The 70,773-nt window shown below is 54.6% G+C and overlaps 2 protein-coding genes across 4 annotated transcripts in view; both read left to right on the forward strand.

Annotated features, from left to right (window-relative positions):
• Positions 1 to 8,548: 8,548 nt before the first annotated feature.
• Positions 8,549 to 48,031, forward strand: LOC144734702 (phosphatidylinositol 3,4,5-trisphosphate 3-phosphatase TPTE2-like). 3 transcript variants are annotated; one of them, XM_078617015.1, is made up of 19 exons: positions 8,549 to 8,725; positions 10,823 to 10,979; positions 21,098 to 21,227; positions 22,132 to 22,179; positions 23,436 to 23,597; positions 24,493 to 24,612; positions 25,603 to 25,702; positions 27,702 to 27,765; positions 28,652 to 28,716; positions 30,999 to 31,059; positions 31,544 to 31,625; positions 31,792 to 31,880; positions 32,569 to 32,630; positions 41,297 to 41,377; positions 42,735 to 42,840; positions 42,987 to 43,084; positions 43,883 to 43,978; positions 44,782 to 44,852; positions 46,367 to 48,031. In XM_078617015.1, the coding sequence occupies exons 2-19, from the start codon at positions 10,868 to 10,870 to the stop codon at positions 46,524 to 46,526; spliced, it is 1,707 nt and encodes a 568-aa protein (XP_078473141.1). In that variant the 5' UTR covers positions 8,549 to 8,725; positions 10,823 to 10,867; the 3' UTR covers positions 46,527 to 48,031. The 3 variants fall into 3 exon arrangements, with proteins under 3 accessions (XP_078473141.1, XP_078473140.1, XP_078473139.1); XM_078617014.1 differs by lacking the exons at positions 8,549 to 8,725; positions 10,823 to 10,979; positions 46,367 to 48,031 and adding an exon at positions 13,544 to 16,056 and having other exon boundaries at positions 21,053 to 21,227; positions 41,297 to 41,394; positions 42,735 to 43,084; positions 44,782 to 44,846; XM_078617013.1 differs by lacking the exons at positions 8,549 to 8,725; positions 10,823 to 10,979; positions 46,367 to 48,031 and adding an exon at positions 13,544 to 16,056 and having other exon boundaries at positions 41,297 to 41,394; positions 42,735 to 43,084; positions 44,782 to 44,846.
• Positions 48,032 to 54,461: 6,430 nt separating this feature from the next.
• Positions 54,462 to 70,773, forward strand: part of LOC144734683 (1-phosphatidylinositol 4,5-bisphosphate phosphodiesterase beta-4-like) — a 95,602-nt gene continuing 79,290 nt past the window's right edge. Inside the window, exon 1 of the mRNA XM_078616983.1 lies at positions 54,462 to 55,459. The gene's annotated coding sequence lies outside the window, so the exon portion shown is untranslated. The remainder of the gene's footprint in view (positions 55,460 to 70,773) is intronic.

The raw sequence follows: 70,773 nt of genomic DNA on the forward strand, positions 1-70,773 counted from the left end.
CCCCAAAGTGTTCCACTCTTGAACACCTTTTTCACATGAGAAATACGAATTACTGTATAATTTTTTATATAGTCATAAAACATTAAATGAGACACCACACATGCAGAACCACAGTGCAAGATACCCCGTATAGCCTATGATATCACCTCCTTATAGCCATATATCAAATCAACACTCTGGCACACACACTCTCTCTCCACTCGCACAGCCTTCCTACACTGTATCTCTCTCCATCTCTCATACGTGTGTAATGACCTGCTGACATGACAAAGTGATACCTGCTGGCCTGGGAAGGGTTTCCCGGTTACAGCCACAGAGGTAACAGCCAATCAGGGAAGGAGGCGTACTTGGGGCAAAGGTAACAGGAAGGGTTAGCCGAGATGCTCCGGGAACCTGCTCGAATGTTCCACGAGAGGGCGTGGCCGGTGGCGGAGCTTAGCCGTGCCTGGGGGAGCGGACCTGGAGCTCGGGGCTCGTGTGGATCCTGGGCCCTGGTGTGTCGCTGTTCACTGACATCTCTCGTCGTCTGGCCACGTGGAAGATCTCCTGCGTAGGTTCCATCGCCGTTATCGTCACGCCGCCAGTCAGCGGCGGAGACGAGTGAAGGCGAGGGGACCCCGCTGAGTTATCGGCTGTGCGTGTAGCCAGTAGAGGTATCGTGAAAGTCGCTCATTGCACATGTGTAGTGGTGTATTCACACGGACACTGTCAGATTTTCTCCTGTATCACTTTTTTACTTAGCATCCCGCATGAATGCTCCTCACTCTTTACACAACGCACTCTTGCTCCGAACTCTATCTTACTCCACTAGTCTGTCACTTAATACTCCGCTAGCCTGTCACTTTAGTTTTCAGTTTTTTTTTTGTTTCATTTATTAGGTATATCTCTGTGAGCCATGCGGCTCTTGACTCGGGTGCAACCGCAACAAACAAAAACATGAACAAGAAAACATCTTAAAGTGACTGCACGCAACAAAAAAATCCAGGAAAAAACAGCAAAGTCTTCCAGAAAAAACACCGTATATCAACGCTGTGTGCAAAAATCCCAGTGGGATGCAAGTCAAACAATAACAACCATAGGACAATTTAGATTAAAGTTATCAGGCTAACTTTGTACTACAACAAACAAACATGGCTAAACCAAAACTTTTCAAAATCACCAAAGTAAAGCTATAAAAACAATGTAACAGTGGTCATAGGAACTGTGATTCAAATTTAACAATAATCGATATACATAAACATGTACGACCAAACTTTGCAGCCTTAGCTGGCTGCATGAGTCACTTCATAACAGCAGGAGTATCAGCAGTATCAACAATTTTCAATACACCTTTAAAGATCAGCACACTAATAACTCAAGATCATACTTTGCAGCGTTCATCTGGAACGATACATTTGATTTCAGGCCACTGAATAGCAGTGGCAGCTAGGGGTGTACAACTCCTCTAGAGCAGTTTTGAGTGATGATCTCACAGGTAGTGATCCAAGTTGCAGTTTATTGGCGATAGCATTCCAGACCCTGGGGGCATCAATAGCAAAGGCCCTTCCTCCAGTATGTGTGCGGCAATAAGGAATGTGAAGCTGGTGAATGAGCGAAGACCTTAGGTCGCATTTGATGTGAAGAGATCCAGCAGGTAGTCTGCTGATTTTTTTGTAAGTACATCGTGAATAAATAAGATCTGATGCACAAGCTGTCGATCATGAAGATAAGTTAAGTTTGACCCAATGTAGAGATCGCAGTGGTGGGTCCTATATGGGCAGTTCAATGTAAATCTTAAGGCCGAGTGATAAATTGAGTCAAGCTTATTCAGTATAGTACTGGGGGCTGATTTATATACGATGTCAGTAATAAAGTAGAGGCAGTATGGTATCTTTTATCAATTCCAAGCAGAACATAGGGGGGAAGCAGTGATTGTGTTTATACAGAAAACCATTATTTTATTTTGTCTTTTTACCAATATAATCAATGTGATCTTGAAAATTCAGTTTTGAATCAAAGATGACCCCAAGATGCTTATAGATCTTGACTTGCTCTATTTGATGATTATTTAAGGAATGTAATTGGGGAAAAATAACGTCCTGCTTTAGTCCTGGTGAGAAGCATAGCACCTTGATTTTGGAGGTATTCAGGACTAGTTTAAGAGCAACTAGCTGATGTTGTAGTTTGTTGAAATCACCCTGGAGCTTAGCAATCATGTCATCTGGAGAGCGGCCAGCAGTAATCAGTATCGTGTCATCTGCAAAAAGATTTACCCTGGAATGATCCAGGTCAGAGTCTAAGTCATTGACATGAAAAGAGAACAAGAGGGGGCCGAGGATGGAACCCTGTGGAACCCCTTTTGTTATCTTAACACTGTTTGACCTCCAACCATCTGTGAATACAGTTTGGGTGCGAGAAGAGGTAATTTTTTAACAATTCTACTGCGTGTTTGGAGAAACGGAGGCAACTTAGTTGACTAAGCAGGATGTTGTGGTCCACTGTATCAAAGGCTTTGGACAAGTCAAGAAAGACTGGTGCAGTACTGCTTATTATCATGGCTACTGTAAAAATTGATTCAGAGAGTCTAATGCAGCAAATGTGGTGCTGTATTTTTTCGGAACCCAGATTGGTTTCGATGTAATAGATTGTTGTCGGACAGGAAACTGCTAATTTGATAGTTTCATTAATTTAATTAATTTGGTAGTTTAATTAATAGCCGGTCACTTTATACTCCGCTAGCCTGTCACTGAACACTCCGATAGCCGGTCAGCCTTCTCTCACACCTCCAACCTCGTCCGTGCCCCCAGTGGGGGATCAGCCAACACCGCTGGGGAGCACGAGGTGTGGAGGGCGAGGTCCCAGGCTTCTTGCCTCCGGCTCTTGTCCTCTTCGTTTCTTCAGCTCCAACCAACTCAACCCCGTGTTCTCCACACACCCTTTTATATCCCCCTCCTCGCTAAGGGTCCTCAGTTGCCCCGTATTAAGCCGGCGTCTCGGCTGCGCCTCCTGCAGGTGCTCTCTCTCCCTTATCGTCTCCGTCTCTCCGGCGCCTACTCCGTGTTTGCACGCTTGCACCTGCCTGTCCCCAAATGCACCCACCTCATTACCGCTTCTCCCCTTGATTTCTTTAGAACTGGTGTTTTTGTTTAGTTTCGTGTCCGTCTGCCGCATCTCAATTTAATTCTACTATTAAGTAATGTTAATTTAAAACAGAAATTAATATGCAAAGCAAAAAATGTTATTGGTCAGTTAATTGGGGGTCACAAGACATCTAGACCACCCTGCATAATGCAGGTGTGCATACTAGTGGCTTTAAGCTATTAAATACATTTCCACATGTTATCAGAGAGTTCATGACATAGTTATTTTAGAAATAAAATAAAAACAAATCACGACGTTTCTACCTACGTGACTTTACCGAAAGAACCAAAAAGTATGGATTCCTGCAGTCACGAAAGCTTCAAATCAAGATAATTATTTTACCTTAGTGATATTTTGGGCTTCCGAATGTCCACAGGTGTACCTTGGTAAAGTGATTTTTCTGGATGTTCATGTTTTATATTTCAGTTATTCAGGCAGGGTGAGTGAGTCCAGGAGAATCGATTGTTTTAGAGTGATTCAGGCAGAGTGGTATTTAGGCCGCTTACGCCTATCACGGCTCCTGTTCGGTGGCCGTGCCCCATCTCTGCCGTGGCATCTAAGGAGTGATAGTTTTTTTGCCGTCGATGAACCTCCCAGACCTCTACATTTCTGGAACCTAAAATTTGTGGGAGTGCGAAGTTGACAGCACCACCGAGTACAGAGGTTGTGAGTCTCCCAGAACTCTACATTTCTGCAACCTGAAATCCGTTGGCATTCGATGTCTACAGCACCATCGAGTAGGGAGGTTGCAAGTCTCCCAGTCATTCACCCCACTGGAACTAGGGACAGGCGTGTCTTCACTGCATCAGAGCCCAGGGGTCTGAGGCTGCAAAGCCACTCCTGAGTCTAGCTCATGGGTATGAGGCTGCTAGCTGCTCCTGCATGAGGCCAGCAACAGTTTCCAGAGTCAAGACTCCATTGTGCAGTTGGGTGACTTTCAGGGAGACGTGAGCGGGTTGGATACTGTTATTGTTTTGTGTTGTCTTTAGTTGTGTTAAATATTGAAGTGTGTTTTGTAAGAGGTGGTGGTTCCTTGATTTTGTTGACTGTGCCGAGGAGTGCCTGTGCACTAAAAGCAAGGGCGGGCTGATCTGCTTTACAAGGAGTTTGGAGAAAGGTCCTGTCAGACCCAACCCTCACAACCTTGAACATTTTCCCTCTTAAATTATTTAAACTGACAGGTGTTCTGTCAAGGATGGATTTAGACAAGACCTGCGTGCATAATGATTTTCTGGTGTTATTCATACTGTTGTTTTAAATGGGAGTTGAGGGTGAAAATAAACGTTCAGAAACACAAGGTGTGGCCGGGCCCTTTCTCGTGACAGTGGCTGTTTATCTGCGCATGTGCGATTCTTCGGAGGAAATCTGGTCAATGCATTTAGCAGTTCTCTCATGTTCCCGTATGAGAGTCGATTACCGAGACTGACCCTCACAACTACATGATACACTTTAAAGCAAGAAGATTTTTTTTTAAAGAGTGATGTCTGAAACGCTCACTGCAAATTAACTTTTAGTCCACGAGGTGGTGTTTGTAGATAACGCTGCGCTATGTGAACAGCGTTTTGGGGTGTACACGGGCCAATGCGATTGCACTGCCTTATACGTGTTACAAATAATTTTAGTAGCAAACTTGCTATGTGGCTCCTAGGGAATGTGGATTATTACGAGAGTCTCACACTAACCGTTATAACTGCTTGTGTGCATTTAACTGCCAAATGTGCACTCACTGAAACCCAAAGAATGACCAACGTAGAAGTAAGAAAAAGGTTGCGCACTAAAGAAGACCTGATGATGACGCAGGTGTAACCGGCTCACCCTATCCCTCTCATCCTGTGATCGTAACCAGGGGGCATCCCGGCTAATAAAGACGACACTAATAGACAAGTTCGGTGGCGATGAGTGAACACTCTGCGTTGCGTTCTGCCCTCCTCTTGAGGATCTGTATTTATGACCAGATCCACACCAATCAACCTACACACAGCACCTCGTTTCTCAATCCCTGCACTGTATAAAGATAACACCTGCTTATCATATACATGCCACATTTAACAAAACACATCTGAAATATTTAACATTTCACAAAAACATCTTAAATGTCTAATATTTAACAAAAATATCTTAAATATTTAACATTTAACAAAAACATCTTAAAGAACCACCTAGAGTGCCTTCTAAATACTCTACCCTAGGCACAGCCACTGTGATAATACTGCACAAATAAAATAACTTTTTGTATAATAAAACATTTTATAATCTAATTGTATTAATAAAATGTGAATTTGCCAAATTATTTTAAATCACCATGAATTTATAAAGCAACTATTGTTTCTTATATTTGAATCAGAACAATCTCTCCCCAAATACAAATATAATTCTGCTCACTCCATCAGCTCAGTATTAAATTAAAAGCTGCAGGGCGGCCATTTTGTGCGGGTTTCTTTTCCCAATAACTAAATATCACTACATTTAATCCACTATCACATGAACTGCTATTTTTTTATCACTATAACATTAGAATCACCTTCCCATTACTTTATATCCGTTAAATTAACTTGAATTTTCAAACTAGGCAGCTTATTAGCACTCATCTATATAATTAGTACCACGATGTCAACGCCATCTTTTTTAACTTTCCCGCACAAAAACAAACAAAATAAAACTCTAAATAAATTAACTTCTCATACCTGTAATTATGACCAGATGCACACCAATCAACCCCACGTTACGCAACACCTCACTGCGCGACCTCTGCACTGTTGGGATTGAGTGCAAGTGTTAATATTCTGCACTTTATACAATTATTCAAATCGTCTTTCATCATCATAATCTTAATTGTGAATATATTTACTATCATTAAACAATCAGCAGCTAATTTATATTACTTAATCTCTATCAGTTAATTCATATTAGAATAACAATAATGGTAATTATTAAACAGTTATTTCTAGCTGTGTTTTAGGGTCAAGGGTTCACATATGCAAGCCATCATATTCATCTCTACTGTCATAAAGTAGGTACCATTTTGTACGAAGTCGTCAGGGGTTGTTAAAGATGCTCCCCGCCATAGGAATGTGGAATTCCCACTGGTGGCGATGACCGCCACACAAGCATCGAGACATTTTTCCAATCCACTGCTGGATGAGGGCCTCCCCACGGCCTGCTGGTTGTGGAGGCCGTTTGACCATACTTCACCCTGGCTGCTCAGTGCGGATTGGTAAAGGCAGGCACCATAGCCATACAGTACAACTGGATATAACCACAACGTGGCCCCGCAGCCCGACAAGAACCCGTTAGTGCATGGTGGGCACCCATCCAGTTCAGATCTGCTTGGCTTTCGAGGTCTGACTTGTTCGGGTGCGTGCCAAGTCCAGGTTATGTACGCATAGGCGGTGATGATTATAGTGATGCTCGCGGTGACGAGATTTTAACGACCTCGCCTTATGTCCAGGAGGTCGTGGGTTCGGTGCTGACTCACGCCTGCTGTGTATTTGGAGTTGGCATGTTCTCCAGGTCCTCCGGTTTTTACCTCCACATTTAGAAACACGCGGTGAGTATTTGGCTGCTATACATTTCCACGTGATAAGCCACTTCATTGGTGGCCAAGTCGCTTCTGAAAAAGAGCTATATAGCTCTAGTGGGCCTTACCTGGTAAAATAAAAGTTTAATAGCTAAAATAGTTTTCACGGTAAATAAAATGAGGTAAAAAGCAAGTTTTCCCAATGCACACACTTTTATTTGCACTCGAAAGTAGAAAATAAATTTTCACCCCAGGCTATTCATAAAATTTGATGTACTAATGTTTAATTTTCTTCATGCAAACCGCCCAATTTTATTCAACACATCAAATTTGATTAATGTCTGGGGTGAAAATCATTCTATACTTTAGGTTTGTGTCTCGTTGCTGACCTTTGACACCACGTTCCTTCGAACCTAACTACTTACACAATTCTATTCATTGCGGGAAGCTAAAAAGACTTGTCATAACTCCGAAACCATCAGGTGTCATAAGGGGCCGTCCATAAATGACGTCACGCACCTGGGGGGGTCAGACATTTGTGACGTGTGACGAGGGAAGGGGGGGTTTGAGAAATGTGACGTCACATCAAAATGCGCAACTTTAAATAAATATAGACAACACGTTCTACTTAATTAAATAGACTTTTTTAATAAATATGTTCTCCTACAACATCAGAGTGCAGAGGCACATTAAATACGCACTACAATGACAATAGTTTAAAGCGATTTGAAGCATGTTTTATATTTGGGGGGGGGGGGGGCAGAGCTTTGTGACGTCATATTTGAGGGGGGGGTCTGACTTTTTGTGACGCCGTGTGACAATGGGGAAGAGGGGGGGGGGGTAAAAAATCGTCCAAAATCGTGTGACGTCATTTATGGACAGCCTCTAACTCCGATACCATAAGGTATCAACGTGAATGAAACCGCGTAAGTTCCGTCAGAACTTAGGGGCGGTCGGGTTACTCTGAAGTCCACCGTTACGCGCCCACGTGCCCACACACGTGCGCGCGCTTTCGCAAATAGGTTGCGAGACAGACACAGACACAGCACGTCTGCATAATCGCCCATCGCATAAAAATAATCTCACCACGCAGACACGCACTGTCATAGACAAAGATCAACCCCATGTTACCTTTTAACAGAGTCTTAGCGAGCACCTATTAAGGCCAGCGCCGGCACACAACAAGCTCACGAATCGCACTCGAACAATTACAAATCACACAGACTACTTTAAAAAAGAAAACACCACGTGGATAACAAATATGCAACCGCGCACACAACGACTGAAGCGCTGGAAGCGGTGACACCACGGCGGCCATATTGCACGGGGATTTTTGTTGTTGTTACGGCGGCCATGTTGCATGGGGGTTGTCTTCCTGGCAGCTGATTGGCTGGGGCAGTGGACCTGCAGGTCGCCCCCCCACCCCAACAGGCTCGTCGCCTCTGCCCGTCACTCTCGGCGGCCGCGTCAACATATCGCCTCCGTGACGTCACAATCAACGGATGAGCGTTTGAGTGGTGACGTCACATTACGACCTACAACGAAGTCGTTTGGTGCATTAACAAGTCAATACCTCACTCCTATTGTATTTTTGTACCGTGTTTGTTGTAACGTTCTCACCCCGTGCCCCTACTGGACACCCGTGACAAGAGAGCTTTATAGCTAATCGGATTCCTCCTCCAGTTAGAAATAAATCGATTTAAGATTTTTTTTTTGAAATTGTAAAACGCGCGAACAATCTCCGGTGACGTCACCGCAACGCCGCCTTGCCTAAGACGTCGTCCGATGACGTCACCGCCGCCCCGTCAGTGGAGTGGCGATGACGTCACCGCTGCCCCGTCAGTTGATCGGCGATGACGTCACCGCCGTGTTGGAGTCCGGCGTGAGCGCGGCTCAAGGGCGCCGGGCTGAGCGCGGGCACCACCACAACAACAACAACCACCCACACCACCACCGCTGAAGAGCGCGGCTGCCGCCACCACCACCACAACAACAACCACCCACACCACTACCGCCGCTGCCGCTGCTGGGCTCGGCGCGGGGCCTCTCCCCCCTCTCCTCCGCCTGCTCGACGCGGACAGCGACGAGGTCCGTGCCCCCCCAACTCCCCCTCGAGCCCCCCCCCAACTCCCCCTCGAGCCCCCCCCAACTCCCCCTCGAGCCCCCCCCCAACTCCCCCTCGAGCCCCCCCCAACTCCCCCTCGAGCCCCCCCCCCCAACTCCCCCTCGAGCCCCCCCCCCAACTCTCCCTCGAGCCTCCCCCCCAACTCCCCCTCGAGCCCCCCCCCAACTCCCCCTCGAGCCTCCCCCCCAACTCCCCCTCGAGCCCCCCCCCCCAACTCCCCCTCGAGCCTCCCCCCCAACTCCCCCTCGAGCCCCCCCCCAACTCCCCCTCGAGCCCCCCCCAACTCCCCCTCGAGCCCCCCCCCAACTCCCCCTCGAGCCCCCCCCAACTCCCCCTCGAGCCCCCCCCTAACTCCCCCTCGAGCCCCCCCCAACTCCCCCTCGAGCCCCCCCCCCAACTCTCCCTCGAGCCTCCCCCCCAACTCCCCCTCGAGCCCCCCCCCAACTCCCCCTCGAGCCTCCCCCCCAACTCCCCCTCGAGCCCCCCCCCCAACTCCCCCTCGAGCCTCCCCCCCAACTCCCCCTCGAGCCCCCCCCCAACTCCCCCTCGAGCCCCCCCCAACTCCCCCTCGAGCCCCCCCCCAACTCCCCCTCGAGCCCCCCCCCAACTCCCCCTCGAGCCCCCCCCTAACTCCCCCTCGAGCCCCCCCCAACTCCCCCTCGAGCCCCCCCCCAACTCCCCCTCGAGCCCCCCCCAACTCCCCCTCGAGCCCCCCCCCCCAACTCCCCCTCGAGCCCCCCCCCCAACTCTCCCTCGAGCCTCCCCCCCAACTCCCCCTCGAGCCCCCCCCCAACTCCCCCTCGAGCCTCCCCCCCAACTCCCCCTCGAGCCCCCCCCCCAACTCCCCCTCGAGCCTCCCCCCCAACTCCCCCTCGAGCCCCCCCCCAACTCCCCCTCGAGCCCCCCCCAACTCCCCCTCGAGCCCCCCCCCAACTCCCCCTCGAGCCCCCCCCCAACTCCCCCTCGAGCCCCCCCCTAACTCCCCCTCGAGCCCCCCCCAACTCCCCCTCGAGCCCCCCCCCAACTCCCCCTCGAGCCCCCCCCAACTCCCCCTCGAGCCCCCCCCCCCAACTCCCCCTCGAGCCCCCCCCCCAACTCTCCCTCGAGCCCCCCCCCAACTCCCCCTCGAGCCTCCCCCCCAACTCCCCCTCGAGCCCCCCCCCCAACTCCCCCTCGAGCCTCCCCCCCCAACTCCCCCTCGAGCCCCCCCCCAACTCCCCCTCGAGCCCCCCCCAACTCCCCCTCGAGCCCCCCCCCAACTCCCCCTCGAGCCCCCCCCCAACTCCCCCTCGAGCCCCCCCCTAACTCCCCCTCGAGCCCCCCCCCAACTCCCCCTCGAGCCCCCCCCCCCCCCCCCGTGGGTGACCGGGGAGCCCCACTGGGTGACCGGTACCTGGGCCTCCCCTAGCAGCACTGTTAAACGCTGGGGATGTCAACAACTCGGTAAAATAGACTAGTATCTGGGTCTGACTTTGCGACCTCATGTCAGCGAGAATCTTCCACACCTGCAACAACAACAACAACCGCCATTCGCCACCAAGTGGCGGTGACGTCACCACGACGCTCGTGCCAGGCTAGGTGCACCCTGAGGCCACGTGAAGTGTCGAACGCCCGCTGGCAGGAGGTCACGGGGCAGACCCAGATGCGACAGAGGTCGACTGACTGAGATGACTGGCTGATGCACCTCGCCTGGCACAAGCGCTGTGGAGACGTCACCGCCACCTAGTGGTGAGCGGTGGTTGATGTTGATGTGAGCTGGGGAGCGGTGGCACAATCTCCGCCGAGTTCGATCCCGCTCACGGCCACCAACACCAGTGACGATTATCTAAACCGGTTCTGGGCCTCCCCTAGGTCGACTCAGCCTTACATGAGCACTGTACTTGGTGAAGTGTATAAACGTAGCCACAAGGGAGACAGACTGGCAGGCGTCGTGCTGGCCCACCCACTCCCTCGTGCTGGCTTTAATAGGTGCTCGCTAACAGGTCTTGCCCCAACAGTCGGTTAAAGGGAACTGAGCACTCGACCAACCATTATCCTGACCGTGACCTCTCTCTTTTCAGACACCTCATCCTCGCGCCACCTCCTCGTCCGTCACCGTCGCCCCAATGAACGACCTCAACGACCCGCAGCGCATGAACATCCGCGGCGATGACGGCGGTGGCGGCAGCCGCTGGAGCTACGCGCTGGTCGTGCCCATGCTGTGCCTGGCCATCTTCCGTCAGTGACTGACGCGCAACAGCGCCCAGGCACCACACACACGACCCCCCCCCCCCTCTCTCTCTGTGTGGCCAGCACTCTCATTGTTTTACAATACAGCTCGTGAGGCAATTATCGGGGTTAGCGTTTCTATCTTTAGATTTATTTTTTTCAAACAGCAGAGGTCGTCTTGTTTATGGCCTGTGTGCGATCCCAGGCCGAATGGAAAGTCAGTGGTGCATTTTCTTTGGTTCTTTTGGTAAAGTCACGTAAATAGAAGACGTAAAAATAAAACACGTTTCGATCGCAACACAAGCGGTCATCAATAATGACGACCGCTTGTGTTGCGATCGAAACGTCGTGAGTTTTGGTGTTTTATTTTGTTGTTTTCTATCTATGTGACTTTACCGAAAGAACCAAAGAATATGAATTCATGCAGTCACAAAAGTTTGAAATCAAAATTCAGGAGTGCATTGTCTTCTGAATCAGAATACTGTACACTGGAGGAATCCGATGAGCTATAAAGCTTTTTTTTCTCACAGATGTTATGCAAAATACGATAGGAGTGCAAAGTATAGGAAAGGTAAACATATCACTTAAGAAAATATATTTAAATCAAACCAAACAAATGTTTTTTCTTTCCAGGTAAAGCCCACTGAGCTTTTAGCTTATTTCTCATAAGCGACCTGGCCACAGATGATAGCTCACCAAAGTGTATTCTCACGTGGAAAGTTATAGCAGCAAACAATAATCGAAATAATCGGCTGATGTCCAGTTCCGTGAGCTGTTGAGTGGCTTCGTCAATGTTGTGAGTTACAATCTAACCTAATGCTGCCGAAAGCCGACTACTACACGTTAACATCAACGTCGAGAGGCTGCTGGCTGGGGTGGCTTGGTGGGAGTGCCTAGAGAGGCCACCACCCAGTGTTGTCCAGGGGCTTGTCCACAGTGCTCAGTGTAGCCTGTCCAAGCCCGGTGGGTGATGGCAGATACGTCACCGTTCGCAGTCGCCCCAAAGGTCTTCGAGGTCCCTTCAGCCCTTTCCTGATGTAGGTGGTGAGGCCATAACTCGCACGATTGTCACGTCCTGAGATCCGCTCGCCGTCTTAAAGCGTGGCTCTGCCGAGGGGCGACGATGTCCCATGTAGGTGGTCATGTCCCGCTGAGGAAGTCGCATTGTCGTAGCACGGTGGGCCTTCAACGTTGAGTTGACAAACGGGCAGGGCCTGCCACGATTGGCTTCTGGTTATGTTTCTGGCCGTTTTGTCTCCGTAAATTTGCTACTTTTTGACACGTAGCTGAATATTGACGACGCTGAAACCCGGTGGCCAAGATGATGGTGTATTGGTATCACGTTAGTTAACTTCACCACAGGCGAGTGCAATCATTGTCATCGGCAGCATACCCATTCGTTATCTACCACCTCCGTAAGTATTTTGCGTTTGCGGTCTCTCACCCTAGAGGGGAGCAGCCAAGGTACACAGGTCTGTGCTCATCAGCAGCAGTCCATCGAGACTATTGGCCTCTTCAAGAGGAAGCAACGAAATAAATAAGCAATGTCTTCACATCTCCGTCTTGGCACGTGAATTTTTTTTTTCACAAACCATCGGCCGCACGGCCTTCCGAAAGTGCATAATTTAAGCAGCATTGTTTTGAGACGAGCACAGTCTGGACCGGGTCAGAGCGGTAAGCCTGCACCGCTGAGAAATCTGGGCTCGAATCCAGGTTTCAGTTGCCTTATCTTGTAAAATAAAATAGTTTAGTTTAAACTGGTCTCTCACCGATGACTGCACGAAATATCCATGTCATTCTATTCAGTCGCGCACAGCTGGATGTTGCGGTGGGCCCACACGCCCGTGTGCATTGTTGTGTGCGCTTACGCCTGCGCCGTTCAGGCTCGATCTGGACGCGCGAGACGGAGCAGGAGAAGAGTCGCCTTCGCGAGGACTTTGAGCGGCGCACCCGCGACACGCGCTCCGAGCTCGACCTGCGCTACCGCTCGCTCGTCACGGAGAGCGGCAGCTCGCTAGCGCGCCTCGAGCTCAAGCACGAGAAGCTGAAGCAGCGCTTGAGCGGCTACCGCGAAGCCTTCGCCGCGCAGAGCCAGCTCCTGGCGTCCGAGCGCCGCCAGCTGAATTCGCAGCGCGAGGAGCTGCAGGGCGAGCGGCGGGCGCTGGAGTCGGTGCGCCGTGTCGGCCCCCTTCACGACGCCGTGCTGGCGCAGGAGGAGCTCGCGCTGGCGGGGACGCGCGCGTCTCTGCGCGCGCTAGAGAGCGCCCTGGAGGAGCGCCAGGCCGTCTACTGCAGCCTGCTGGTACCGCGGAAGCGCCGGCACGTCCTGGAGCGCGACATGCTGCGGCGCGCTCGCTCAGAGGTGGCGCTGGGTCGCATGGCGGTGCACGACGGCCTCCTCGACATATTCGCCAACGACGGGCACTGCGCGCACGTCACCAATGAGGACAACAGGCGCAACGGCAAGCTCATGTGGGTGTACGTACGGCACTGGCACACGCTGCTGGAGCTGCACAAGTACCAGCAGGTGCAGCAGCGTCTGCACACGGAGGATCCGCTGGAGCCTCCGTCAGCGTGAGGAGGAAGAGTGTGATGGTGTTGGTGAAGAGGGTGTTGCGGGTGTTGTCGCTAGAGAGCGCTGCAACGCGTTTCGGTTTGTGCCGCGTGTTGCTACGGCACGATGGCCCCGACGTTTCGCTCGCTCGGGAACTACCGTAGGAGCTCCCGACGCGTGGCAGCGAAACGTTGGACGTCACGCCGTATAACGGGTGCGGTATAACCCCTAAAACGCGTCGCGAGACCTTCAGAAAGGCGTTTAGCATTGGAACGGGCAATGACCGAAATACGATTGGACTGCAGTGTTGCTTCTAATCCACAAGATGGTGTTGGCAGATCAAAGTTGTGGTGATCTCCTTTGCTTTTGGGGGTGGCGGTGCATGCTGTCCGGGTTGCAATGTAACCAAAACTCTTTTTAGTTTTTGTGAATCTCATTAACCTCACAGACTCATTGTGGGGGGGTGGCTACTAAGGGATGCAGGTCACCGTGTTCTCAGGGGGTATAAGATGCTCCAGAAAGTCAAACTTGCCCCATACTCGTGCCCGGTTTGGATACAGTCATATAAATCCAGGTCTCACAAAGACAAAGATCCACCCTGTAGCCTTACCAGACTGTTGGGGCAAGTGCTGTTAGCGAGCACCTATGAAGGCCGGAACGGCACACGAGGGGGTGGGTGGCCAGCACCATGCCCCGGTCGCCTTTGTCTCCAAAGTGACGATGTTTAAACACCGCACCAGGTACTCATTTAAAGCTGAGTCGACCTACAAGAGGCCCGGGACCGGTTCAAATAAGAGTGGATTGTGTTGCCTGGGAATTGAAGTCTGGTCGCCCGGTTTGTAGCACAGCGCGCTAACCACTACACTAACCACATCACTACCGCTCTCCACCAACACTGACACACGCGGCTGTCAGAACATAAAATGCACCACCTACTGTTGGTTTAAAATACAGAGGCGGGGGGGGGGGGAGATGTGTATTGTAATCCGGAGAATACGGTAACAAACATTTTCGCGTTAAACCTAATCAGAGCTCACGTGTTTTGCCGTAAGCAAGCGCTCGATTGCAATTGACTTTCAGTAAATTTTTACATTGTTGAGTCAAAAACTGAAATAAAAGGTATAACGTTGGTGATCCATGACGTCAGTGGCGATGCATTGAAAATTGACGATTTGCTGATGCTGCTGTGCACGACGCGTCGGTGGAAGGTGCGGTCGTTCATCCATGCTACCCCTGTTCCACTGCCACAACCAAGCCGAGCCGGAGCCGTGCCGATCCAGCCCGGCGCGGCTCGGCAAGTGCGGCGTTTGTGTCTTTGAACTGTGGAAGCCGAGCCGGGCCGCGCCGCCGGCATTGCGTGCCGATCCGAATTGGAATCGTACCGATCGGTGTCGGGGTGCACTGCGCATGTCCTGCCCCCTTTGGGCCCGGCTTGGCCACCGAGCCACATTGCAGTCTGACGAGGCTGAGAGTCATCACCGTTTGGCTGTGGCTCAGCAAGTAGCCCAGAGCAACACCCCCCCCCCCACCCCCCCGTAGTACCTTGATATGGACCTCTACTGGCTCGACTCGGGTGTGCCAATGTGAAAGGGTTTGGGGGAGGGGGGTGGTTAACCGGTGTGATAGGTGCCGTCGGCTTTACAATGCAGCAGCAGGACGAAGCCTTCATCGCAGTCGGTCGGGGAAGGTGTTGCAGCGCTTTAGTTCCGGCAGCGATCAGGACAGAACTCGGGTCGGCGCCACTCAACTCGAAGTTGTCCCCATGGCAACGCGGGGACCATAGTTCTACCCCACTCCGATTCCCGCACCTCCCGATTAGCACGGTTGGCTACGTGCGGCATGCGAAAGAAGTTCAACGTACACACACATACGTCTCCGATGGCAACCCCCCTTCAGCCAGTGGTGGAACTTTCACATTCCTACAGCGGCTGGACCAGTTCACCCACGGAAAACTGGTAACATCCCACAAAAGTGGTGTTCATTTTACGTGCGACGGTGACGATTGGATGAGTTTTTTTATTAACTCCTCTTTTGAACTGTGGCGTCGAAAGCTCCTGAGCATCGTGCAGACAATGTTTTTTTTTAAACAGAACAATCTGCGGCCCTTTGTGTCAATGCACTGCCGGATGAGGGTCTCCCCCCACGCTGTGCTGGTTGTAGCGGAGCGGGGTGGGGGGGATTATTTGACCATACTTCACCACCGACGGCGTCACCGCTCGGGAGCGTTTTACCAACACTTTAAGGGCACGGGAGCGCACGTGGGCCACAAACAATGTTTAACCAAAATGCGAACCCTGTGCAAACCTTTGGCACTTGTGGGTCTCCTGACAATGGATTGAAGACACCGCACCCCTCCCCCACCCCCCGGAACATCCTTAGATCCATTAGTACAGCTCCGTTGGTGCGCGAGAGGCCACGGTGAGATGTTGTCGCTCCCTCCAAATTAGGGGGGGCCACGAATCGACCGGACCGCAGGCACGAAGGCCGCCGCTGGCGCCGCCGCGTCCTCTGAAGCATCGCGACGTCGCAACGGTACGGTGCTTGCGTTTATTTACGGCCGTGTTTGGTTTGTGTTCGAATCACGGTTGGGAGTTGGCTCGGCCCGTCAATCTCTCTGCGGTCGATTAAATGACTACCACTCTGTGGGAAGTTCGCAGAGGCGGTCCTTTTGAAAGACTCGTTCCCGCCACGGGAATGTGGAATTTCTACAACTGGTTTAGGGCTGTAAGAGCCGAGCATCGCCTCGGTTCATTTGAGCAGGAAAATAAAACTTGGAACATTTGATAATTGTGCGTTTTTGTGTGCATGTTGTGGTTTGCGTGTGTAGTTATGTTTATATGTAATATCCACACGCGTATGGTTTCTGTGTGTGAAGCATTTGCGTGTGGTTGTAGGTGTGCGTGGAGCAGTAGTGTAGTAGTGGTTCGTGCGCTGCGCTACGAATCCGGCGACCCGAGTTCGATTCCCGCTCGACGATTATCTGAACCGGTCCTGGGACTTCCCTTGGTCGACTCAGCCTCAAATGAGTTCCTGGTGCGGTGTAAACATCGCCACTGGGGAGACAAAGGCGGCCGGGCGTGGTGCTGGCCACCCACCCCCTCGTGTGCCGTGCCGGCCTTCATCGGTGATCGCTAACAGCACTTGCCCCAACGGTCTGTTAAGGCTATACGGGGGATCTTTGTCTTTTTGAGTGCGCAGTGATTACTTATTCGGGTGAGTCATGTGAAAGTTTCTCACGTGAAAATTATTTGTATTCCCGGGGTAATATTGCTATGAAGATCTGCACAGAATTCCATCACCAGTTGTTTGATTCTTGTGTTCAGCTCTATTGTTTCATCTTGCTCAGGGCTACTAATTGCAGTAACACTCATCACCAACTTGCACCACCGCCACCTCTGTTCAAGTCGCTTTTAACCGGCGCACATTGATCTTGTTCGTTCTCTATTTGTGTCTTTGGGGCCGTCCATAAATGACGTCACGCACCTGTGGGGGGGGGGGGGTCAGACATTTGTGACGATGTGGGACGAGGGGGGGGGGGTAAAAATGTGACGCCACATCAAAATGCGCAACTTTAAATAAATATAGACAACACGTTCTACTTAATTAAATAGACTTTTTAATAAATCTTTTCTCCTACAACATCAGAGTGCAGCGCTACATTAACTACGCACTACAATGACAATAGTTTAAAGCGATTTGAAGCATGTTTTTTTTTTGGGGGGGGGGGGCAGAGCGTTGTGGCGTCATATTTGAGGGGGGTCTGACTTTTTGTGACGCCGTGTGACGAAGGAGGGTTGGGTCAAAAATCGTCCAAAATCGCGTGACGTCATTTATGGACGGCCCCCTTCATCCTTTACCCGTCCCAGTGTATGTACTACCACTCGGGTCCTCGGGGCTCTGGAGATTCTCTTCCATGTCAGTGAGGGACTAATCAACCATCGCTCCGTGTGATGGTGGACCTTTGGAGCTCAGACAAATGAATGACTTCTCGTTGAAGATAAACTGTTAATGATTCTTTACTCCCGGTTTTTATTACCGCGCCGTGAACACACGGTGCAAGTCTGCAGATGATCACATTCGATGTGCAGCCGCGGGTTCCTTAAATGTTTAATCCTTGACATTTATTTACCCAGGGCTAAGCCTCACCGAGAGGAGTCTCGAGACCCCCGGTATCACTGTTAAAATGTTTGCCAAATTCTAAAAAAATATACCGACAAATTGCTCACTTGGTTAAAGTTTTTGTTGGTATCTTTGGGGGCGATGTTTGCTATCCGGTGTTGTTTTGCGGTGTATTCATGGGCCAGGTTTTCTGCGGGGCGGCTGGGGGTTGTGGGTAACACTCCTCCCAAACTGGGCACCTTAATATGTTTTTAGTAGTTTATTATTAATATTACAATTTTTTTGAATATATGCATCCTCGATTCCTAATGTGAGGGACAAAGCGAACCCCTACCTGCCCCCCCCTGCCCCCCAAATATAGAAATCAAACTCCGCCTGTGGGGTGTGATTGCTCAAAATTTAGCAAAACTTGGACTGTGATGCCATCCCGCACAATGGAGGGGGGGGGGGGGGCTCCTCCGTCTACCACGTAGGCTTTCGCGACCTCTATTATGGGAGCTTCTCCGATCACAACAACACCACCGCCACGTGACCTTTAGCTCGCACCGTGACGCATGCGGTCAACGGTTCTCGACGGTTTCGACAAGCGGCAGAATTCACTGGATACCGTCGAGTACGGCGGCTACTCTACTTACGGACATTCGACTTACGAACTTTCAGAGATACGAACAAACCTGGTTAGTACGTCCAGTTGCCTGTTCGGACCGAGAGTCGTAAGTTCAACTGCCCCACGCAATAGACGGCGGTGGTGGCTTCTACATCTGCAGAATGTGAAGAACCAGTGGCATCTACATCTACAGAACATGAAGAACCAGTGGCATCTATATCTGTAGAACATGAAGACCCAGTGGCATCTACATCTACAGGAGATGATTAAACTTTGAAAGCCATTCCCCGTGTTTAGTGTACACGCCAACATGTTTGGAATCGAGAGGAGTAAAGTTGAACACATCGACTTGCGAACAGACCTCTGCAACCGAACTCGTTCGTAAGTAGAGGAGTCCCTGTATCTCTATCTCCATAGATGCCCTCAATAGTGCTTAGCAAAGTGGACACTTGACAATGCTCTCTCTCTCTGTGTGCCACGTTCTGTGTCACAGACGTCGGCGATCATCGACTTCCGTGTAGCTCTGTCCACGATACTCAGGAACTTGGCATTAGATTCTACCCAGGTGCATCCCACGCTTCATATGTTGCTTACACACTCAATCCGCTGTGCTACCCTGGCTTCTTGTACCTTTAATGATTATTTTCGCGAGTGACTCGTAACCGGGCTTAGACCGTCAACATCCGGACACTTGAGAACGTGGTTTAATCACAGGCAGCGGCTGAACCCTGGATTGGAACCCAGGGACCTCAACGATGCCGGCTCAAAGCCGCGGCCTCCAATCCCTCGGGCCTCCTCGCTCTCGTGCCCTTTAATGGAAAGGGCGCTGTATAAATACAAAATAGAATATAATTACTGTACCGCCATTCCTCGGAGCTTCCGTCACACATCCCCCAGACTCATCTTCTTGGTTCTTTCGGTAAAGTCACGTAAAAGGGAAATAATAAAATAATAAAAATTAAACAATCAAATACAATTCTCACGACGTTTCGGCCACAACGCAAGCAGTCGTCCTCAGGTGAAGAACAGGTCTGTCGGAAAGACAGCGTCTGAATGAACACCACCAAGCTTGGCAGCGTATATTTAAGCTGGGTTAGAGGAGGAAGGGTGCCTTGAGAAAGGAATTTGCATATCAACAGTATTTTTGCATATTTATGGGAAATGCAGATATGGCATTAGTCACTACTTGTGGAATGCGTAGGAGGTGGGGGGGGGTCTCAAAGTCATATTATGCCCGTGCATTATGTAGGATTATCAGCAACAAAGGGAGGAAGTAGGGTTAGCAGTAATAAAGGGAAGGAGTTTTAATAGTAAGGAGCTGCAGCAGCCCAAACCACTGCAGTCACGAAAGCTTTAAATCGAAAATCCCCCAGACTATAAAACTATAAACTATGTTTTTATTTTTAACAGGTAAGGCCCCACTGAGCTATGTAGCTCTTAAATTTCGATTTAAAGCTTTCGTGACTGCAGGGATTCATCTTCTTGGTTCTTTCGGTAAAGTCACGTAGAAGGGAAGTAATAAAATAATAAAAATAAACATAATAAAATACAATTCTCACGACGTTTCGGCCACAACATAAGCAGCCGTCATCAGGTGAAGAACAGGTCTGTCGGGGAGACAGCGTCTGAATGTAGCTCTTTTTCAGGAGTGGCCTGGCCACCACAAATGATAGCTCAACGCAGTGGGCTTATTACCACGTGGAAATGTACAGCAGCAGCCAAATAGTCTGAACGCGTGATGTTTCTAAATGTTGAGGGGTAGGAAAACCGTAGGACCCGGAGAAAAATCCGCGCGACCATGGGGAGAGAAAGACGCAAACTCCAAATATACAGGCGTCAGGTTCTGGATCGAACCCACGACCTCCTGTAGTTAACGCCTCGCCACCGTGGTGTCTCGCACCCATTTCACTCAAGAGTTTGTTTCTCTTCACACTGCCAGCCTCTCTGCCCTTCACACATTGGACACACTTCGCGTGCACTCAATAATTCATTGATCGTGATTTGTGTCACCTGAATCCGAGTGACGCGCAACGCCACGTAATCTGCGTTTGACACACTTGGGCTGAATTAAATTCGTATTCCCTGATCTGATGGATTAGCTGCTTTGTTATAACCCACGTGTGTGCTTAGCGACTGGAAAGCCGTGAATTACATGCTGTATTGTTTAAAGCCTTCCGGCTGGCTTGCCTACAATCCATCCTGGTTTTTGTTCAGCCCGAATTGTACGAGATCCTTCAAAGATCTGGACGCACCGTTCCCATTCGTCCTCCGTCCCATTATTGCAATAATCAACAGTGAGCTCCTCTGGCAGGCGCGGCTGCATTGGTAGCACGCTTTTCCAGCCACCGTATACCAAAGCAGCTTCTCTTTGGCCGGATTGAGGGATCCAAACGGGCGCTGCACGGGCTAGAGAAGAGATGGAGCTGATGTGGTACAGGAAGACGTAGAGCTGAGTGGACTTGCCAATGACCGATACCAGCGGTGTCAAGATCGGCCTCTGTGGAGGAGGCTCGTGAAGGACGCTGCTTGACAGTTGGAGGCAGTCGCCCTCCAGCAACAACAGAGGGCAGAGGAGCGACGCTCACAACAACGAGCCGAACCACCGGGCAGATAAAATTCTGCAATTTTGGCACTGAGGGGGGCACAGGTGGTGCATCTGCCAGTCATCCCATGGCACCTGGGTCTGTCCCGTGACCTGCCAGCAGCGAGAGCCTTCTGTACACTTCACGTGAGATGGCCTTAAGGTGCACCTAGCCTGGCACAAGAGACGTGGTGACCTCACCGCCACTTGGTGGCGAACAGCGGCTTTTCGCTGCGGTGGATGTGCGTGCGTGTGTGTGCGAGTAGGAGTGTGCGGGGACATGGATCCCGTGGTGTCGTTTGACGGCAGCAAGGTGGAGCTCTGCGACGGTGCGGCCAAGGGGGCCCAAACGGCGCTCGAGAATGGAAACGCCTTCTCGATGGACACGGCGAGCGGGTGAGTGAGCTCTCACTCACTCGCTCTCACTCACTCGCACTTATTAACTCTCATTCACTCACTCACACATCCCATCCTCACTCACTGTCCCTGACTATCACTCACTCTCACACCAAATAAAGATAAAGATCCCCCGTATAGCCTTAACAGACTGTTGGGGCAAGTGCTGTTAGCGAGCACCAATGAAGGCCGGAACGGTACACGAGGGGGTGGGTGAGCAGCACCACGCCCGACCGCCTTTGTCTCCCCAGTGGCGATGTGTACACGCCGCACCAGGTACTAATTTGAGTCGACCCAGGAGAGGCCCAGGACCGGTTCAGATATTCGTCACCGGCGGTGTTGGCTGTGAGCGGGAACCGAACTCGGGGTCCCCCCGGGTTCATAGCGCAGCGCGTTAACTGCGCACTGAAGCCTCACACGCTCACACGCTTGTCGCCGCACTCACATGTCACGCTCGCAAGCCCGCCCGTGCGCCCGCACACTCCTTTGAAAAAAACAAAGTCCACTCAAAGTTGATGGCCGATAGACGCACGTGAGCGGGCCCGGGCAGCTCACGCCGCTCGCGGTGACGATGGGCCAACGGACAAGGCCAGCGGTGGAGTGGCAGTCGAAGGAAGGGGGAACACACGCACACACGCACGCGTGCACCCCCCAATAGCGCAACCAGTGCAGCGATGCAACGACGATGAAGGAGCTCGAGAGATGGCCACATAATAGGGAGGGGTTCATTTGGCCGTTGAAGGGTTGGAGCGGGCGAGTGAGGGTCTCGCTGAGTGCTCGACTGCTGACGAACTGCCAATTTCTTTGCGTTCACTTTTCGCCTGCTGGACTGTTGTAGCGTGTTGATGTCGGCAAGAACAACGATGACGACGTGGGAGTCTAACCGGTGCCTTTGCATTCACAGTCGCGCCAGAGCCGCCATGGAGCCGGTGGTGATGTCACTGTGGCTCAGGTAAGCGTCAGCGGAGTCGCACTGATTGCACGTTTACCTGGTACGGTTCGGGTTCACGCAAAACAGCTTGAACCTGTAGGAACCGAGCCGTGCCAATGGCATTGCATGCAATGAACTAAACTAAACTTTTTATTTTACCAGGTGAGGCCCACTGAGCTATACAGCTCTTTTTCAGAAGCGACCTGGCCACAAATGATAGCTCTACCAAGTGGCTTATCGTGTGGACATTTATAGCAGCCAAACACTCTGAACGCACGTTTCTAAATGTGAAGGGAAAACCGGAGAACCCGGAGAAAAATCCACGCGACCACTGGGAGAGAGAGAGACATACAAACTCAAAATATACAGGTGTCAGGGTCGGGATCGAACCCACATCCTCCTGCATACCAGGCGAGGTAGTTAACATCTCGCCACCCCGGCGCCCTCGATTTGAACGATATCGAGACGCGTGTAAGACGCCCATTGTCTGAGCCCGAGGTTCTCCGATGTCGCTCGGAATGGCCTCTGAATTCACCCCCTCATGTTGCATGCGCCCGGCAAAACGTTGCCCTCTCCTCCGCAGCTCCGGTCGTCTGGAATTCACGCCGCCCTCCTCTCTCACTGCCCCCAGGCGCACACCGGCGTCGCTGTCGCCCTTCTCTCAGAATCCGAAGACTTATTTTTGTCGTCGTTCTTGAATGTATTCTCCAGTGCGCTAATGAATGTCCTTTTTGTTAGTTCAAGCTATGCACGTGATGACTTTTAATAACGAATGAATGAACGTGCACGCGCGGCATACTGACCGACGCGCGCATACTTCGTTAGCCCCGACCCTGGCCCTGCTTGGCTGCCCCCTGAGCAGCCAGATTCAGAGTTTGTGCGAGGCCAGAAAGTCGTGATTGGGGTCGTGGCTCAACTCGGCAACCAGCCAGTGGGAAAACAAGCCGTACGCACTGCGAAAAAGGCCATACGTTGGCTCGGTCCGGACATGCCAGGGCTGGTTGTTGTAATTACTGGGGAAACGTCACACAGTGCTCGAATTGTTTTATATAATTGTGGAGTTTACTCTTCAACACACACCGGGTGTGTGCTGGACTAGTAACCAATTATTGGCAAGTTTTGTTTTACGTGACAAACATTACTAATTGGCTGTGCCGGGCGGTGGCAGGTTTAACGACACATTTATAATGACGTGATCTAACCCAACAAAAAAAACCCCTCTGTGATGGTCAGAGAGAGGCATTCCGTCACGTGACGCCGTGCCGCCCGCTTCCCAGGGCCCTGAGTTTGCTGCTGATCTTTGTGGACCTGGCCCTGGTCGTGGCCGACCTCTCGACCCCCGCGAAACCCGCTGTGGCTTCCCGTGCCCTCTCCGCCTCCTCGCTCGCCATCTCCGTCTTCTTCTTCGTCGACGTCGCCCTCCGCGTCTTCGTTTCGGGGTTCGTGAGCGCCGCCCGTCGCCTTTCCTCGCCCTTCTCATCGAACTCGCTGTCTTAAAAAAAAAACGATAATAGTAACGTTAGTCATTAACGAGTTAAGTTGGATCTAGATTTGAAGTTTTCGTGACTGCAGGGATCCATACTCTTTGGTTCTTTCGGTAAAATCACGTAGGTATAAAATCAAATAAATTAAATAAATTAAATCATGATTTAAATTATTTTATTTTATGCCTACGTGACTTTACCGAGAGTTAAGTTGGGCGCATTCTAAAGACGCTACACAATGCGATTGTGTTCAGACGCGCGTGTAAGGAGGGGAGGCATTGAAGGCGACTTGTGGGACACTGCATCACCAACGTACATGAGATGCGTGGCCCTCTCTGGTTACGTGGGGGAGCGCTAGTGCAGTAGCGGTAGTGCAGCAGCAGTAGTGCAGGAGCGGTAGTGCAGCAGCGGTAAGCACGCCGCGCTACGCACTCGGCGACCCGAGTTCCATTCCGCTCGGTCGATTCAACCTCAAATGAGTACCCTGATGCGGCGTGGAAACATCGCCACTGGGGAGACAAAGGCGGCAGTACGTGGTGCTGGCCACCCACCCCCTCGTGTGCCGTGCCGGCCTTCGTAAGTGCTCACTTAACAGCACTTGCCCCTACAGTCTCTGGTTACATACTCGTGCAATAATCACCCTAAATCTGTTTTGATGTTTCTGTCTGTTGAATTTGTCTACGAACGTTTTTTTTTCAAGTTCATTTGTCCGAGCCAACGTATGCCGCAGGAAATTTGTGAATTTCTTCACGTGACGTTGTTTGTTATTTTCCTGTGCTTCGTTTTTTTATGCCATCGATTTTTTTGTTTGGACGTGAACGAGTGGGGCGATCGTTCCGCCCATTTTCAGATTCAGGTCGTATTTCCGGGAGAGGCTGAACATCGCTGATGCGGGCATCGTCATGATCACCCTCATCGTCTCCATCGTGTACACGTCCATCGACCTCTCTGGGACGGCTCTACTGCCCAGGTAAAGATCCACCCCCGCCGGTGTAGCCTACACTGCCCGTCGGGGGCAAGTGCTGTTCACGAGGACCTGTGAAGACCGGCCAACTCTGCGCACGAGGGGGGCGGTGTTGCTAGGGCCACTCCCGGCCGCCTTTGTCTCCACAGTGGTTATTTTCTACGCACCGGCCTAAGGTATTTATTTGAGGCTGAGTCGACCTAGGGGGAGGTCCAGCACCGGGTTAAGAAATTGTTCGCTGATGTTGGCGGTGGGTGGGCGACCGAATAGGGTCGCCGGGTTTGTAGTGCAGCGCGCTAATCACTGCACTACCTCATCCATCAATCTGTGTGGCTCATGTCGCATGCATGACCTCCTATCAGCGAGCCTTCCACACTTCACATGCCAGCCCCCGAGTGCACCTAGCCTGGCACGAGCGCTGGGGTAACATCACTGTTCCTTAGTGGACAATGATTTTTGTTCTTGTTTTCTGTATGGGGAGTGGTGGCGCAGTGGTTAGCAAGCTGCACTACGAATCCGGCGACCCGAGTGCGATTCCAGCTCACGACCAATAACAGTGGCGGATATTTGAACCGTTCCTGGTGGGCCTACCCTAGGTCGACTCAGCCTCAAATTAGTACCTGGTGCGGTGTGTAAACATCGCCACTGGGGAGACAAAGGCGATCGGGCGTGGTGCTGGCAACCCACCCCTTCATGTACCGTTTCGGCCTTCATAGGTGTTCGCTAACAGCACTTGCCCCGACAGTCTGTGAAGGCTATACGGGGGATCTTTGTCTTTGTGTGCGTCTCTGTGCACGCGTCTGTGCACGTGTGTGTGTTGATGTGTGTGCAGGCTGGTCAGTCAGTTAACCCATGGCACCTGGGTTTGTCCCATGACCTGCTGCCAGCGGGCGTTCGACACTTCACGTGGCCTTAAAGTGCACTTGGCCTGGCACAAGCGCCGTGGTGACGTCACTGCCACTTAGTGGCGAATGGCGGTTGTTGTTGTTGTTGCAGGCTGGTGAGCGTGCTGCGCGTGCTGCGCTTGATTATGATCATTCGTGTCTGGCGCCTCGTGTCCCAGAGGCATCACCTGGAGAAGGCATCGCGACAGATGGTGAGCACTCGCCCGCCAGCTCCGGATGTTTAAAGTTTCGGATTCATTTTTCGATTTAAAGCTTTCGTGACTGCAGGGATTCATCTTCTTGGTTCTTTCGGTAAAGTCACGTAGAAGGGAAGTAATAAAATAATAAAAATAAAACAATAAAATAATTCTCACGACGTTTCGGCCACAACGCAAGCAGCCGTCCTCAGGTGAAGAACAGGTCTGTCAGAAAGACAGCGTCTGAATGAACACCACCAGGCTTGGCAGCGTATCTTTAAGCACGCACTTCGGATCTGTCTTGGATTTTTGGATGCCTTCCTCGGATGTCCCCAACTGCGGACGTCGCGACGATGCCACGTTAGTGCCGCCGCCTTCGACGGTGACAGCGCGAGGCCACGTCATTGACGTCACCACTGGTTTTTGGATCCGAGATGTCTTTATATACAGGGGCTTCTCTACTTACGAACATTCGACTTACGACCTTTCAGAGATACGAATATACCTGGTCCGTATGCCCAGTTGCTTGTTCGGACCGAGAGTCGTAAGTTCAACCGCCGCGCAATAGATGGCGGTGGTGGCATCTACATCTGCAGAACGTGAAGAACCAGTGGCATCTACATCTGCAGAACGTGAAGAACCAGTGGCATCTACATCTGCAGAACGTGAAGAACCAGTGGCATCTACATCTGAAGAACGTGAAGAACCAGTGGCATCTACATCTGCAGAACCTGAAAAACCAGTGGCATCTACATCTGCAGAACATGAAGAACCAGTGACATCTACATCTGCAGAACGTGAAGAACCAGTGGCATCTACATCTGCAGAACGTGAAGAACCAGTGGCATCTACATCTGCAGAACATGAAGAACCAGTGGCATCTACACCTGCGGAATATGGAGAACTAGTGGCATCTACATCTGCAGAACATGAAGAATCAGTGGCATCTACGTCTACAGAAGATTATACAACTTTGAAAGCCATTCCCCGTGTTTAGTGTACATGCCGTACCACATGTTTGGAATCGACAGAAGTAAAGTTGGACTTAGGGACAAATCGACTTATGAACAGACCTCTGGAACCTAACTCGTTCGTAAGTAGAGGAGTCCCTGTATACAGAGATAGGAGGTCTCTTTAGTACACACAGACAAAATTCCCCGTGTAGCCTCAACAGACTGTTGAGACAAGTGCTGTTAGCGAGGCGGTGGGTTTTGGCCAACACCACGCCCAGCCACCTTTGTCTCCCCAGTGGCGATGTTTACACACTGCACCAGGTACTCATTTGAGACTGAGTCGACCTCGGAGAGGTCCAAGTCCCGTTCAGATAATCGACACTGATGTTGGCCGTGAACAGGTTCGTAGTGCAGCACGCTAACCGCTACTACACTGCCGCTCCCCCCACACACACAAAGATGAGCAGAATCACGAATACCCTTAGTTCTTTCGGTAAAGTCACGTAGGTAAAAAATGAAATGAAAATTAATAAAAATTAAACAATAAAATCACAACGTTTCGGAGGCAACACAAGTCTCCGTCATCAGGTGGGACCGTCACAGCCAGATTTGCTGCATCAAGTGAGGGAGGGATTCAAGATGCAAGCTCTTAAGTACCAGTTAAGGGGGGAGGAGAGGGGGGGAGGGGCTTATCAGAATGTGGTAGCCAATGAATGGAACGTATCCATTCATTGGCTACTGGTACTTAAGAGCTTGCATCTTGAATCCCTCTCTCACTTGATGCAGCAAATCTGGCTGTGACGGTCCCACCTGATGACGGAGACTTGTGTTGCCTCCGAAACGTCGTGATTTTATTGTTTTATTTTTATTAATTTTTATTTCATTTTTTACCTACGTGACTTTACCGAAAGAACTAAGAGTATGAATCCTTGCAGTCACGAAAGCTTAAAATCTAGAATCACGAATGCAAACACAGCACAATGCGCGCGCACACACACGGACGCACGCACGCGCCGACGAGTTGTTTAAACGGTACGTTTCCGTTTCTGTCCGCATCTCAGGTTTCTCAAAACAAGCGACGGTACCGGAAGGATGGGTTTGACCTTGACCTCACCTATGTGACAGGTGCGTTGGTGAAAACGATCTGGACACGGTCCCCCGTTTGTGAGCTCCTCCGGCAACAGGCGAGACTGCGTTGCCTGCCCAGCCACCGCATGCCCAAGCAGCTTCTATTTGGCGGAATAGGGGGGGTAAAAGGGTGTTGCACGGGCTACAGAAAGATGGATTCATCTTGCACAGAAGGTTGTGGGGCTGAGTGGACTTGCCGATGACTGGTACCAGCGGTGTCAAGATCGGCCTCTGTCGAGGAGGCTCGTGAAGGACGCTACTGGCAGTTGGAGGCAGTCGCCCTCCAATAAAAATGGAGGGTGGAGGAGCGATAGATTAGTGAGCGAAGTGCCGTGCGGCTATAATGCAGCACGTTTGCACAGTGTGAAGACGCAGGTGGTGCATCTGCCAGTCGACCCATAACACCTGGGTCTGTCCCATAACCTCCTACCAGAGAATCTTCCACATATCAAGTGGCCTTCAAGTGCACCGAGCCTGGCATAGGTGCTGTGGTAACATCACTGTCACAGTTGGAAAATGGTGGCTGTCGTCAGGTGTGCTGAGTGAGAGGGGGTGGTGCAGTGGTCTGCACATTGCACTATTAACCCAATAGCCTGATTTTAATTTACAGCCACGGGTTAACATCGGTGGCGAATATCTGAACTGGTCCTGAGCCTCGCTTAGGTCGACCCAGCCCTAAATGACTATCTGGTGCGGTGTGTAAGCACTGGGGAAACTAAATGAGGCCGGGCGTGGTGCTGGCCACTCACTCCTCAGGGGTGCTCTGTGCCATCATTCGTAGGTGCTGCTCGCTAAGAGCGCTTGCTCCATCGCTCTGTGATGGCTATGTGGAGGGATCGTTGACCTCTGCGTGTGTGTGTGCGTGACGGCGAACGTTTCGCAGAGCGTGTGATCGCGATGTCGTTCCCCTCCTCTGGAACCCAGTCCATGTACCGCAACCCCATCAAGGTGAGCAGGCATCACCGCCACCACCAGCAGCAGCAGCACCACCCGGCTCTGGGTGCACACCGACACTCGAGTTATAAAGGACGCGCTTAGATGTTTGCGTGCTCTGGGCGAGAGGAGGACAAGGTGTCGTGATGACGTGCCCATTGTCATCGATCCTCTTTGTTATCCCCCACCCCCCAAAATGGGTTTCATATCATATCACAAAATAGCATAAGAATAGGTTTTCCCCTTTCTGGCAGTAAAACAATTGTGTTAAGATGTTAAAGCACCAAACTGAAACCTTTTGCAAGGAATCATGTCTGCATTAACCACAGATACTTGTGGTGAAAATACAAACACAAAGCATGCTCTGACAGTATGTGCATTGTCTTTGAAACTGATTGGTCCACACCAGAGACAGTTTTCTTTAGAGCCTCGTCTCAAACAGTGTTAAACAAGAGGACGCCAAAATGTGAACAGCACAAAGACAATGCCACTATTCTATTCTTATATTTTGATACTGGCAAAGGAGATCCCATGATGTAGCTGCTCACCCCGAGCTCTCAATGTCCTGATAATGGCGTTGTCTTTGAACTGTGCGCCTTTTGGCGTCATCTGGTCGAACACCATATGAGACTAGGCTCCAAAAAAAGCTGTCTCTGGTGTGGACCAATCAGTTTCAAGGACGATGCATAAATCAGGGTGGGGGCCGTCCCTGGGACCGCGACGCCACAACGCATCCTGCTCAAGCCCCCCTACTCGCTGTTTTTCGTCTCTCATCTGCGATTCATTCTCCCACCTGTGATTCCTCTCTCACCTGTGATTCCTCTCTCACCTGTGATTCCTCTCTCACCTGTGATTCCTCTCTCACCTGCGATTCCTTTTCCCACCTGTGATTCCTTCTCCCACCTGTGATTCCTCTCTCACCTGTGATTCCTCTCTCACCTGTGATTCCTCTCTCACCTGTGATTCCTCTCTCACCTGCGATTCCTTCTCCCACCTGTGATTCCTCTCTCACCTGCGATTCATTCTCCCACCTGTGATTCCTCTCTCACCCGCAATTCCTTCTCCCACACGCCGCGTGTCCCTCCCGCGTGGATTATTTTCCACCGGGTCCTCCGTTTTTTCCCCTCCACATTTAGAAACACGCATTGAGATTATTTTGGTGCTGTAAAAGTCCAAATGATGGGCCACTTTGTTGAGCTATCATTTGTGGCCAGGACGCTTCTGAAAAAATAAGTTGCTTGCCTGATAGGATGGGAATTGTTTAGTTTTTTATTTATATGTGTTTGGGTAATTTGTTTCCCTTGTACTTTGCACTACTATGATATATTTTTGTATTGTTTGTTGCTGTAACGTTCTTAGCCGCCCCACGTGGACATCTGTGAAAAAGAGGTTTGGAGCTCATCGGATTTCTCCAGTATAAATAAATATTCCGATTACGACTCTCTCTCTCGCTCTCTCCCTGTGTGTGTGGAGCTCGCGGGACGCTGTAACCGTTGGGGGTTTCTGCGCGCGTGTGTGGCTTCTTTGCGCGTTATTAGTTTGCGGCTTTGGACGTTGCGGGGAAGAGTTGGCGGGGGGGGGGCATGGTGCTGCAGCGCTAGCCTGAGCGTGACGAAATGGGCCCGAAATTTGCTGTTAATTAGAAAAAAATATTATTGCGTTACAACAGAGAGTCATGTTCGTTGCTGGGCTGGCAGACATCTGATGGGTTTAGCGACTTTCATGCCTGTCAACCCATATGGTTTACCCGTATTCTTGTACAGGGAAATTGCGTTTTCAGGGCCATACGGCGTACAGCCGTTTCAATACGAGCAAAATAGATTTTCTTTGTCTATTTGTTTGTGTTTCTCCCTTGTGATGGGACTTTGTAGGATGAACGTTGAGGTTTATAAGGGGTGCGTGGTGACCAATAGGGTCTCAATTGGTCTCTAATAAGGTAGGGCACTGGTAAGGGGTTGACAGGGATGCGACTTTATTTTTTTAAAGCAACCAAAGAGTGGCCCTAACAGCTGGGGCGGCCGTGAGGGGATGAGGAGTCAACAATTGGGCCGTGGGTTCTTTGAAAACACGAAGGGACAAAGAGCTCCCCCAGCAGCAGAGATGAGAGAGAGAGAGAGGAAGGGGGGGGGGGCTAGGGAGGGGGGGACAGCTCCTGTGCAATTTGAGATGGGGGGTGGGGGTTGTTGTTGTTGTTGTAAAATCGGTGCCGGTCACAATCGGTGGTCATGGTGGATGGTTGCGATGCTGCTACGCCGCGCGTGCGTCTCTCTCTCTCACGTGAGTGTGTGTCATCGTAGGAAGTGCAGCGGTTCTTGAATTCAAAACACATGGACCACTACAAAGTCTACAACCTGTGCAGTAAGTCACTCGGCTGCGTCCGGGGACACAGCCACACGCAGAGCATCATCAACCCACACCTAACCCTTCCCTCCCCCCCCGCGGATCAACACAGCGAGTTCATCGCCTGCGTGATGCGACCGCAATGATACGTCGCAATGATGTGCGCATCGGCCCATTGATGTTCTTATGCGGCTGATGGCCACGTTGGTTGTCTTTGGGGAGGAGGAAGAAGAGGAGGAGGGACGTCAGATAATGTGTGATGATGTTTGTGTCTCGAACAAGCTGTTTTAGCTGCACGTCCGTGGTTTGTTCCATTCTGTTCACCAGCAGCAGCATTCCTCCAGATCTGGGTGAGCGTCTAGGATGGTGACAGCAGAATGGGAATCGGCACTCATTTGGGTCGAATCGTGATGTGCACTGTTAAGGTTTTGTCTGATGGGTAGGTGGTTATCGTGGTGGTGGTGATGGTGGTGATGATAACGAGCATTGCCACCGCCCACAGGTGAGAAGGGCTACGACGCCAAGTACTTCCACTACCGCGTGGACCGCGTCTTCATCGACGACCACAACGTCCCTTCGCTCGCGTGAGTGTCCCCACGGCGCGGTCCAAACTCCTCGCTGCCGCGTCTCTCCGCCGCTCCATCGGTGCGCCGCGCCGAACCTTCTTGAGCCGCTACTCGCTCACGAGCACTTGCCCGAGCGGCCTGCGTGGGCCTACACGGGTGATCCTTTCCCTGCGTGCGCTTGCAGGGACATGGTGAGGTTCACTGCCAGCGTTCGGGACTGGATGGCCCAAGATCCCAAGAACATCATCGCCGTCCACTGCAAAGGGGGCAAAGGTGCGAGCACTCGCGCGTCCCGTGGGCTCGCTCACTCGCGGGTGGGAGGTTGCGTGCGCGTGCGTGCGTACGTGCGTGTGTGCGTGCGTGCGTGCATGCGTACGTGTGTGTGTGTGTGTGATGGGAGCGGTAGTGTAGTCGCGGTTAGCGCGCTGCGCTAGGAACCAGACTACCAGAGTTCGATTCCCGCTCACGGCCAACAACAGTGACGATTATCTGAACCGATCCTGGGCTTGCCCTCGGTCGACTCAGCCTGATATGAGTACCTGGTGCGATGTGTGAGCATCGCCACTAGGGAGACAAAGGCGGCCGGGCGTGGTGCTGGCCACTCCACCCCCTCGTGTGCCGTGACAACCATCATAGGTGCTCGCTAACAGCACTTGCCCCAACAGCCTGTTAAAAGGCTATACGGGGGATTTTCGTCTTTGCATGTCTGTGCTGTGGGTCTGCTTATCTGTGCGAGTGCGGTGTTTTTTGTGCATATTTGGGGAGCGGTGGTGTGGTGGTTTGCACACTCCTCTACGAACCCAAGGGACCTGTGTGTCCGCGTGTGCGTGTGTGTCCGCGCGCGCGCGTGTGTCCACGTATGCGTGTATCCGCGTGTGCGTCCGCGTTTGCATGTGTGCGTGTGCGTCGACATGTGTGTGCGTGTGTCCGCACGTGTGCGCGTTTGCACGTGTGTGCGCAGGTCGCACGGGCACCATGATTTGCACCTGGCTGATCGACAGCGACGAGTTTGAGGGAGCCCAGGTAGCCCTGAGCGTGAGATGCACAACCCCCACCCACACAGCACCATGGCGAGAAGTTCCTGGGTTCGATTCCTGACTCGGGCGCCTTACTGTGTGGCATTTGTATGTTCTCCTCCTGTTCTGTAGAGTGTGAGAGAGTGAGAGAAAGAGTGTGAGAGAGTGAGCGTGTGAGAGAGTGTGCGTTACGTGTGTTTATAGTGCATTGTGGTCCGTTTATCATCATTTCAGTTATTTTTTTCATTTTGTTCACTATGCTATTTAATTTACTCAATATAAAGCAACTGCGATCATTGAAAGCCACCGCGTGTGCATTACAACGCCTACATGTGCAGCACCAATGAACACCCCGTGCCCCTAGTCCCCCACCAGCGCTCCATTGTTGAACAAAACCCAGGTCCCGTGTTCGTTAAGAGCGCAAATCGGAAATCCAGTTTGAGCCTCGCTTGCGCGAGAACCTGGAAGAGCTGCAGGCTTCCCAGCGTCGTGCCCGCATTTTCCACCGCCTGCTGACTGGCTCTGCATTGTGTGTGTGTGTATATGTGTGTGTGCTGTGTGTGTATAGTGCATTGTGTGTGTGTGTAGTGCATTGTGTGTGTGTGCATTTAGGTGTGCACACGCTGTGTGTGTATAGTGCATTGTGTGTATGTTTATGGGGGTGTGTGTGCTGTACATGTGTAATGCGGGCGTAAGCGACCTTCCGGAGGTGACGTCACGGGGGGTGGAGTCATGTGACGTGGGGGGAAGGTTCGGGGCTTTAAGCGGGTAAACCGGAAGGGGAAGGCAGTCGGGGTGTGAGCGGAAAAGAGTGAGGCCACGCGGGCAAGTGTGGAGAGGGGGGGCGCCGACGGCCATCGGGAGCCAACCCCGAAGATAAGAGGAAGCTGCGGAGTGGTGTGCAGCTGGGGAGGAGACAGCCAGGAGGGCTGCGTGTTAGAGGCAGCGGTGTGGCTGCCAGGAGGAGCTGCGGAGAGAGAGAGAGAGGGGGCTGCTTGTTAGAGGCAGCGGTGTGGCTGCCAGGAGGAGCTGCGGAGAGAGAGAGAGAGAGCAAGAAGCTGTGAGAGCTGCGGAGGGAGAAGAGCAGCAGAGAGTACAGCCAAGGGGGGCTGTGTGAGAGAAACAGCAGCGGAGCTGCTGTTGTGGATCGGGCCGACATTGGAGTCAGCACCGTGGAGAAGCTACAGAGTAAAGACAGCCGTGTGGGTGTACAGCACGAACCGAATAATAAAGGACACTGAGCCAGACATCGTGGTCCAGTCGTTTATTACACTGGTGTCGGAAGTGCAACGGCATGTCGCAACAAGTGAGGAAGGAAGTTAATCCGGCGCCTGCATCGGCTTCTTCGTCCGACGACGACGAACTCCCTCCAACCGCGGATCCTGTTGGGGTGGTGGAGGAGAGCCCGGCTGAGGCGACCACGGGAACGGGAGTGGAGGATGTTGGCGCGGTGGCGGGTCCGTCGACATCATCAGACGCGGATCAACGATGGCAAGCGATGGCGGTACAACTGGAGGCACTTCAGGACGTCCTGGCGCATCTATGCCATCTCGTCGCGCCAGGGACGATGGATGATGCAAGTGGTGCTCCGCGGGCCGCCACGTTGCCTGTCCTGCCGCCGCCATTGCCCACGCGGCAAGAGGCCGCCATTTTGCGCGCTCCGTGGCGCCAAACCGCCATCTTGGCCACGCCGCGGGCCGACGCCATTTTGAATTTGCCATCACAACCACCACCATTGGAAGACGGCGGGAAGAGGAGTCGGAGTCGCCACCTTACAACAGTTAAAGAATTTTCCATCGGTGGGGACTGGAGCGCGTTCGCCTGCCGCTTCTTGGCGGCGGTACGCACAGCAAGATGGACCGATGCGGAGGCTTTGGAGGTGTTGCCGACTCTCCTGGACGACGAATCTGTCCGATTCTTCCGTTCCATAGCGACCGATAAGAAGGCAACTTTATGTGGTGTTTTTCAAGAAATGGCCGATGCTTATGAGCCACCAGATGATGCGCATCGGCGATTCGCTCAACGACAACGAGCACCAGAGGAGTCGCCCGTGGCGTTCAGGGGTGCGGTGCTGGAGCTGGCCATGGCAGCTTATCCTGAGACGCCACAGGACCTGCTTGAGCCTCTCATATTAGGGAAAATGTTGGAGCTGTCTCGGGATCTAGGGATCCCCATGCCTGTGTGTGGGCATGAGAAGCTAACTTCCCGGATGGCTGCTAAGTGTCTCGATGCGCAATTCAACCTCCGTCGCTGGAAACAAGTGACGGCGTGGACGGGGGGGCCCGTCAAAGAAGGGGAGGCGTTGGGGTGGAACCCTGCGCAGGCCGTCTATGTTCCGGATGACCGGGGCCCTCAACAACTGACGGCCGCCTCCGCTCCATGGACGGGACGCGGCGGGCCGAGACCGCGCGCGGTGCTACCAGAACGGGGCCGTCAGGAGGCGAGGCCTGCGCTTCGGCGCAACGAGGCCGAATGTTTCCGCTGCGGGCGTAGGGGCCACTACGCCAGAGACTGCTGGGCCCGCTTCCCGGCTCCGCCGCAGCAGGAGGCCTCGGCACCGGTCAAGTCGGCTAAAGATCCTCCGAAACAGGCATGTCGGCACGCACCAGACACTCGGCAAGGCTTTCCACCTCACCCACCACCTGTGTTGCGCGATCCTATTGTTGTTGTTAAAGAAAGGCCATCGACGGGGCCTTTTCATTCAGTTACGCAGTGGCGCAAATTGGCACGGAGAGTTGTCGCGGCCGCTACGGGTTCGTCCACTGTACCGGGGTCCATACAAAGTGTGGACGTGCGCATTTTGGTTGACTCGGGGGCGTCTGCGACTATTATATCGGATGTCATTTTCCATCTGTTGGGCATTCCGTCGGGGGCTGTGCGTCCGGTTTATGGGTCGTGCGTCGCTGCGAACGGGGGTAGCATGGGTATCGTGGGTCAGGTGGATGCTAAGATATCTATTGGGGATGTGTCGGCCTCGGGTGTTGTGTTGATATCGAGATCTTTGGCGGTTCCTTGTTTGTTAGGCACCGATTTTTTGGCTAAGATGCCCATTTTGATCAAAATCAATGAGAATTGTATTGAACTGCCGGGGGGCCGTCAAATCTCGTTCCTGCCGTCGCCCTGGGGGCGACCTGCTTCGGCCGTACAAGTGCAGGCGCTGTCCGTCGCATCTGTGGACATCCCACCTGGTACACAGATGCTTATACCCTTGCGGTATCGGAAGCCCCTGCCTGATCGGCTAGGAGCAGTAGGGGTCTTGTTGTCACCGTCCGCCACGATATCAACCGGGTTGGCGTTAGTGGGGGCACAGACCATCGTCCGGCCGGATCAATTACCGTTTTTACAGGTGCTTAATGCGGGGGGAGAAAACGTCCGTGTCCCGGCCGGTACGGTTGTGGCACATGCCACTACGGCGTTTGCGACCCATGATTGTCCACATAGCCGGGGAGTTGTTGCTGGGGTTTCCGAGCCAAGGAGTTCGGATGATCGTTGGGTTGCTCATTTATGTGACGAAAATTCTTCCCTGTCCATGGAGCAACGTGGTGCGCTGCGTAAATTGTTGTTGACATATTTCGATGTGTTCAGCTCCGATGATTTGGATTTGGGCCGCACTTCCTTGCTTTACCATCACATTGAGACGGGCGATGCTGCCCCTATTCGATTAAATTCGCATCGGATGAGTCCTGCGGAGCGAGAACACGTACGGGGGGCAGTGGAAGACATGTTGGCTGCGGACATTATATCGCCATCTAACAGCCCATGGGGCGCTCCAGTCGTTTTGGTTAAGAAGAAGGATGGCAAATTGCGATTTTGTGTTGATTTCCGCAAATTGAATAAGATATCGGTGGCAGATGCGTACCCCCTGCCGCGTATGGATGACTCCCTCGACGCATTGTCGGGGGCTAAGTTCTTTTCCACACTGGACCTCTCTTCGGGATTTTGGCAGCTTCCCCTTGACGAGTCCTCACGGGAGAAAACCGCATTCCGTACGCCGCAGGGGTTATTTCAATTCAACTGTCTCCCGATGGGATTGAATGCGGCCCCTGCTACATTTCAAAGATTGATGGAGCTCGTTTTGACGGGGTTGCAGTGGGAGACATGTCTTATATATTTGGACGATATCATTGTCTTCAGCCGCACATTCGATGAACATTTGACGCGGCTGGAGACAGTGTTCACGAGGATGCGTTCTGCCAAATTGAAATTCAAACCAAAGAAATGTCACCTACTGCAACGGTCCGTCCGCTATTTGGGGCACATCGTGAGCGCTGAGGGAGTGTCCACGGATCCGGAAAAGACGGCGTGCGTCCGGGATTGGCCGACTCCGGCCACCGTGGGGGATGTTCGGCGGTTTTTGGGATTTGCCTCGTATTACCGAAGATTCGTGCCGGGTTTTGCGACGATTGCGAGGCCTTTGCATCTCCTTACGGGTAAAGGACGGAAGTTTGTTTGGGGACAGCCGGAGGAGGCGGCCTTTCGGAGTCTGCGTGATCTATTGGCCACGGCCCCAACATTGGATTATCCCGATTTCGATCACCCATTCATTCTTGATACGGACGCGAGTGACACAGGTATTGGGGCGGTGTTATCACAGTCTAAAGGGGGTGTAGAGCGTGTCGTGGCGTATGGTAGCCGAGTCTTGTCTCCTGCGGAAACCCGCTACTGTGTCACTCGCAGAGAACTATTGGCGGTTGTTTTTTTCCTACGGCAATTTCGACCATACCTCTACGGTCGTTCTTTTATTGTGCGTACGGATCATGCGGCCTTGCAATATGCCCTTAAAATTGACCAGCCATCCGGACAGTTGGCACGTTGGTTGGACACGCTACAGGAATTTTCCTTCCAAATTCAACATCGGAAGGGAGTGCGCCATGCGAACGCTGACGCACTTTCCAGATTACCGCGGCGCGCCCCTTGTAAATGTGAGTCGGGGACGCATAGGTGTTCGCCGATTCCAAACCCCCCTCAGCCGCTCACGTTGGCCGTCGAGAAGTCGGACACTCCGATGGAACCGGGACCGGCTGACGGGGTTTTGAATCTGCCGCGGTCTGTCTGGATCCGGGAACAGATGATGGATGAGTCATTGGTGTCCTTGCGGAAGCGGTCTGCTAAGGACAATGGGAGTCCGAGTACGGCTGTGGGGCCGCAAACCGCTCTCCGAGATGGTCTGCTTATGTGGCGGGAGGGGTTCCAGGAACGTTGGCGCCTGGTGGTACCAACGTCCTTGCGGTTCGAGTTGATTAGAACCCTCCATTGTGACACTCTCTTACATTTAGGGGTGCAGAAGACCTTGTTGACGTTGCAACGTCATTATTTTTGGCACGGCATGGCGACAGATGTCGTAGGGCACGTGCGCGCGTGCCCTGCGTGTGCACAACGTAAGCCGCCGAAACATCCTTACGTGCCGCCTCTCCAGTCGATTCAGGTGTCTCGAGTCAATGAATTGGTGGCGCTGGACATATTGGGACCTTTTCCACCATCGGCGAGGGGTAATAAATATTTGCTGGTAGGGGTTGAGTACCTCTCCCGTTGGCCGATGGCCTGGCCGTTGCCCGATCAGTCGGCCGCGGCCATTACCGACGCCTTTTTGTTTGGGTATATTATGGATAAGGGGGCGCCTGAGAGACTCCTCACGGACCAGGGCAGGAATTTCTCTTCTAAATTATTGGCGGAAGTGTGCGCGGGCCTTGGGACTAAGAAAGTACGGACATCCCCATACCATCCGCAGACGGATGGTATGGTTGAACGGCTGAACAGGACGTTGTCTGCCATGCTTTGCCATACCGTGAGTGAACAACAATCAGATTGGGATCTGCACATCCCCGGGGTGCTTTCGGCATACAGGATGACGCCTCATGCGGCTACAGGATATTCGCCGTTTTACCTTATGTATGGTCGGGAAAACGTGCCGCCGGTGGATGTGCAATTGGGAACTGGGGTGAAGGGACCTCGTAAACCACTTCCTGAATACATTCAGGACACGGTTCGCCGAGTCACGGAGGCGCGGGAGAATGCCCGCGTGGCTACGGCCAAAGCCCAGGCCCGGAACGAGCGATATGCGCGACGGTCTGAGGGGGAGTGCCCTTGGAAGGTTGGGGACCTAGCCTGGCTTCATTGTCCACAGGTACGTCCGGGGACCTCGCCGAAATTGCACAAACCCTGGCATGGTCCCGTACGCCTCATTGCGGTTCCCAACCCACAGTCAGCACGCGTCCAGATTGGGTCTCGTCGCTGGGTTGTGCATACGTCGCGCTTGAAACCATATGTTGCTCCCTTACATGATGCGTCATCCCCCAATGTTGCCTTGCCGGGGTCTGTTGCTGCTGACTCTCCCCTGCCTGCGTCCATTGATCTCGCTAGAGCGCCTGTCGTACCTGTTCCAGACAGGCCGGCCGTGACATTGCGGGGGACGAGGGGCCCTGCTCGGAGGACGCCTGCCAGGTCTGCGGGACCTTCGAGCCCTGCAGCTCTTCCGACCCAGCTGCGGGCACGGTCACAGGACAAGCCCAAGACTAACTCTTTAGGGACACGGGACGTCGGTGGACTTCCGGCTACGACAGGGGGATTACCCCCTGTCATTCCTCGACTTTCATCGCGTTCCCGTTCTGCGAGTGGGCCGCCGACCGTCCGGGACGGGCCGGCGACCCGCACACGTTCCAAATCGCTTACGTTTCGTTGATTGTTGCTGTCTTGTTATTTTTTTCTTACAGTTGTATTTATTGCATGCTTTTGTACGTTCGTTGATGTTAATTGCGTTGTTGTTGTTCTTGTTGTTACATTATATGCTTAGTGTCCTTTAGGGGGGGAAGCTCGGTTCGCCGCATTACGATTTGCTATTAGTCAGCCGAGGTCGGCTGGGATTTTTCTACGGGGGAGGGTGGTGTAATGCGGGCGTAAGCGACCTTCCGGAGGTGACGTCACGGGGGGTGGAGTCATGTGACGTGGGGGGAAGGTTCGGGGCTTTAAGCGGGTAAACCGGAAGGGGAAGGCAGTCGGGGTGTGAGCGGAAAAGAGTGAGGCCACGCGGGCAAGTGTGGAGAGGGGGGGCGCCGACGGCCATCGGGAGCCAACCCCGAAGATAAGAGGAAGCTGCGGAGTGGTGTGCAGCTGGGGAGGAGACAGCCAGGAGGGCTGCGTGTTAGAGGCAGCGGTGTGGCTGCCAGGAGGAGCTGCGGAGAGAGAGAGAGAGGGGGCTGCTTGTTAGAGGCAGCGGTGTGGCTGCCAGGAGGAGCTGCGGAGAGAGAGAGAGCAAGAAGCTGTGAGAGCTGCGGAGGGAGAAGAGCAGCAGAGAGTACAGCCAAGGGGGGCTGTGTGAGAGAAACAGCAGCGGAGCTGCTGTTGTGGATCGGGCCGACATTGGAGTCAGCACCGTGGAGAAGCTACAGAGTAAAGACAGCCGTGTGGGTGTACAGCACGAACCGAATAATAAAGGACACTGAGCCAGACATCGTGGTCCAGTCGTTTATTACACATGTATAGTGGATTGTGTGTGTGTGTAGTGCATTGGGTGTGTGTGTATATATAGTGCATTGTGTGTGTATACAGTGCATTGTGTGTGTGTGCATTTGGGTGTGCGTGTGCTGTGTATGTATAGTGCATTGTGTGTGTGTGTGCTTTGTGTGTGTCGTAAACATCGCCACTAAGGAGACAAAGGCGGCCGGGCGTGGTGCTGGCCACCCATCCCCTCGTGTGCCGTACCAGCATTCATAGGTGCTCGCTAATAGCACTTGCCCCAACAGCCTGTTACGGCTATACGGGGGATCTTTGTCTTTGTTGTGTTTGTGTGTGTGCATTGTGTGTTTGGGTATTGTGTAGTTGGCACAGTAGAGGTCACAGGTGGTGCCGGCCAGTAGTCATCTCAGTCGACCCGTGGCACCTGGGTCTGTCCCGTGACCTCCTGCCAGCGGGCGTTCGACACTTCACGTGGCCTTAAAGTGCACTTGGCCTGGCACAAGCGCCGTGGTGACGTCACCGCCACTTAGTGGCGAATGGCGGTTGTTGTATTGTGTGTGTGTGCGTTGTGTGTGTGTTTGGGTGTTGTGTGTATTGTGTGTGTTTTAGGTGTTGTGTGTTTGGGTATTGTGTGTTTGTGGTCTCGTGGTAATTCATTGAAGGTAGAGAGAGGGGTTACCAGCCCCTCGCACCCATCCAGAGCCCCCGTTTAGCCACTGTGGTGGTTACCGACGCCATGAGGGGAGAGGGCTAATTAGCATTGGCCCTCTCCCCACAGCACTATCCACGACAGATTTGCCCGTCCGGCACCATGAGAAGGTAGGGGGTTGTTTTGCCTCAAGGTGCACATGGCCTGGCACAAGCGTCGTGGTGACGTCACCGCCACTTAGTGGCGAATGGCGGTTGTTGTTGTTGTGTGTTTGTTTGGGTGTTATGTGTTTGGGTGTTGTGTGATTGGGTCTTGTGTGTGTTTCAGGTGTTGTGTGTTTGGGTATTGAGTGTGTGTATTTTGTGTGTTTGGGTGTTGTGTGTGTGTGTATTTTGTGTGTTTGGGTGTTGTGTGTTTGCGTTGTGTGTATTTGGGTGTTGTGTGTGTTTGGGTATTGAGTGTGTGTAGTTTGTGTGTTGGGGTATTGTGTGTTTGTTTGGGTGTTTGTGTGTTGTGTGTGTTTTAGGTGTTGTGTGTTGTGTGTGTGTTGTGTGTCTGCGCGGCGCACGCAGGCGAGTCTGGATTACTTTGGCGAGCGCCGCACGGACAGAACAAAGAGCGTCAAGTTCCAGGGCGTGGAGACTCCGTCCCAGGTTTACACGAACACAGAGTACACGGCACAAAACCCACAGTGCGTGCGTGTCCGTGTGTGTGGGGTGGGGAATATCTGGTGAGCATCTGGTGAGGTGTGAGCATCAGGTGTCTGGTGAATGTCTTGTGGTGAGTGGTGAATGTCTGGTGAGTGTCTTGTGGTGAGTGGTGAATGTCTGGTGAGTGTCTTGTGGTGAGTGGTGAATGTCTGGTGAGTGTCTTGTGGTGAGTGGTGAATGTCTGGTGAGTGTCTTGTGGTGAGTGGTGAATGTCTGGTGAGTGTCTTGTGGTGAGTGGTGAATGTCTGGTGAGTGTCTTGTGGTGAGTTGTGAATGTCTGGTGAGTGCGTCTGGCGAGTGGTGAGTATCTGGGCATGGTTCCGAGCACCCCACCCCTCTCGTGTGCCGTGGCGACTTAATAGGTGCTCACTAACAGCACCTTGCTCGGCCGCCTGAATGGCCGCTCGGAGGAGGTGGCGGTAGTTGTGTCTGGTGGCTGCAACGCATCGTGGCTTCCTTTCCACGGTGCTGCGCTGATTTAATGTGTGGTACACTGTAGACCACGCGATTGGGAATGTCGTCCTCAGCCCTGATTAAGTACGTTGCACTTTACACGACGTAATTGGACATTCCGTCTCGGCCCACGCGCGCGCGTGTTCTCCTGGCGATGGGGGTTGCCGGAGCTGGCTATAATTACTGCCCCGGCGTGAGGCGTGGCAGCTGGCGTGACGGACGCGCATGTCTCCCGGGCTGCTCCACACGCGGTCGCACGCAGTCACACGTGTGATCCCACGAGAGCACGCGAAAGCACGCGAAAGCACGCACGAGATCACAAGCGATTGGACGAGATCGCACGCGATCACAAGTAATCACAAGGGATCCAACGTGGTTGCAAGCTATCGCGTGCGGCCACAGGCGATTGCAAGCAGGCACAAAGCCAGGGTGTGCGAACACACGTGATCACATGATCACAGGCGAGCGCACGCACTCACAGGAGATCACACGTGATCGTAAAAGATCACACGTGATCGTAAAAGATCACACGTGATCAAACGGGGCCACGTGCAGCACTGAGCTGCCGGCACCAGGGAGGACACTAGGTGAGGCCTTAATCATCTAGACAGAACCTTGTGACTCTCCTAGTTTTCCTACTGGGTTGTCCGCCTCCCGCCCGGCTGAAAGTCGTCGGCCATCAGCGTCAGAGATCGTACGTCTACGACTCGTGGCTTTCATCCGTTCTTCCTGACGCAAACCTGAACGCGACACCGGCGGCCTTCAAAGTTGTTCCGTCCGTCCGTGCGCGCTGGAACGCCGGCGCGATCACGGCCTCGCCGCTCACTGGGGCGCGCCTCTCGCTCAGAGCCGCTACGTGGGATACTACGAGGCCATCAAGAGGGAGCACAACCGGCAGCTGCCCCCCGCGAAGAGACTCCTCATCAAGGCCTTCGTCATCCAGGCCATACAAGGTGGGGTGCGCGGCAGAGCCACGAGACGAACGGTGGACTGACAAGGCGCTGCGGCCGGACACACGTGGGAGGAGTGTGTGTGTCCGTGACCCGTGCCACTGCCCCCTCGCGCTGCCCCCCCCCCCCCACACCACTCACGCACGCAGGGGTCGGTTGGGGCAACGGCAGCGACCTCAGTGTGGAGGTCATCGTGGACAAGAAGACGGTGCTGCTCGCCGACTGCGGAACGATGCTGCACTGCAAGGTGACGCCCGAGGCGCCGGGGGTTACGGGGGGGGGGGGGGGGGTACCGGGGTGACTGGGGTGACCGTGGTGATCGGGGGAATTGGGGGGGATCAGGCTGATCGGGTAGATGGAGAGACAGGGGGGATCGGGGGATCAAGAGGGATCTGGGGGATCAGAGTAAATGGAGGATGGAGTTCGGGGTTACTGGAGGGACACATTAGTTTTGAGCCTCACATTTGCCCCCCCCCCCATCCCCCCGCCCAATCGTGTTTCCGTCGTGCTATCGGCACGGGACGGAGGGGGGCTTCTGTCTCGGCGATTCGGGGCGGCCTCCTCCCGTAACCCAGCCGCTCCGCCGCCTCATGCAGCCCACCCGGCCTCGTCGCTCCACCGTGGAGCCGTGCTCTAAGGGGAGACCGCCCTCCACGGTCTCCAAGGTGGGGCGGCCGTGTGACTGGCGTCTCCGCGGTCTTCGCTTGCGCTGCCCCCGCTGGCGCGCGCGAATACGAGATGGCGCCACGTCAGCGTGCCGAGCCGCCCGTGGCCACCCGCCGAAACCCCTTGTGGATTACTTGTGATCTCGTCCAATCGCTTGTGATCTCGTGCGCGATCTCGTGCGTGATCTCGTGCGATCACACGTGAGATGTCGTGAGATCGCGTGCGACCGCGGACAACCTCCCGCAGGGCCGGCGCTGCTTTGCTTCGTCTGAGAACTGCCCACAGAAGTGGATATCGCAGAGCTGCGTCCGCGAGCAGCACTCGCCCCCCGCCGGTCCGGTTGGAGACTGTCTGTGCCTTTGCGTGCGTTGCGTCTCAGCTGTTCCACGATGCGGCGAGGGACGCGGTGCGGATCGGACTCGCCCCGCCGCTGCTCGTGAGCGGGGACGTCAAAGTTAAATTCCACTCGTCCGCGGTGAGAGTCACGACGAACACCCCCCTCCCCTTCCCTGCGTCGTCACCGGTGGCTACGCCGCTGCCGTAACCCAGCGCTGCGGAGGCAGCGGCGAGCGGCGGTGGATCACTGCGCAGGCGACGGCGTCGTGAGACTCCCCTACCCTGGCGGGCTCGCCAGCAGAAAACTAAAACTATTCACTTGTACTATTTTTAAACTGTTTTATTTTACCAGGTGAGGCCCCGCTGAGCTACGTAGCTCTTTTTCAGGAGCGACCTGGCCACCACAAATGATAGCTCAATTCAGTGGCTTATTATCATCATCATCGCGTGGAAATTTATAGCAGCAGCCAAATACTCTAAACGCACGATGTTGTTACTAAATGTGGAGGGGAAAAACCGAAGGACCCGGAGAGAAATCCACGCGCTCATGGGGAGAACATGGAAACTCCAAATATACAGCAGCAGGCGTCAGGATCGGGATCAAACCCACGACCTCCTGCACACCAGGCGAGGGAGATAACATCTCACCACCATGGACGCCACGGTGGCTGGGAGACGTTGTGAGAAAGCGGTACAGCACAGCAAAGTGCGGGGCGACATCTGACCCTTCTGTATGGGATAGAGTGTTGCCCCCTCGCATGCGTGGGGTTCCTCTGGGCAGCTTCGGTCTCCTCCCGCATGGATAAACGCTCGCCAAATTTGCTGAAACATCTTACTATGTATAGATCTGCAGAGCAGTTGTTGGCGCGGCTCAACGCCTGGCTTACAGTCTTACAGGGGTGTGGGGAGGAATGTTTGTCTTTCTCTTTTTGCGGCACGCAGGGCCTGGCTAAGGGCTATGATGACTGCCCCTTCTTCTTCTGGTTCAACACGACGTTCATCGAGAACTATCGGTACGCACTCTGTGCACACGCTTTAACAGACTGTTGGGGCAAGTGCTGTTAGCGAGCGCCTATGAAGGCCGGCGCTGGCACACCGAGGGGTTGGGTGGGTGGCCGGCACCACGCCTGGCCGCCTTTGTCTCCCCAGTGGCGATGTTTACACACCGCACCAGGTACTCATTTGAGGCTGAGTCGACCTCGAAGATGCCCAGGACCGGTTCAGATATTCGTCACTGGGTGTTGGCCGTGAGCGGGAATCGAACTCGGGTCGCCGGGTTCGTAGCGCAGCGCGCTAACCGCTACTACAAACCACTCTCCACACACACACACGTGTACATACACACGTGTACACACACAAATGCATATACCCACCGTGTACATGCAAGCATGCACACATGCACACGCGTACTTGCACCTCCGTATGTATGTACATACATACGTCGCCCATTCACTCACCCACTCACCCGCTCACCCATCAACTCACCCACCCACTCACTCAACCCACTCCCACACACGAGTAAACAGCTGATTAGCATCGGCCTTGCACCCTTTCCCCACCCAATGGCGTTGCTCAATACAACACCACCACCACAGTGTTTAGGATCTGACACAATTGACGAGGTGGGTGTTTGTTTGTCTCAGAAGAGGCGATTGAAGGACTTCACTGGGCAGCAGAGGGTGGAGGAGCGACGCTCACAACAGCGAGTGGAGCGCCAGGTGGATAAAACGCAGCTAGTTGGTACAGTAGGGGGGGTACAGCTTGGAGCATCTGCCAGTTGTCTCAGTCAGTCAACGCATGGCACATGGGTCTGTCCCGTTACCTCCTCCTGCACCTAGCCTGGCACAGCAGTCAACCCATGGCATCTGGGTCTGACCCGTGATCTTCATGCCAGCAGCGAGCCTTCCACACTTCACGTGTTAAGCTCAAAGCGCGCCTAGCCGAGCACAAGCGTCGAGGTGATATCACCACCGCTTCGTGGCGAATGGTGGCTGTTGTTGTGTGTGTGTATTTAGCTATTGTTGTTGTGTTCTGGTTCTTTCGGTAAAGTCACGTAGAACGGAAATAATAAAATAATAAAAATAAAACATAATAAAATACAATTCTCACGACATTTCGGCCACAACGCAAGCAGCCGTCCTCAGGTGAAGAACAGGTCTGTCGGAAAGACAGCGTCTGAATGAACACCACCAAGCTTGGCAGCGTATATTTAAGCTGGGTTAGAGGAGGAAGAGCGCCTTGACAAAGGAATTTGAATGGCCGAAACGTCGTGAGAATTTTATTTTATTATGTTTTATTTTTATTATTTTATTATTTCCCTTCTACGTGACTTTACCGAAAGAACCAAGAAGATGAATCCCTGCAGTCACGAAAGCTTTAAATCGAATTTGTTGTTGTGTTGTTATGTTGTGTGTTCAGGTTATTGTTGTGCTATGTGTATGTTCAGGCTGGTTGTTGTGTTGTGTTACTGTGTTGTTTGTGTGTTCATGCTGGTTGTTGTTGTTGTGTTGTTGTTGTGTGTGTCCAGGCTGTTGTTACCACGGTTCGAGCTGGACAACCCTCACAAGCAGGCCACGTGGGCCACCTACCGGGAGGCCTTCTCCGTGGAGGTCGTCTTCTCGGCACCGGACGAGCCCGGCGCGGACATGCAGGGGCCCGCACAGATCGACGCTCACGAGAGCGTGTGAACTCCATCTCCGTGCGGGACGACTCCCCGCCACCCCGCCCCCCCCCCTCACACACCGAGCCACACAGCCCACTTGTTGTACGGACAGCTCGTGTGCGGCGAGACAAGTTACGCAAGTTGATCGGAATATTCGCAAGAGGGGGGATCAAATTCTGCACTTGTCGATTCTTGAATTCCAACGAAAACATTTTCAATCACTTGCGGCCGTTCATAATTAGAGAGAGGTTTTTTTTGCGTTGGGTTAGATCGCGTGAATATAAATGTGTCGTTAAACCTGCCACCACCCGACGCGGCCAATTAGGTAAGGTTTAATCTAGATTTGAAGTTTTCGTGACTGCAGGAATCCATACTCTTTGGTTCTTTCGGTAGAGTCACGTAGGTATAAAATAAGATGGATACAAATTGAGCAATCATTGGAAGGATGTTATTAACCAGGTAAAACCCTAACTGCTTTGTAGTGGTTGTCGTCTATCATATCTGCCGGGTACTATATTTTTCTGAGTTAACTTCCCCCCCCCCGCATCCCCAGCTCTCTCGGCCTCCCACTCCCAGCCCTGCCCACTTCCCCCCCCCCAGCCTCACGTCCCTCTCCTAGCGTCCACGCAGCGCCCCCCTCCCCCCACACCCCCACCCCTCCCTCTCCCCCCTTGCTCCTCCCCCTTTCTTACCTATATAACCTCTTACCACAGCAACTCTCTCTCCCACTTCAGCAACAATTTTCTTGCTGTGGTTTTCCCACCTGATGATGATGATTGCTTGTGTTGCAATCGAAACGTCGTGATTTATTTTTATTTTATACCTACGTGACTTTTACCGAAAGAACCGAAGAGTATGGGTAAGGTTTCTCACGCACTTTTTGGTTCTTTCGGTAAGGTCACGTAGATAGAAAACGAATAGATCACGACGTTTCGATCGCAACACAAGCGAACGTCTTCAGGTGAGAGAGAGAGAGCTACTGAAATGAGGTCTTATATAGGCCTGAGATGGGTGCAGCCTCAGGGTAAGAGGGCGGGGCTAGAGATGGTCTGCCTGAGGCTGTGGAAGTGGCCATTGTATTGTGAGAGATTAGCATGTCAATGCACGAGCTTAGTATGCCGCAGCATCGGTGACTTGCCTAGTATGCTACTCGTTCGGCACGAAACCGCTTGTGTGTTTGAGAGTAAAACCTACTACGACATTTCAAATTCGAGCACCGTGACGTTTCGCTGGTAATTACAACAACAACAAGAAGAAGAAGTGTCACAGCCATAGAGTTTTGGAGGAATCCCCCTCCTGTTTCAGTCTTAAATAGAGGTGGGGGTAAATGTGATGGCTTCAATTGTTAGCCAATCAGGTGGGAAGACTAGAGGGGATTAATCTATATCTTCTATATATATATAAAATTCAAAAATTGTCTGTGGGTTTGTGTGTGGCTTTGTTTGTGTTCGCGCGCTTGCGAACGATTTCGCTCTCCAATGGTGATGTTTACGTAAAATAAAAATAGCCAGGCACCACGCCGTAAGCCCCGCCGTGAGCAAGCGCTATTCCTTTTTCACATCCGTCAACTTTAAATTAGTTTAATGATCGATTTAGTGCGATTTGTGCGCCTTTTATTTATATACGACGCATGCACGACCATACCAACTCACGCGCCTTTGGTGGGGGGGACGGCCCATGCCAAGTCGCACGCCTTCGGTGGGAGTGAGGGGGACATTTTCTTTTGCGTTCAAAAAGCTATAAAACTACACTAAACGCTGACGTTAATTATTCACTGTGTGATGTCCCCCCCACCCCGATGCGTGTAGCTACTACTACTATACTTTCGCTAGATGCTACCACTATAGGCCCTAGATATTACTGCAGAGCAGCCGGGGAGATCGTGGCTGGGGGGGGGGGGGTCAGGGGTAGCAGCCCAGCCCCAGCCTGCCAAGGTGCCACCTCGGCTGGCTGGACAATCTAGGTGAGGCCGGAGGCTCTACACCAGACTAGGCCTCACCAAGCCACTCTGTCAGGTGAGTACTTTGTGCTATAGAGTCCATGAATACTGCTATAGAGTCAGCATGTACTACTGTAGTGATAGCAGGTACCACCACGGTCGGTATGAACTGCTGTAATCATAGCAGGTACCACCACAGTCAGTACGCACTGCTGTTACATTTTAAAGAGTAGTTTTGAAATATTTTTTTGGCCCAGTCAACGCTGGGTATATAAGCTAGTGTAGTCATAAATTACAATGGATATCTATTAATGGTTGGGGCATTCACAGTTAATCAACATACAAAATATATTTACACTACGTATACATATGCGTGCATATTGTGTACGTGTATTACATACGTACATTATGTGTGTACATTTCTGGTGCAAAAATCGCCATACCTGTTATTGGCCGCTCACAGTTAATCACCATTGACGTATGGTAACCCGTGTCGACATGCAATTAAACAGCGTAGTATTACTTGATAATGCGCTTTCAAGCATCACTAAGCCTGTAGCTATCAGAACGGTCGGCATAGTTTTTTTTTATTTCTCTCAATTTCAATAGATTCTCCAATTAGCCTTGTGCACAGTCGTAAACTGGTTTTGCACAAAACCTCATCGTCGTCAAAATCAATTTACGTGACCTCGTGTTGGACAAGAGCATCCCAAACGTCGCGGGGGTTCTTCGACAGCGCCAGGTCACGGCAGGACGGCGTGCAACGGCGGCGCGGAAGTGCAGCGCAACGAAACTCCCTTTGTGCTGCTGCTGCTGCCCCTCTGCCAGAGGTCGCAACCGGGTACCCGATACCCGTACCCTACCCGATACCCGGCTACCCGTACCCGGCCGGGTACGGGTACCTGTTTGCGACCCTGGTGCGGCCGGGTCCGGGTACGGGTAGGCCGTGAGTCACTGGTGAGTAACCGTTTGTCACTCATTTCCCAACGTCTTGTCTCTTCTCACAATTCAAGTTCCTAGAATCAACCCACCCACGCCTGTAACATGGCTTCATCCCAGAGGTCGCAATCAGGTACCCGTACCCTATTCGTACCCGGCCGGGTACGGGTAGGGTACGGGTACGGCCGGGTACGGGTACGGGTACCCGTTTGCGACCCTCGTGCGGCCGGGTACGGGTACGGGTAAGGAATCAAAACCCGTTTGCGACCTCTGCCCTCTGCTGCCCACCACGTAGCCGCCCCGTCCGCGAGCAGCCCGCGGCACGGCGGAGGGCCCATCGAGGGCACCGTCCAGCCTCGAGGCCTCCTGAGCTCTCTCGGAGAGATGCGACACGATGGGATCGCCCGCGTAGCCGGGTGACCTTGCGGGGGGCCCGAAAGAAATTGCGCCCGTCTTGTGCTGGCCGGGAAAAAAGCGAGGCCCCCCCCCTTCTGAGATCCTCTCGTTCCCCCCCTGGAGCCGGGGGGGGGGGGGGCGGTCGGGTAAGAGCGGCTCGGGAAGGCAGGATGGCAGGGAGTGGGTCTTGACGGCCCTGAGGTTGAAGACAAGAGACCTCAAATCGTCCTGGGCTACTCTTTTTATTCTCTAAACTCCATAGGCCCAGGGTGACGTCATACCGCGCAGCCAATCGTGCGCTTACCTGCTCCGTCGTGCCTCGACGGAGCAGGTAAGCGCCACCTCGGGTTTCACTGCACTCTTCTTACACTGCACTCTTCTTACACTGCACTTCTTACACTGTGTGATGCCACAGCAATGGAGCAGCGCTGCCGGCGCTGCTCCCCCCTCGCAACCCCTCACACAGACACACACATACCCCCACGTAGGACCTCGTGGGGAAGTCACCGGGCCTCTGGGTTTTCTCCCGAGAGCCCCTTCGTGGGGGGCTCCACGGTTTCCCGGGGCCAGGAAATTGGCAGATTTCCCCCAGGTTAAATTGCATTGCGGCGCCGTGCACTGACCTAACATTGCATGGCCACGGCGAAGCCCATCGGGCAACCACAGTAAGAATACAGTCCGCACAAGCGAAGGGAGCCGACCATCCAGCGAGGAGCGGGGTTTGAACCCGGTTGTGGGGGCGGGGTAAAGGATGGGCGTGGGCATAAAGGGAGACTACGAAAGCCGAGAGTGGGGGCGGGCTAACTAGCGCGCTTGAGCAAAGAAGACAACGCAGCAGCCCGAGTGGATCTCTTTGAAGTGAGGGGGGTTAGGCCACGGGTAAGCACCTGATTGGCTACGCGGATTAGGATCCGAATGAACGGATGGAGCACGCAGGGGAGACGTGATGATTGGCTGGGAGGCCCCGTCAGCTTGGCCAAGGACCCCTTTGATGTAGAACGGGATAAAAAGCAGAACAGAGGGGCACCCACCATTTGAACCTCATTTGCCAGTAAAAAATATGATAATTGTTTTTTTACCCTTTTATCTGGCAACAAAACTGCCACCTTTATTTACAAGGTGTCAGTTTTTTGCCAGATAAAAGGGTAAAAAAACAATTATAAGGGTTAAAAACCAATTATTATATTTTTTACTGGCAAATGAGGTTCCAATGGTGTAAATGCTTACCCCGAACTCTGATACTCTGATGGTGCATTGTCTTTTGAGTTGTGCACCTTTTGGCGTCATCTGGTCCAACACCATGTGAAACTAGGCTCTAAGGAAAGCTGTCTCGGGTGTGGACCAATCAACTTCAAGGACAGTGCATACATGATCAGAGTTATGTTTTTTGTTTGCATTATGACTGCAGGTATTGTGGTCTATGCAAACATGACTCCTTGTAAATAAGGTGTCAGTTTTGTTGCAGATAAAAGGGTAAAAAACAATTATCAGAGGGGCACCCAGTTCAGTTCTCTCCAAGTCAGCGATCGGGGCAGTCAACCTTCCGGCCACTCGAGCGTCCGCGTGACGTGTCAGAGCGCAGCCAGGACACGACCCCGGCGGAAACTTCGTGCGGCCTCGTTTCTCCCCCTACTTCCCGCACGTCCGGGCAGAACCGTGAGTACGTGAGAGAGGTGAGAGGTAGCATCGGGATCTACCGAGGGATTTCATAGAAATAGGTGAGACGCTGCTCTGCTGGGTGATTCTGGCTTCGGGACAGGTCGTGTTTAATTACAGTCGCGTCGGGAATAAACTCGAGCATAAAATACCGACGTGTGGTTTCTGTGGGTGTAGAGAGAGCATGGGGTGGTGTGTATTGGTTTAGCCATGTTTGTTTGTTGTAGTACAGAGTTAGAATGATGGCCTTAATCTAAGTTTGCTTGTGGTTGTTGTTGTTTGACTTGCATCCCACTGGGATTTTTGCACACAGCGTTGGTGTACGGTGTTTTTTTTTTCAATATTTTGCTGTCTTTTCTTGGATTTTCTGTTTGCACTTAGTCACATAGTCACTTTAATATGTTTTTTGTTCATGTTTTTTTTGTTGCGGTTGCACCCAATTCAAGAGCCGAATGGCTCACAGGGCTATACCTAATAAATGAACTTGAGTATGCGCATAAGTGTGATGATCGGCACCTATTCACTGATAAACAATCGCGGACGTTCGGGGCAGGTGTGAATAACGGGGCAGGTGTGAATAACGGGTGAAAATACGCGAGGCAGCCTCGTTCGTTTCGCCATTGTGCCCAGGTTTAGCGCGCAAATAGCCTCATCAGCGCGACCACCTGCACCCACGTGTTTGCGCTCGCCCATGCGCGTTGGCTCGGGGATTAATGCGCGTGTCTTGTCACTAATAGTGTGCCGTTACCCTGGTAATTAACGCGCAAACCCTACCATCATTAATTTGGTGCTGCTGGTGGTGGTAGTACTGGTGGTGGTTGTGGTGGTTGTTGTGGTGGTGGTTGTTGTAGTGGTGGTTGTGGTGGTTGTTGTGGTGGTTATTGTAGTGGTGGTGGTTGTGGTGGTGGTTGTTGTGGTGGTGGTTATTGTGGTTGTTGTGGTGGTTATTATAGTGGTGGTGGTGCTGGTGGTGCTGCGCCGCGCATATTCACACGGCCATTTTTAGCGCGTGCACGTGGCGGACAATGGGAGCGGGTGGCTGCGCGTTCGCGTGGTGGCCAGCAACGTGCACAGGCGCGCGCGTGCAAGGAGTCGCCTCCGAACATCTGGTGGGGGGAGTGTACGTGGGGAGTGTGCGCGGGGAGTGTGTGGGTAACCCCAGGCGGTGGAGGGCTAGCCTCGAGCTACGCTTCACAGAGAGGACGCCGGTGCGGGTAGGCCGATGACTCGATCGGCGAGAGCCCGGCAGGAAGAGGAGGAGGAGGTCGAAGGGGGAGAGGAGGCGGGGAGCATCAGCCCCCACAACTGCACTCTTCTAACACTGCACCCTTCTAAAATTGCACTTTTAACACCACTCTTGTAACAACACTGCAATGTTAACAATTCTGCACTCCTGGCTCGTGCTGCTCGATCAGCCACAATCGCACGATGCCGAATGACGTGGATGCCGAATGACGTGGATGCCTCGTGTTCAATAAAGGTTCGAGTTGAGGTCGCGGGGTATCGTGACAGCAGCAGCAGCAGCACCACCCTCCGACACCGACCCAACCCGCGACTTCTTCAGTTCGCTCGCGATGCGAGCCCACGGCACTTGCGATGTGCGTTGGGGTGATGATTGTAATGGTGGTGATTGTGTTTAATGGTGGTGGTGGGTGACGCACGTATGTTGTACCTTGCTAATCGGAGGTGCGGTGGTGGTTGTGGTTGTGCCGGTTGCCCTACCCCATCTTACCCCCCACCGCCCTGAGCCCCGGGGTGGACACACCGTGGGGGTGGACACACCGTGGGGGTGGACACCGTGGGGTGGACACACCGTGAGGTGGACACCGTGGGGGTGGACACCGTGGGGGTGGACACACCGTGAGGTGGACACCGTGGAGGTGGGCACACTGTGAGGTGGACACCGTGGGGGTGGACACAATGTGGGGGTGGACACCGTGGGGTGGACACCGTGGGGGTGGACACAATGTGGGGGTGGACACCGTGGGGGTGGACACCGGGGGGTGGACACCGTGGGGTGGAGACCGTGGGGGTGGACACTGTGGGGGTGGACACTGTGGGGGTGGACACCGGGGGGTGGACACCGAGGGGTGGACATTGTGGGGGTGGACACCGTGGGGTGGACACCGTGGGGGTAAACACCGTGGGGATGGACACACCGTGGGGTGGACACCGGGGGGTGGACACACCGTGGGGTGGACACACCGTGGAGTGGACACCGTGGGGGTGGACACCGTGGGGGTGGACAGCCTCAGCCACGTGCGCTCCTTCCACTCCCCACGTGACCCCCCCCCCCCACACACTCAGCCGTACACCAGCAGCAGCAGCCCCCCACTCAGGACTTGTCACGGGTGCCGAGTGGGGGGCCGAGTGGGTGTCCGAGTGGGGGGCCGAGCGGGGGGCGGATTCGACACAAATTCCCTGCGGTGTCCGCTGCTGCTGCTGCTGTATCGCGAGTTTGCGATAGTCGGCTTCACGAAGACTTCATCCAGCAGTGAATGGATCATGGCTGATTATCTAATCGTGCGCAACAGCGCCGAAGCTGAGGACGCTGGGTATTGCCCAGATAAAACCGCTGTGGTGTGAACGTGAGAGCAGCAGGCCGGCTTGTTGTTACGTTACTGGAGGGAGTCAACCGGCGGTGAGTGTGAAACACTGCAGGGCTAGTGGCTCACTTAGTGGACTGGCGAGCCGGCTTGTAGGAGGCGACTCAGCCAAGGGTCTCCACTGCAGAGCCCGTGGCTCACTTAGTGGACTGGCGAGCCGGCTTGTAGGAGCTCGCTCAGGCAGGGTCTCCACTGCAGGGCTAGCGGCTCACTTAGTGGACTGGCGAGCCGGCTTGTAGGAGACGGCTCAGCCAGGGTCTCCACTGCAGGGCTAGCGGCTCACTTAGTGGACTGGCGAGCCGGCTTGTAGGAGACGGCTCAGCCCAGGGTCTCCACTGCAGGGCTAGTGGCTCATTTAGTGGACTGGTGAGCCGGCTTGTAGGAGGCGGCTCCGCCAGGGTCTCGCTGCGGGCGCGGATCTCAGGAGCCTAAGAATCCGTGGCTGTGGAGGCGGCGGCGCCGTGGGAAGATAACAGCCCCCTCCCACCCCCCCGTGGACCCGGCCCCAGTGAGAGCAGGAGACAGAGCAGCAGAGAGACAGGAGACAGAGCAGAGAGACAGGAGACAGAGCAGAGAGACAGGAGACAGAGCAGAGAGACCGGAGATAGAGCAGATAGACAGGAGACAGAGCAGAGAGACAGGAGACAGAGCAGAGAGACAGGAGACAGAGCAGAGAGACAGGAGACAGAGCAGAGAGACAGGAGGCAGAGCAGAGAGACAGGAGACAGAGCAGAGAGACAGGAGACAGAGCAGAGAGACAGGGGCGTGGAGGCACGGCACGCCTCTCATCCCCATCCTCTCCCATCACCACACTCCGGTCATTCATCATCCCCCCCCCCATCACCACCATCATCACCATCCTCATCACCATCCTCACTTCCTTCCGTCCTCCTCTCTCCATCCTCCGTCACCCATCATCACCCCCCGCCTCATCCTCCTCCTCCTCCTGCCCCCCCCCCCGCCTCCATCACGAGGGCACGGCCATCGTGCGGCGCCTCTGCATGCGAGCCGCCTGGGATGCAGCGCGGCTGTGAGGAGCAGCAGCAGGGGCAGCAGCAGCAGCAGGAGCAGCAGCAGCAGAAGTAGGTGCGGGGAGGCCCCTGAGACCAACACGGGCCCTGGGCCACCGGGGGATCAGAGAGCCGGGGGGGGGGGGCCCGGCCAACGTCGCGGGGTCACGCCGAGACAAAGAGGCGGATCAGAAGAACCGCACCCCCCGCGCCCCCCGTATCGGATCGGAAGGGAGCGACTCGACTCGACTCGATCAGCTTCAGGGAACTCACGAAGGGGCAGCTGAGCGGCCTCCACAGCACACGGGGACCCCTCGGGGGGGCAGGAGGAGCCGGAGTCGCAACTCGCACTCGCGACGGAGCTGGAGGTGAATTGCAGCCCTACGGAGCTCTCCGCCAGCACCACGGGCCGGTGAGGGGTGTGGGTGGAGTGTGTGGAGGGTGTGGGTGGAGTGGGTGGAGGGTGTGGGTGGAGTGGGTGGAGGGTCCCTGTGGGTGGAGGGGGTGGAGGGTCTGTGTGGGTGGAGTGGGTGGAGGGTGTGGGTGGAGTGGGTGGAGGGTGTGGGTGGAGTGGGTGGAGGGTTGGGTGGAGTGGGTGGAGGGTGTGGGTGGAGTGGGTGGAGGGTCCGTGTGGGTGGAGTGGGTGGGGGGTGTGGGTGGAGTGGGTGGAGGGTGTGGGTGGAGTGGGTGGAGGGTTGGGTGGAATGGGTGGAGGGTGTGGGTGGAGTGGGTGGAGTGGGTAGAGGGTGTGGGTGGAGTGGGTGGAGGGTGTGGGTGGAGTGGGTAGAGGGTGGAGTGGGTGGAGGGTGTGGGTGGGGGGTGTTAGTGGAGTGGGTGGAGAGTGTGGGTGGAGTGGGTGGAGGGTCGGTGTGGGTGGAGTGGGTGGAGTGGGTAGAGGGTGTGGGTGGAGTGGGTGGAGTGGGTGGAGAGTGTGGGTGGAGTGGGTGGAGGGTCCATGTGGGTGGAGTGGGTGGAGGGTGTGGGTGGAGTGGGTGGAGGGTCCCTGTGGGTGGAGTGGGTGGAGGGTGTGGGTGGAGTGGGTAGAGGGTGTGAGTGGAGTGGGTGGAGAGTGTGGGTGGAGTGGGTGGAGAGTGTGGGTGGAGTGGGTGGAGGGTCCCTGTGGGTGGAGTGGGTAGAGGGTGTGGGTGGAGTGGGTGGAGGGTCTGTGTGGGTGGAGTGGGTGGAGAGTCCCTGTGGGTAGAGTGGGTGGAGGGTCCGTGTGGGTGGAGTGGGTGGAGGGTCCGTGTGGGTGGAGGGAGTGGAGTGGGTAGAGTGGGTAGAGGGTGTGGGTGGAGTGGATGGAGTGGGTGGAGAGTGTGGGTGGAGTGGGTAGAGGGTGTGGGTGGAGTGGGTGGAGTGGGTGGAGAGTGTGGGTGGAGTGGGTGGAGGGTCCGTGTGGGTGGAGTGGGTGGAGTGGGTAGAGGGTGTGGGTGGAGTGGGTGGAGGGTCCGTGTGGGTGGAGTGGGTAGAAGGTGTGGGTGGAGTGGGTGGAGTGGGTGGAGAGTGTGGGTGGAGTGGGTAGAGGGTGTGGGTGGAGTGGGTGAAGGGTCCGTGTGGGTGGAGTGGGTGGAGTGGGTAGAGGGTGTGGGTGGAGTGGGTGGAGAGTGTGGGTGGAGTGGGTAGAGGGTGTGGGTGGAGTGGGTGGGGGGTGTGGGTGGGGGGTGTGGGTGGAGTGGGTGGAGGGTGTGGGTGGGGGGTGTGGGTGGAGTGGGTGGAGGGTGTGGGTGGAGTGGGTAGAGGGTGGAGTGGGTGGGGGGTGTGGGTGGAGTGGGTGGAGGGTGTGGGTGGGTGGAGTGGGTGTAGGGTGTGGATGGAGGGGGTGGAGGGTCCGTGTGGGTGGGGTGGGTACAGGGTCTGTGTGGGCTAGAGGGCAGGTAACGGGACAGGTAACGAGGTAACCTCGCCCCCGACGCGGCTTTTCTTTTTTTACCTGAAAGCCGTTTCGGCTCTGGGCACATTTTTTCTTATTGTTTTACTTCATGAGCTTCTTCGGGGGGGGGGGGACACGTGACAACGTTTCGGTGACGACGCCGTGACGACGACGACGCCGTGACGAGGGGTCCTCGTCCCTGCGCGTCGGAGCAGGGAGGGGGGCGCGCGGCTCCGCTCGAACCGTCGTTCGATCGACTCGTGAAAATCGGGTTCCATTTATTTATAACTTGCAGGAGGAATCCGATGAGCTATAAAGCTCTTTCGTAGCAGATGTGCAGTGTAGGGGCACGGGGGTAAGAACGTTACACACAACAAACAGTGCAAGCACACCCCACAGGAATGCAAAGTACAAGAAATGTAAACAAATCATCCAGCCGCACACAAATACAACACGAAACCATCCCCACTGAGGTTTTAAGTTATGTTTCTGAAGTGACCTGGCCACCGCAAATGATAGCCGCTCAACAAAGTGGCTCATCGTTGGCACATTTAGAGCAGCAACAAAGTAACCTTGGGCAATGAGAGGTCAGAGAGTGTCACCTTCCCCCCACCCAATCAGTTGGGTGGTACGGCAACTCTCTCGCGGTTTGATCGAATTGACTGCGAGAATGATTCGTTTACCACGCGTGGTTTTTGTGCGTGTGCGGGTTCCGTTTATCGTATCGATGAACGTTAAGGCGCACGCTCGACACACACTCGCTCGCTCACGGCACAACGCAAATGATTTTTTTAAGACCGAAACAGGAGGAGGAGGATTTCTCAGACAACTCTCTGTGGCTCTCACCTGATGATGCTGCTGCTGGCGGTGGTTGTTGTTGTTGTTGTTGCAATTACCGGCGAAACGTCACGGGACTCGAATTGTAAATGTTGTTGTGGTGCCCACTCTCCAGCACTCCACTAGTGCTGTACTAGTAACGAATCGTCACGTTTTGTTTTCGCGACGAACCCGTGATGATTGGCCACGTTGGGTGGCGGCGGCGGCGGGTTTAACGACACAGTTATATTCACGCGATCGAACCCAACCAAAACCTCTGCTACGGGAAACGCGAACGTTCGATTAGTGTTGCGTGCAGCCTATAGCCGCCCCCCCCTCACCGTCACCCGCTGAGGGTGGTGAGTTGTGGGGGTGGGGGTAGACGGGACGCCTCAAGATGGGCGGAAAAAATCGCCAAAAGGATCGAGTGACAATTTTTCAGGGCGCGAGCTTCAGGACGTTGAGTAGCAGCGGAAGGGCTGGGGGGGACGAGGAGGGGATGGCGGACCGCTCGTTTTGTGTGTTGAGTTGAAATTGATAGTGTGCACAACAAAGGTAAAGGCAAAGATCCCCCGTATAGCTTGAACACACTATGGGGGGCAAGTGCTGTTAGCGAGTAGCGCCTACCAAGTCCGGCACGGCACACGAGTGGGCGGGTGGCCAGCACCGCGCCCAACCGCCTTTGTCTCATTTGAGGCTGAGTCGACCTAGGGGAGGTCCGGGACCGGTTCAGATAATCGTCACTGGGTGTTGGCTGTGAGCGGGATTTGAACTCGTGTCGTCGGGTTTGGCTCTTGGGGCCAAACTCCGGCATCCTTCCGTACAATAACCAAGGGCGGTGGAAGATCACGTAGAATCATAGTTAAGCTCAGAGGGAGGGAGCCCTGTTTCTCCCATGAGGCTTATTATTTGTCGAACGCAGTTTTGCCCAACACGGCTGCGAGCTGGATGTTCGTGGTCACTGAGAGGCGGTGTTTAGTGACGTCGGATGGTTTCGGGTTTCACGAGACATCGTTGCTGGAGGTCCTGACGTCACGTGAGGGCCCGAGACTGCCACGATCATCTTGCGGAGAGATTTTGAGACTCCGTGTGGGGTGCAGAGTCTGGACGAGTGGGCCTGGCTTGTTCGGGTTGCTCCCACCCGCCCGTTGTGTGTTGCACGGACGAGTGAAGCACACGCGACCACGCCTCCTGCTTCCAACGTCACCGACCATTCTCTATCCACCGCTGGAGGAAGGCTGCTCACGGATCGCCTGACCAGCGGCGGATGCCTTCGCCGCGTGCCTCCCCGCGTCGCTCGCGTGCACGCCGCCGCTCCCCCTTTGGAGCTCTTTCATCCGCCTCCCATTGTGCGGAGCCTTTCACGGATGATCCCAGAGGCTTTTCTTGGCAGCTGGGTGCTCGGTGAGCCCCCCGCCCCCCCCCCCCCCCAAAAAAAGGGGCGAGAAAATGGCAGCGTCGAGAATCGGCGGCGGCGGCAGTGGCGCCGAGGCTTGTGGCGTGGGCAGGAGGCGTGCGGCGGCACAAACTCGGCAGAGAAAAACAAAACCCCGCAGCTCAAGGGTCGCGTTACCGCGGTGGCAGCGCGCCGCTAATTAGGTTTTCGGAGTGACCTTGCGCGAGGCAATAAAAAAAATCCCCCCAACGAATACATTGGGGCGATGTAATTTTTAGTTTATTTTGACGCGTACGTGAAAGTGAGCGCTCCACCGCCACCACAACCACCAACCACCACCACCACCAACCACCACCACCAACCACCACCACCAACCACCACCAACCAATGCAGAGCAGATGACAAGGTTCGGCTGGCGTCTGCATTTCCGCCTCAGCACACCACACCGTGGTGGCCTACGCTCCCTTCCCCCTCGTCCGGAGAGGTTGGATCGAATTGGATTCTCCGTGGAACCGCAGGGCCCGGCGGGTTGGCACTCGCCGCGTGCTACGCCCCAGTGGAACGGTGGCTCGGTGATCACACTCACGGCTATCGGTGATCACGCGCACGGTGATCGGTGATCACACGGACGACTAACCACAAGGAGAGACGAGGGGAGTCGACGAGGGAAGTCGACGAGGGGTGTCGGGCCCAGCGTGGCCCGGCCGAGACTCTGTGTGGCTGGCATCGGCAAACTTCCATGGGATGGGATCAAGACAAAAGAGGTGGTGGGTCCCTCCCCATCCCACTCCACCCTGTGACGTTCCGTTTCCTTGACAATCGATGCCAGATCGTCAACAACGATTCTTGAAGGGGGCTTTATAATTTTTGGATTTTCGGAATTTTAATATTTTTTTCTTTTTTGAGGACGAACCGCCCGAGATGAGATGGAGCGCTGAGATTGGGGGGCTTGTGGTGCGTGGGGGGGCGGTGGGATTATTGCATCCTAGGAGTGGGGGAGGGAATGTCGACTTTGCGTTGGAGAGGCTTTCATCCAGCAGTATTCTATTTTTATTGTATTTTTTATTTGACCAGGTGAGGCCCATTGAGCTACATGGCTCTTTTTCAGAAGCGACCTGGCCACAGATGATAGCTCACCCAAGTGGCTTATCGTGGGGAAATTTATATGGGCAGCCGAATACTCTAAATGCATGTTTCTAAATGTGAAGGGAAAAACCAGGCATCAGGGTCTGGATTGAACCCATGAACTCGTGCATACCAGGCGAGGGAGTTAACATCTCCTAGCCACCATGGTCCTGGCTGATATTCGTTGACGACTGCCACCGTGGGAGACGCCCCGACCTCCGTGCGATCGGTGGAAGGGCGCGAGTTCAACACCCGGTCGAGGATTTGACTCGGCCCATCAGCCATTTGAGTCTCGACAACGTCGGTACCTGCTTTGTGGAAACTCAACAACGGCGCGTACGGTGGTGATAGACCGGCCACGGTGAACGTGGACTTTCCACCCCGGTTTGAGGCGGTGGCGTGCGCTGGCGGCTGTGGCGTATGGGGCGACACACTTCTGAATTGTTGTGTAGGCCGTTTGGGCTTCACGGTTCCGTCTGGGTCGCATCGCGCGTCCCTCTCGCCGTGGCTGCTGCTCACGTCACCCCGCCCCCCACCCCCCCGGTCCGAGAGCAACCCAGAAAAAATGGAGGCGAGAAATGTGAATCCCCGCGGACGCCGCCGCACGGGTGTCGTGGACGTCCCTGTTTGCGCAAAGCGAAATGGCCGGATTCCTCGCGACACAGCTCGGTGAGGGCCCCATCCGATGAGGGCGGATCTTTGTGGGAACGTGGCTGTGGCGCGGCCGCCTTGCCGCTTCCGTGCCTGACGTTCATTGGGGGGCGTTGGCGGAGCGAGAGCGGATGGTGTTCATTGTTTACTTGCGGGCCCTTCGCGAGGGGCCCTCCTCCGTGGTCTGGACGACAACGGCGGCGTTTCTCACGCCCGCGTCCTGTTCTTGCGGTCGAACGTTTTTGTTGAGACGTCCCCCGACGCTACTGCCCTCGGGACGCGTCCCGAGATTTTGTTTGTTTATCGTTTTGCGCTTTTGCGTCCCCTTTTTGTCGGCCGCGGCAAGTGCCACCGCCACCTACTCGCTTTCAGAGACGTAGCCGTAATGTTGATATTTTCTAATATTTTTTCACGGCAACAAAAACTCCCCGTCGAATAACGGGCGCGCGAAGAATGTTTGCTTCGGTCAAACGGGCCACTTCGGAGATTGTTAAGTCTGTGCTGTTTAAACCCCAGGCCCTCAACCCCCAGCGCAGAAACCTCGCCCCCCCCCCCCGCCCATTACGGGACATGCCGCCGCTCATTCATCACGATTCAATCACCGTGGCGAAGAGGCCCCGGAGTCTCCGCCGCTGGAGGGCCGAGCGAGAGAGGCTGCGCGACGCGAGAGTGATAGCTACCTAAGAGGGGGGGGGGGGGGGTAATGTTCGGCACATTTCCTGAAACGCGATCGTCTCCAAACTACCCCCTAAATCACTGCGCCGCGGGGCAGCCGGCGGTGCAGTGAGTGCATTAGCCGGGCGGCCTTGGCCTGGGATGTGCCGGGAGAGCCTTCACACTCGGCCGTGTGAGGACCCGAACTCTGCCGCACAGTGCCGTGGCGCATTCCACAGCAAAGCGTTCTGAAGGAGCGGAGGGGGGCGGAAGAGGGGGGGGGGGCGGAAGGGGGGGGCGGAGGGGGAGTGGAAAACTCTAGAGGAGGGTGAATCGGTGAAGATGCACGGAGGGGATGAGGCGGAGCAGCAAGCCCAGCCGTGCAGCACGGCAGACGAAGTTACCAGGGCAGTGGAAGGTCGCTCGCTCTCCTCTGCCACCATCGTGGCCTTGAACTCGCCAGGGCGGTGACACGGCCCCAGTGGTGGCCTCAGTGGTGGCCTCAGTGGTGGCCCCAGTGGTGGCCCCAGTGATGGCCTCAGTGGTGGTCCCAGTGATGGCCCCAGTGGTGGTCCCAGTGATGGCCCCAGTGGTGGTCCCAGTGATGACCTCAGTGGTGGTCCCAGTGATGGCCCCAGTGGTGGCCTCAGTGGTGGCCTCAGTGGTGGCCTCAGTGATGGCCCCAGTGGTGGCCTCAGTGGTGGCCTCAGTGATGGCCCCAGTGGTGGCCTCAGTGGTGGCCTCAGTGGTGGCCTCAGTGGTGGTCCCAGTGGTGGCCTCAGTGGTGGCCTCAGTGGTGGCCTCAGTGGTGGCCCCAGTGGTGGCCTCAGTGGTGGTCCCAGTGGTGGCCCCAGTGGTGGCCTCAGTGGTGGCCTCAGTGATGGCCCCAGTGGTGGCCTCAGTGATGGCCCCAGTGGTGGCCTCAGTGGTGGCCTCAGTGATGGCCCCAGTGGTGGCCTCAGTGGTGGCCTCAGTGGTGGCCTCAGTGGTGGTCCCAGTGGTGGCCTCAGTGGTGGCCTCAGTGGTGGCCTCAGTGGTGGCCACAGTGGTGGCCTCAGTGGTGGTCCCAGTGGTGGCCCCAGTGGTGGCCTCAGTGGTGGCCTCAGTGATGGCCCCAGTGGTGGCCCCAGTGGTGGCCTCAGTGGTGGCCCCCACTCAAAGGAGCGTGCGGCGTTGGCCTCGCGGTCAACGTTGAGGATCCCGTTGACGTCCTTTCGCGAGAGAGGAGGCCCATGGCGTGCCCGCGTTGCGGTCCAAAATCTTGCAAATATTCGGACCGTGAAAAATTGTCGCAAATTACTTCCGTGGATTACGACGCAGCAGCGATCATTTGCCCTTCCACCGCGAAAACTTTGGCAGCACCCTCCTTGGGAAAAAAGGTCACGAGATTCGGCGAGGCTTTCAACGGGTAAACAAAGCCGCAACGCATAATAGAATCCACCCATGCTGTGGAGGCTCCCTCTACCCCTCCCCTCTCATCTCTCGCTCTCTCGCTCTCCGCTCCCCGCTCCAGCAACAATGGCTTTCGTCAGAGGCCGTCAGTCGACCTTGACTCAGCGGGAGGTCCGCTCGGTCTCCTCTGCTGCCCATAAGCGCCTGCATCCCTCTGCGGGTCTCTTTGTCTCCGTGCAAGTCTGTGGGTTCCCTTGGTGAGGGGCGCCACGGTGGCTATGAGATGTTAACTACCTCGCCTGGTATACAGGAGGTCGTGGGTTCGATCCATGGACCCCTGACACCCGCCGATGTATATTTGGAGTCTGCGTCTCGCTCTCTCCCTGTGGCCGCGTGGGTTTTCCTCCGGGTCCTGCGATTTCCCCCCTCCACATTTAGAATCTAAGTGCGCTCCGTGGATGTCGCTGCTATAATTCCCACGCGATGATAAGCCACTTGCTTGAGCTATCTTTGGTGGCCAGGTCGCTTCTGAAAAAGACCTACATCGCCAGGTGGCCTTTACCTGGTTTAATAAAAAAAAATAGTTCAGTTTAGAATCTGTTGGTCACTCTGTGCGAGTCTCATGGGTCTCTCTGTCAACCTCTGTGTCCCTCCAGGTGTGAGTCTATGGATCTGTGAATCTGTCGGTCTCTGCGAGTCCGTGCATCTCTCCACGCGAGTCTCCGCATCTCCGTACAGGTGGTGGAGGCCTTCCCGTTATTTTCTTTGCGTGCGACTGCCGCTCTCTCTCCCCTCTCGCGCGGTTGCCGTCGCCGTCCGGCGTCCGGAGCTGAGGCCGCACAGCAGCAGGCGCAGCAGGCGCAGCAGGAGCCGCTGTGCGCTGCTGCATGACGCTCTGTGACACTGACGCTGAGTGACAATGACGCCGTGTGACACTGCGATGCTGCGTCGCGTCCACGGCGTCGCGCGGGGTCGTCGCTCGCCCACGCAGTCACCCAGCGGTTGGGGGGAGCCGTGGGGGAGCCGTGGGGGAGCCCAGGGGGAGCCGAGGGGGAGCCCAGGAGGAGCCGAGGGGATGCCGAGGGGGAGCCGAGGGGGAGCCCAGGAGGAGCCGAGGGGGAGCCGAGGGGGAGCCGAGGGGGAGCCGAGGGGGAGCCCAGGAGGAGCCGAGGGGGAGCCGAGGGGGAGCCGAGGGGGAGCCCAGGAGGAGCCGAGGGGGAGCCGTGGGGGAGCCGAGGGGGAGCCGAGGGGGAGCCGAGGGGGAGCCGAGGGGGAGCCCAGGAGGAGCCGAGGGGGAGCCGAGGGGGAGCCGAGGGGGAGCCCAGGGGGAGCCGTGGGGGAGCCGAGGGGAGCCGAGAGGAGCCGAGGGGAGCCCAGGGGGAGCCGAGGGGGAGCCCAGGGGGAGCCGAGGGGGAGCCCAGGGGGAGCCGAGGGGAGCCGAGGGGAGCCGAGGGGAGCCGAGGGGGAGCCGAGGGGGAGCCGAGGGGGAGCCCAGGGGGAGCCGAGGGGAGCCGAGGGGGAGCCGTGGGGGAGCCGAGGGGGAGCCGAGGGGAGCCGTGGGGAGCCGAGGGGGAGCCGAGGGGGAGCCGAGGGGGAGCCGAGGGGGAGCCGAGGGGGAGCCCAGGGGGAGCCGAGGGGGAGCCGTGGGGGAGCCGAGGGGAGCCGAGGGGGAGCCGAGGGGGAGCCCAGGGGGAGCCGAGGGGAGCCGAGGGGGAGCCGAGGGGGAGCCGTGGGGGAGCCGAGGGGAGCCGAGGGGGAGCCCAGGGGGAGCCGAGGGGAGCCGTGGGGAGCCGTGGGGGAGCCGAGGGGGAGCCGTGGGGGAGCCGTGGGGGTGCCGTGGGGAGCCGAGGGGGGCCGTGGGGGATTATTTTGTTATTTTATTTGCGTGGACAGCGGCAGCGGGCAGGGAGGGAGGGAAGGGACCACGGGCACGGCGAGCAGATGTCGCATTAGCGTCGTTACAAACTATTGTTTTGTTTTGCGTTAACACGAATCTAATGAAGGAACCGGCATGAACCGGTCATAACCGGTTTACCACGCGTATTGAAAAATAAAATGTCCAGAGCAAATGAACACGACACGGAGTGCCGGACTGAGACAACGGAGGGAGCTTCCACTCGACGTTCACCCAAGGGGCGTTCACACAGCTCACCTCACCACACACCTCACCACACACCTCACCTCACCACACACCTCACCTCACCACACACCTCACCACACCACACACCTCACCTCACCACACACCTCACCTCACCACACACCTCACCTCACCACACACCTCACCTCACCACACACCTCACCTCACCACACACCTCACCACACACCTCACCTCACCACACACCTCACCTCACCACCCACCTCACCTCACCACACACCTCACCTCACCACACACCTCACCACACACCTCACCTCACCACACACCTCACCTCACCACACAGCTCACCACACACCTCACCTCACCACACACCTCACCTCACCACACACCTCACCTCACCACACACCTCACCTCACCACACACCTCACCCCACCACACACCTCACCCCACCACACACCTCACCACACACCTCACCTCACCACACACCTCACCACACACCTCACCTCACCACACACCTCACCTCACCACACACCTCACCACACACCTCACCTCACCACACACCTCACCACACACCTCACCTCACCACACAGCTCACCTCACCACACACCTCACCTCACCACACACCTCACCTCACCACACACCTCACCTCACCACACACCTCACCCCACCACACACCTCACCTCACCACACACCTCACCTCACCACACACCTCACCTCACCACACACCTCACCTCACCACACACCTCACCTCACCACACACCTCACCCCACCACACACCTCACCTCACCACACACCTCACCTCACCACACACCTCACCTCACCACACACCTCACCTCACCACACACCTCACCTCACCACACACCTCACCACACACCTCACCTCACCACACAGCTCACCTCACCACACACCTCACCTCACCACACACCTCACCTCACCACACACCTCACCTCACCACACACCTCACCTCACCACACACCTCACCTCACCACACACCTCACCCCACCACACACCTCACCTCACCACACACCTCACCTCACCACACACCTCACCTCACCACACACCTCACCTCACCACACACCTCACCTCACCACCCAGTTCACACAGCTCACCTCACCACCCAGTTCACACAGCTCACCTTATCTCCATGGATGCCATGACTCAATGTGACATCCTTTAAATTACTCCCCAATTTGCCTCGACCCTCGCTCCGTGCTGCATGGAGGGTGACCTACCAGCAAGAGACAGAGACAGAGAGAGGGAGAGAGTGACTCTTTGTGGAGTTCAAATCCTCATTGGCGGTTGCGACTCAGCCCAGTATCATCACCATCATCACCATCATCACCACCACCATCATCACCATCACCAACATCATCACCAACATCACCATCATCATTGTCACCAACATCATCATCATCACCATCATTGTCACCAACATCATCACCATCACCACCAACATCATCACCAACATCACCATCATCACCAACATCACCATCATCATTGTCACCAACATCATCATCGTCACCAACATCAACATCACCAACATCATCACCATTGTCACCAACATCATCATTGTCACCAACATCACCAACATCATCATCACCAACATCACTATCATCATTGTCACCAACATCATCATCACCAACATCACCATCATCATTGTCACCAACATCATCATTATCATCACCAACATCATCATCATCACCAACATCACCATCATCATTGTCACTAACATCATCATTATCATCACCAACATCATCATCATCACTCGGTGCACTTCCGCGCTCGCCCCGCCACTGGGTAATGTTCTTCCTGCGGTAGTCGAAGCGACACTTTAACATTTTCAGAGCTGGAATTGTGGCCCAAATTAAGCGCTGAAGCAAATGCATTCATTGGTTATCGGGCTGAGACCATCAACTCGCTGTACTGTAGAACCCAGCTTAACCTTGTGGGTCTCTATGTGAGTCTACGAGTTTCTATGTGAGTCTATGGGTAAGGTGTGGGAAGCTGTAAGCCCCAGGCTACTTTGGGCTCGCCTTCCCATCAACCAGAGGCGAGGAGTGGTGGTCGTGGTTACTTATGCTCCAACTGAAGATGAACATCCGTGGAGGGATGCAGGCAAGGCCGATGAGTCAGATGCTTTCTATAACCTCCTGTCACAGGTGCTAGCTAAAGTGGCCCCTCGGGATAGAGTAATCTTGTTTGGTGACTTCAATGACCGAGTTGGTCATGATGCTGGCACCTGGTCTGGAGTAATTAGAAGGGCATGGGCCAGATCAGCTCAATAACAACGGCAGGAGGCTGCTAGATTTTTGTGCAGCCCATAGGCTTGTAATTACCAACATGTTCTGGCATCAGCGCATCCACACCACATAATGGATGCATGCCAGGTCCAAGCAAGAACATCTGCTGGACTACGTAGTGACGGAACAGCGGATGCGGGCCCATGTCCTTGACACCAGGACCTACTGTGGAGCTGATCTGCCCACTGACCATCGACTTGTCATCTGTAAGATGCGCCTGCTATTCTTCCACTCCGGGGGTGGGTGTACACCCAGGACCCCATTCAAACCCTTAGTGGCATGGTCTCAGCTAGCTGATGAAAGTTGCAAGCGAGAATTTCATTATCGCTTGCGGTTGGGGTTGGCATCGTCCCCACAACTCCCAATTGGTGATAGCGCAGTTGTGGAGAGAGTGGAGAGTTTCCCAAACCTTGGCAGTGTGCTCATGACTGGTTCCGGTTTAAGAGCAGAGGTCTCACTCCGAATCAGTCGAGCGGCATTATCTTTTTATCGGTTGCGTAACGCTGTGTGAAAGCTACCTGGTCTCTCGCTCCACACGAAGCTTCAGGTCTTCATTCCCTCCCTTCTCTACGATTGCGAAACGTGGACCCTCCTAATGGAACATCCTCGCCAGTTAGAAACATTTAGGCTGGCCTGCCTACGATTTATCCTGGGTTTAACCAGGCTGGATTGTGTGAGGAGCTCACGAATCCTTGAAAGATGTGGACAAAGTCCCATCGGTGAGCTCCTCAGGCAGGCAAGGTTGCGTTGGCTGGGTCATGTAGCCCGTATGCCCAGCCACCGCATGCCTAAACAGCTTTTGTTCGAATGGATTAAGGGGGCTATACTGGCGCGGTACGGGCTAGAGAAGAGATGGAGTGATGTGGTACAGGAGTATGTGGAGCTGAGTGGACTTGCCGAGGACTGGTACCAGCGGTGTCAAGATCGGCCTCTGTGGAGGAGGCTCGTGAAGGACGCTACTGGGCAGTTGGAGGCAGTCGCCCTCCAGCAACAATGGAGGGCGGAGGAGCCACGCTCACAACAACGAGCGGAGCGCCGGGTGGCTAAAGCACAGCAAGTTGGCACAGTAGGGGGCACAGGTGGTGCATCAGCCAGTCGTCTCAGTCAGTCGACCCGTGGCATCTGTGTCTGCCCCGTGACCTCCTGCCAGCGGGTGTTCGACACGTGGCCTCAAGGTGCACATAGCCTGGCACAAGCATCGTGGTGATGTTACCGCTACTTAGTGGCAAATGGCGGTTGTTGTGAGTGTGTGTGTCTCTGTTAGTGTGTGTGTTCATACTCTTTGTTTTTTTCGGTAAAGTCACGTAGGTAAAAAAAGAAAATACATTAAATTAAATCACGACGTTTCGGAGGCAACACAAGCTTCCGTCTTCAGGTGGAACCGTTCAAGCAAAATTACTTTATCAATAACTGTATCAATTTTGCTGTGACGGTTCCACCTGAAGACAGAAGCTTGTGTTGCCTCCGAAACGTCGTGATTTAATTTAATTTATTTTTTTTACCTACGTGACTTTACCGAAAAAAAAACAGAGTATGGACCCTTGCAGTCACGAAAACTTCAAATCTAGAATTAGTGTGTGTGTTTCTACGTGAGTGTGTGCGTCTCTGTGTGAGTGTATGTGTCTCTGTTAGTGTGTGTGTTTCTACGTGAGTGTGTGCGTCTCTGTGTCAGTGTGTGTGTCTCTGTTAGTGTGTGTGTTTCTACGTGAGTGTGTGCGTCTTTGTGTGAGTGTCTCTGTTAGTGTGTGTTTATATGTGAGTGTGTGCGTCTCTGTGTGAGTGTGTCTCTGTTAGCGTGTGTTTATATGTGAGTGTGTGCGTCTCTGTGTGAGTGTGTGCGTCTCTGTTAGTGTGTGTTTCTACTTGAGTGTGTGCGTCTCTGTGTGAGTGTGTGCGTCTCTGTTAGTGTGTTTCTACGTGAGTGTGTGTGTCTCTGTTAGTGTGTGTGTCTCTATGTGTGTCTGTGAGTCTGGCTCTGTGGGTGAAGGGGTAACCGGTCTGGGCCGGCGCTGCCTGTGCCGAGCGGCGTTTATCCGCGTGCGGCGATCTCCCCAGGATGTGCAGGGAGACGTCGCGCGGGGCGACCCTGCGGGCCACGCGCGTAACAATCGCCATTCACGACTCGGGGGTGCCGAAGCTCTCCCGGCCCACACAGAGCCGCCCGACCGCATAGAGCCGACGTTGGGGGGGGGGGGGTGAAATTGATTGGAGTCTCAGCGGCGAGAGAGCGCGGGGTGGGCGCGGAGCCGGTGAGCCCGACGGAGCGGCCCGCACCAGATTGGGGGATTATAGGCCTGAGCCTTCTCAGTGCCGCGCCTCAAAGCTCTCCGAGCGTCGGGTTTGAGGAATATCCGAGCGGCGGGAGCTCACGTCCCTCAAGCCGTTGGGCCGGCATCGTAATCAGGGCTCGTGACAACGGGGGGAGGGGGCTCTTTAGAAAGCGGAGAGCCGCCCCCCATCCCATCGGTGAGAAGGCCTGTCCGTGGTTGTTCCCCCGCGGTCGATAAGCCGCGACTTCTCGTCGAAAGTCGCGTTGGGGCGGCGTCCATCCCCCCCTGCGTCGACTCTCCCCGAAGCCATTGTCCGGGACAATCGGCGGCGCAGGTGACCGGAGTCGTGCTTCTCTCGCACCGGTAGAGGCAGCGCAGCAGGCGCCGGAAAGGTGCACGGGGATGAGCGTGGGGAGAACGCGCACACCCTGGGTGGGGGCAGGGCGGTGGGATTATCGCCGTGGGAGACGGAGCGTGCAGATGAAAAGACGCACGTGGGCCCGGGACGCCGTCGTACCGACCAGCGCCGACGGCGCCCGGGAGTGACCCGCCACGCTGGCGCCTCCCTCTCGAGCGACGGGCACTGGCGTGGAGTTGCTGACGCAACGTGTGTTGGTTCGCGTCCGCTCTCTCGGAGGCGATAGAGGGGGGATCCAGAGGCGCGGGAACAACGTGGACAGATGGGGGAAGGCGGCCGGAATCGGCGCCACCAAGCAATTCCGTGGTCCGGGATTGGGACCACGTGGTCCGGGTATTTGGACCACGTGGTCCCGGTATTGGGACCACGTGGTCCGGTATTGGGACCACGTGGTCCGGGATTGGGACCACGTGGTGTCGGTATTGGGACCACGTGGTCCGGTATTGTGATGCTTTGTCGACTCCGTGAATAAGCATTCATCCATGAGGGAGGCAACAGGAGAACCCAGAGAAGAACCCCGCGCATACAATGGTGTGGGGAGGTGGGGGCGGGGGGAGGGATAACTCTCGGCCCCTATAACACTCGGCCCCTATACAGATGGACTACAGATGGATATTAACCCACCTGCTGTACTGCTATAGCAACCCCTGGCCCATGAGCCGGGAGGAGATGGCAACATCGACGGCCACGGGTAAGGGAGGGAGTTTCACGAGTTAGTGTGGTGGTGGTGTGGTTAGCG

This window comes from Lampetra planeri, chromosome 52 (genome assembly GCF_965212315.1).
Source record: "Lampetra planeri chromosome 52, kcLamPlan1.2.h2, whole genome shotgun sequence".
NCBI lineage: Eukaryota > Metazoa > Chordata > Hyperoartia > Petromyzontiformes > Petromyzontidae > Lampetra > Lampetra planeri.

Coding starts and splice junctions, on each gene's coding strand:
- LOC144734702 (XM_078617015.1), top strand. CDS start 10,868: ATGAACGACCTCAACGACCCGCAGCGCATGAACATCCGCGGCGATGAC. Junction 27,766..28,651: donor TGACCTCACCTATGTGACAG/GTGCGTTGGTGA, acceptor AACGTTTCGCAG/AGCGTGTGATCGCGATGTCG. Junction 43,085..43,882: donor GAACGATGCTGCACTGCAAG/GTGACGCCCGAG, acceptor GTTGCGTCTCAG/CTGTTCCACGATGCGGCGAG.